This window comes from Monodelphis domestica, chromosome 1 (assembly GCF_027887165.1).
Source record: "Monodelphis domestica isolate mMonDom1 chromosome 1, mMonDom1.pri, whole genome shotgun sequence".
NCBI classification, from domain to species: domain Eukaryota; kingdom Metazoa; phylum Chordata; class Mammalia; order Didelphimorphia; family Didelphidae; genus Monodelphis; species Monodelphis domestica.
In genome coordinates, this window is record NC_077227.1 from 238,111,968 (window position 1) to 238,184,056 (window position 72,089).

A 72,089-nucleotide genomic window follows, 5' to 3' on the forward strand; every position below is an offset into this window, starting at 1 on the left:
TCAAAGAACAACTAACCCCAATACTATACAAACTATTTGACATAATAAGCAAAGAGGGAGTTCTACCAAATTCCTTTCATGACACAAACATGGTACTAATTCCAAAGCCAAGCAGGCCAAAAACAGAGAAAGAAAATTATAGACCAATCTCCCTAATGAATATAGATGCAAAAATCTTAAATAGGATACTAGCAAAAAGACTCCAGCAAGTGATCAGAAGAGTCATTCACCATGATCAAGTAGGATTTATACCAGGCATGCAGGGCTGGTTCAATATTAGGAAAACCATCCACATAATTGACCACATTAACAAGCAAACCAACAAAAATCACATGATTATCCCAATAGATGCAGAAAAAGCCTTTGATAAAATACAATACCCATTCCTATTAGAAACACTAGAAAGCATAGGAATAGAAGGGTCATTCCTAAAAATAATAAACAGTATGTATCTAAAACCATCAGCTAATATCATCTGCAAAGAGGATAAACTAGATGCATTCCCATTAAGATCAGGAGTGAAACAAGGATGCCCATTATCACCTCTATTATTTGACATTGTACTAGAAACACTAGCAGTAGCAATTAGAAAAGAAAAAGAAATTGAAGGCATCAAAATAGGCAAGGAGGAGACCAAGTTATAACTCTTTGCAGATGACATGATGGTCTACTTAAAGAATCCTAGAAATTCAACCAAAAAGCTAATCGAAATAATCAACAACTTTAGCAAAGTTGCAGGATACAAAATAAACCTACATAAGTCATCAGCATTTCTATATATTTCCAACACAGCTCAGCAGCAAAAACTAGAAAGAGAAATCCCATTGAAAATCACCTTAGACAAAATAAAATACTTAGGAATCTATCTCCCAAGACAAACACAGGAACTATATTAACACAACTACAAAACGCTCTCCATACAACTAAAACTAGACTTGAACAATTGGAAAAACATTAACTTCTCATGGGTAGGACAAGCCAATCTAATAAAAATGACCATCCTACCCAAACTCATCTATCTATTTAGTGCCATAACCATGGAACTTCCAAAAAAATTTTTTACTGATCTAGAAAAAAACCATAACAAAGTTCATTTGGAAGAACAAAGGATCAAGGATATCCAGGGAAATAATGAAAAAAAAAATACAAAGGAAGGGGGCCTTGCAGTCCCAGATCTCAGACTATATTATAAAGCCGCAGTCATCAAAAGAATTTGGTACTGGCTAAGAGACAGAAAGGAGGATCAATGGAATAGACTCGGGGTAAGTGACCTCAGCAAGATGGTATATGACAAACCCAAAGATCCCAGCTTTTGGGACAAAAATCCACTATTTCATACAAACTGCTAGGAAAATTGGAGGACAGTGTGGGAAAGATTAGGTTTAGTTCAATACCTCACACCCTACACCAAGATAAATTCAAAATGGGTGAATGACTTGAACATAAAGAAGGAAACTATAAGAAAATTAGGCGAACACAGAATAGTATACATGTCAGACCTTTGGGAAGGGAGAGGCTTTAAAACCAAGCAAGACTTAGAGTCACAAAATGCAAAATAAATAGTCTGGAATACATCAAATTAAAAAGGTTTTGTACAAACAAAACCAATGTAACCAAAATTAGAAGGGAAGTGACAAATTGGGAAACAATCTTCATAAAAACCTCTGACAAAGGTTTAATTACTCAAATTTACAAAGAGCTAAATCAATTGTACAAAAAATCAAGCCATTCTTCAATTGATAAATGGGCAAGGGACATGAACAGGCAGTTCTCAGCCAAAGAAATCAAAACTATTAATAAGCACATGAAAAAGTGTTCTACATCTCTTATAATCAGAGAGATGCAAATCAAAACAACCCTGAGGTATCAACTCACACCTAACAGATTGGCTAACATGACAGCAAAGGAAAGTAATGAATGCTGGAAGGGATGTGGCAAAGTAGGGACATTAATTCATTGCTGGTGGAGTTGTGAACTCATCCAACCATTCTGGAGGGCAATTTGGAACTATGCCCAAAGGGCAATAAAATACTTTCTGCCCTTTGATCCAGCTATAGCACTGCTGTGTTTGTACCCCAAAGAGACAATAAGTAAAAAGACTTGTATAAAAATATTCATAGCTGCACTCTTTGTGGTGGCCAAAAATTGGAAAATGAGGGGATGCCCTTCAATTGGGGAATGGCTGAACAAATTGTGGTATATGTTGGTGATGGAATACTATTGTGCTAAAAGGAATAATAATGTAGAGTAATTCCATGGAGACTGGAACAACCTCCAAGAAGTGATGCAGAGCAAAAGGAGCAGAACCTGGAAAACATTATACACAGAGACTGATACACTGGGGTACAATCGAACGTAATGGACTTCTCCATTAATGGCAATGCAATGTCCCTGAACAATCTGCAGGGATTTAAAAAACACTATCCACAAGCAGAGGATAAACTATGGTGGTAAAAACACCCAGGAAAAGCAACTGCTTTACTACAGGGAGGAAGAGGATACCACTGAGGAGATACTCTAAATGAAAACACTAATGCAAATACCAACAACATGGAAATGGGATTCGAACCAAGAACACATGTGATACCCAGTGGAATCGTTCGTCAGCTATGGGGGAGGAGGGAAGAAAATGATCTTTGTTTCCAATGAATAATGTTTTGAAATGACCAAATAAAATATTGTTTAAAAAACAAAAACAAAAAGCAAATTCTATCTGTAGATGAATATAGAAATATTTTCCTTTCCTTCTCACATTTTCAATTTGAGTAAAAGGTAAAAAGGAATTGTGAAAACCTAAAGGGATGAATGAGCAATTCTCAAGGTTGATAGCTTGGAGATAGTGAAAAAAAAAAGTGGGGAAGATCAAGAGGGAAGGAAGTAGAGTCAAGTGCAGATGAAAATGCTAAGGTTTTTTTCATAATTTTGCTTAATGAGATAGTACAGAAAGGATAAAGAAAGAAGATCCTATAATGGTTTACTACGCATGGTAGTTTATAAGGCTTTTCTCTGAGTGGAATGCCAACTGAAAACATGTAATAAAACAATAATGAAGTATTTTATAAACTTGAAAACACAGATTACTCAGGAAAGAACTACTGGGAAAATGTCAATCTTACTGGTCAAAAATAGGTTTAGGACAACTATATCTACCATATTCCAAAATTTCAATACATTCAAAGAAGAACGAGGAGGAGGAGGAGGAGGAAAAAGAGAAGGAGAAGGAGAAAAAAGAGAAGGAGGAGGAAGGAAGGAATAAACGAAGGAAGAAGGAGGAGGAAGAGGAGGAGAAAAAGGAGGAGGAGAAAGAATAGGAGTAGAAGGAGAAGAAAGAGCAGGAGGAGGAAGAGGAGGAAGACAAAGGGAAGATGTTGGAGAGGTAGAGGAAGAGGGAGAGGCAAAGGAAGAATAAGCAGAAAGAGAAGGAAGAACAGTAACAATCAGCACAACTGCAACAACCCATATATCTTTCACACTTTCACAGAAGCTATAATAATAATTGTTTTAACCAAACAAAGAGTAGAGGTAAATAAATATGTATTTATATCAATATCAATATCTATATCTATATACATATATATCTATATACATATATAAATACATGTGTATTTACATATTCATAAATATAATTTTACTTATACAATATTAAAAACTTTTGCATAAACACAGTGAACACATATGAAAAGAAGGAAGTGACTGAAAAGGAAGAATATTTGCATCTGATGTCTCCAATATATATTTAATATCCAAGATATTTAGACTATTATCTGAAATTTAAAAGATGAAGTGATTCCCCAATAGTTAGATATTCAAAAGTATAAACAAATAGTTCTCTAAAGAATTTTTAAATTAAAATTTTAGTAGAATTATAAACCATTAATCATATTAAAGAATGTTTCAAATCACTTATGCTAAGAGAAATGCAAACAAAACAACCCAGATAATTGGCAAATGTGGTAAAATATGGAATAATCATGTTGGAAGAGTTGTAGAAATATAGGATTATTAATGCGTTGTGGTAGAGCTTTATTCACTAGCAGAACCAATCTATGAATCCATTTGGAATTATGATAATAAAATGGCTAAAATGTCTATACTCTTTGCTTCAGAGACTCCATTTCTAGACAGACACCCCAAGGAATTCATTGAAACAAAGAATGAATCCAAATATATCAACATATTTATAGTATCACTCTTATACTAGTAACAAACTAGAACAAGGTAAAATGGCTATCATTTGAGGAATAGATAAAGAAACTGTGGACCATTAATGGAAACAAATATTATTGTATTATAAGAAATAATAAACATGATGAATGCAGAGAAACATAGAAAGACTTTCATGATCTGATTGATGCAAACAAACAATATATGTAGATACTTCTACAATTTAAATGGAATAATATGAACTACAAAACATCAAAGAAGAATGTTGTCTATTTATACAGAACAAACTTGGTTCCAAAGAAGAGTTATATGATAATACTGACTTCCACTAGTTGTTTAGTGGAATTTAGGGGGAAGGGACACAAATGGGAAACATTGAACATAACATCATATTTTTTTAATGTGTTGCTTGGTTTTGCTGATTTTCTCTTCTTTCTCTTTTTCTTTAAGAAAATACCCTTTTTAATACAGTATAGCTCTCTTTGGCAGGGGGGAAAGGAAAGGAGACAGGGAAAAAGTCTAAGTGATTTCAATCTAAAATGTTAAATTTTTAAAAAGGAGAAATATCAGAAAGAAAGGAAGAAATATAGAGAAAGGCAAGGGAGAGAAAAAGAGCTGGAGAGGGCAGCCAATCTTTCAATAATCCTTCTTTAATTGATAAGGAGAAGCCAAAATATGGCTTATTGAAAAGGGCGTCTTTTGAAGAAGCCTTCATATTTGAGGTGATAAATAACTCTAGGGATTTACCTACATCATTGGGATTAATGGTATGCTTATTACAATGTCTGTTACCTGTCCCCTCCTCCATTAAATTAAGCTTTTATCTCCAATGTTGTACTCCATGCCCATAAGTGAAGGGATGGTTTCAGCTTACTAGAAAAATTTATCGATTTTCCCCAGATATCCTGAGTTGTACTTATCACTCAGAAGAGTGAGAATATCCTGTCAATATGTATTCAGGGCCTTTGGGCCATTTCATACAAGACTGATAAAAAGTTACAAGGAGCCCCTGGAACAGTTCAACAATTTCTCCTTCGACACTATAGAATTCATTGTACCTAATTCTTTTCATTACAGTTTGTTGGGCATGTTTCTAAAACTGAGAATTACACAAGATCCAAACAGGACTTCACATTCAGTGTTCTGGGTTTGACTGACAGTCAGGTATTCAGAGACTTCCCATGTTCTGGATATAAAAGTTAACTTGGAGATCATTCTGTCTAACTCTACTATCCTGTTATCTAAACCCCCCACTCACATAGAAACATATGTGTCTATATATGAACTGCACTCCTAGAAGCCTTCTCACCATGGAGATACCTCTGCTTCTGTGGCTCCTTACTCTAGTTGGTTAGTTCCTAGGACTACCATTTTTAAGAAGTTTCTAAGGCATTCATGATCACTTCTCTCCAGACTTTTCTTCTTTCCAGGCATCCATCTATTGTCCCAGTTTCCATTTCATGTGTTGTCTTTCCCCAATAGAATGTAAGCCCTTAGAGGGATTTTGATGTTCAGTCCATTCAGTTGTGTCCGACTCTCCATGACTTCATTAGGGTTTCCTTGGCAAAGGTACAAGTGTGTGGAGTTTGGTTGTGTAGTGTTTAGAATGTCAAGCCTAGAGTCAGGAAGACTTATCTTTCTGACTTCAAATCCAGTTTCAGGTCATTTAACTCTGTGTTACTCAGTTTCCTTATCTGTAAAATGAGTTTGGAAGGAAATGACAAACCACTCCTCTAACTTTACTAAGAAAACCTCAAATGGGTTCATACAGAGTTAGAATTCTGAAATGAATGAACAGTGACAAAAAAATAACACATGTATATGTATAGAAGTAAATACATTTTTTTCCATCAGAAACATCCTGAAATTTTGTCACATGCTAATCCAGCTAAATCTCAGGTGGTTTGGTATTTACCCAGTATACTATGCCACTTCAAAAATAATGGTATTGAACAGTGCTGTATCTAACAATGTATGAATATCTTTTCTATGACACCCAACTTGCCATTTCTCCCAGGAAATATTTTTCATTCTTTCTTTCACTTTTTAAATTTTAAATGCTTCTTTAGCTGAACTGTCTATCAGAACTATATTCATCCCAAAACATTACTTGTTAAAATCCTAACAATTAAGGTGGCAATCTGTACCATTAGAGTTAACCATCTAAAAAGGATCATAATGAATTATGATAGAAAGGTTGTCACAAAGCCAATTGCCTTAGAACCATATATTTTAATGGTGAAAAAAAGAAGAAATATAATATGGGTAATTAATGTGAATCTACATAAAATGTAATATGACTATAATGTAAATGTAAAATGAAAATGAGTGCTTTTTATACTGAGACCTAGTTCCATACTTTCAAGTACACACTTTAGCTATCAAGGGATAGGCTGCTTCTTAAGGACATAAATAAACCTCTTTTCCAGGATAGGTATAAATAGAATCCTGACAAATGAATCTGCTAATTGGTCTTTTCTGCTTCAGACATTAGCTAATAGTTAGCCAGAACATACATACCGTGAAGCTTTCCACATTTCCCTGGCTGAATGACTTCATATTCATGCACCTGCTAGTGTCCACTGGAAAAGATTTCTTGACTAATGGTAAAGTGTAAGGTATGTAAGATTCTTGACTTTCTTCTTATTTATATATCCCTAAAACACTGTGCCTCGCACACAGGAGGTATTTTAAAACTGTTTGGTGAATGAAATAGGACTTTAAAAAAATTACCAGGTAAAAGACTAAATAAAAGTCTCCTATATATGCAAATGTATGTCAGAAGACCTGAGGCAGGTAATTAATGGGTTTTTCCTAAGGAGATTCAAGGAACCCTGTTTGGTGTTCTTAATGACATCAAAGTAAATGCTGAATCCTCATAAAATTAAGATTTAGGTAGAAAAGTAGGGAGGTTTCAGTTTTAATATTTTGTTTACGCTTGTTAACATGTAACTTCAAAATAAATTATTTTACATTTGTTGTATATCTAGCTAATTTCATGTGTTTATATATTGTCTTCTCAGATTGTAAACCTATTGAATGAAAGGTTGTAACATATTTCTTTGTTATCTTTAGCCAACAACCTTCCCACCATTCTGGAAGAACACACTAGATTATTTATAAAAATTCATCTATGGATTAATTTAAAATTTGATATATGGTAATTGTGAGAGGCACAATTGTAAGTGGATAGAGTGTTGGCTCCTAAGACAGGAAGATCTGAGTTCAAGTTTTGTTTCTAACGTATTGTCTGTGTGATCCTGGAAAAATCAGAGTTCTTTATCCAACTTTCTATGACTCTAAGTTGTAAAGTAGTTGCATGGATAGGAATGGATTCCCTTGTTGGGAGTTCTCTACATTAGTAATATTATCATTATGAATCAAAACTATAGTGTTGTTATTGGCTCTTTCAACATACATTAAGATCAAGGAATTTTTTTAAAAAAGTTATAAAGGAACTTAGAGATTATTGACTTCAAAATCTTTATTTTACAGCTGAATGTGTGATGACTCAGAGAAATGTGATTTGTTGAAGGTCATATAGCCAGCTAGTGACAAAGAAGAGTATTAAAACCCACTTTTCCTGACTTTTTTTACTGCTAATATGATCTACTGTATTACTATTACTGCTTTTGGTGTCTCGAGCACTTACTTTTTTAGAAAAAAGGAAAGAAAAGAACATATTTAGGTTCATCTTTAAAATATCTTTGCAATTTATTCATAATTACACCACTTTTGATGACATTAGTTCTTGTAGAGCATTATAATGAAACCTTGGGGTCTTATGCTATTAAGTATAATTTAAGGATTTTCCCCCCCATGGATCATCAGTATAAAATATTAAACCATCTTTAAAGTCAATTCTGCAGGTTAAAACTCCTTTTTAATGTATTGACTTGGATGAAAGCCAAGTATTATCATTCTAAATCATATTCATGTGATAGTCTATTGAGTTTAGGACATTTGTTTCTTGTTTTTTCTCACATTTCTTTTTTTCCCTGATTGCATAAACCAGACAGCAAAATTATTATTTTTGTAAATAAAGCTTTCCCTGAGGTAACAAAACTATGATGCATTTATTAAGTTACTAATGAAATTTCTGCTAATTTTTGTTAAAATATGTACTAATAGTAAAATTCAGAAATAAAAATAGCTGCTTAGGTGTTTGCTTTGAAGAAGAGGAGGAGACAATTTTGAAACAAAACAACATCTGGGAAAATAATTGAGTTCTGTTTTTTTATTGAATGTTATTGAAAGAAAGAACAAGGTTACAATTAGATCATGGTAAAATAGCTCATAGATGTGGTTGGAGCCCACTATTTCTCAATATGCAGTGAAACCAGCAAATGCAATTTTTGTTTGCTTTTTTTGTTTGTTTTTAGCAACGAAATCCATTTATCCAAGTCAGGAGCAAAAGAGAAAACAGACAAAATTTACAGAAACAAATGTACAACTAGCAATGTGGAATGAAAGAGATCCTTCATTGAGAGTGAGGTAACTCAGCTCAACTAAGAGAGAGCCATATATGTCACCAAAGGGGAACTTCACTGAAGTCTCTGGCATAGCAAATTGGGGATAGGGAAATGATGGACACTACTAAGTCTTATTATGTTGGCCTCTTTCCATAATTTTATTTTCCCTTACCTGAAATGGGGTTGATATTTTTTCTTGAAGCTAGAATCCCAAAGCACCCAAAGCTATTGCAGTTGTTGAGACTTGATTAAAAACAAACAAAAAAAACCCCTGTGTTCTTATATGTTCTCATTTTTTGAATTCAGTTTGTGACAGAAATACATGCACAAAGGATAGCCAAGACCGGGGTCATCTGTAAAATGGGAGAGTTGGAGTAAATTGGCTTTGAAGTCTCTTCCAATTCCAGATCTATGATCCTATGATCCTGTCTTTCTAGTAATAGATAATAAACAGGGCTCCAAGGAGAATTTCTGTCAGCCTCAGTGTGATTCAGCAGCTAATCTCAGCGATAAAGTTATAGAATCTGAGGACTGGAAGCAGTTGCCAAGTTCTTGGACAAACAGATGAGAACAAAAGAAGGATGAATTGAAATACTGGTGAGGTTAAGAAGACAACACCTGGAGGAATAAGTTAGGAATCCAGTTATTAAAACTTAGGTACAAAGTTCCCTGGAGGGGGTTCATTAGAAGGAGAAAGGTGAGATAGATAGATAGATAGATAGATAGATAGATAGATAGATAGATAGATAGATAGATAAATGGACAGAACATTTATTAACTACTTTTCATGTGCTGGGCACCATTCCATACATTGAGAATCTAAATAGAAGAAAAAAAGGATAATATTCTCAAGACGTGAACAGCTAGGAGACACAATGGATAGATAGAGTGCCCTGCCTAAGTCTGAAAGACTGAACTTCCTGCGTGCAAATCAGGTCTCAGACATTTACTAGATATGTGGCCCCGGGGGAGTCCTTTAACTCTGCCTCATTTTCCACATACATAAAATAAACTTGAGAAGGAAATGACAAACCTCTCAAGTATCTTTGCCAAGAAAATTCAAAAAGGGGTCACAAAAATCAGACACAACTGAAAGGAGTGAACAACAAAACCCCTCAAAGCGTTTACATTCTAATGGGGAAGAAAACTCATAAGAATGGAAGCTGGGACAAAAGGAGAGTAATTACAATGTGTGTCAAAGTAGAAAAATGTGGAGAGAAGTGAGCATAGATTTCTTTGGTGTTTCCTTAAATGGTACTCCTAGGACCTCACCAATTGGAGTGAGGGACCACAGGGGAAAAGGTGAGAAGGCTGCTAGGAGTGTAGTTGGAAAAGTCCAAAGAGTCAGGACGAGAGCCCGAAAAATAACTAGGGTGAAAAATCAGAGGAGAACTAATAGCAAGGTTGTTGAAGCAGAGATAACACACTATGATTCCATAAGTCTTCATAATCATTAAGTCAACAGAATTGATTTATTTCAAGACTTGGGAAAGAGCTGAGTTTATAGGTACACAAAATACATATTTCTTTCATGTCAAGTCCTCCTTATTTGTGTATATGTAAGATTAAAACTAACATTGGTTTTGAAACTTTTAACAAAAAGACAATGAAAGGAAATTTCCTTGCCCAAGAATGATTTCCTTTAGGGATTTTCTTTGTAAAACTATCTTTTCCCCAAACCTGCCTTAGGAAAAATAAAAAGTCTTAGATTGGTATTATTAAATATGATTTCTCCCAAATCCATTTTATATAGTTGAAATCACCCTAACACAAGACATTTTCTTTGCTGAGGTTTTCTTTGTGAGCTACACAATAGAGAGACATCAAGATTGTCCCTTAAGGTCTTGGCCCAATAATGTGTTTTGTATAGGGAACAGTTTAGTGAAGAGCATTCCTCACTGTAGCATTCTTCTTGGAAATATGAAACAACAATGATTTTCTGCAACCCAACAGCTGCTGAGAGAGGCACTAGGAAGCTCTTGCTTGAGAAAGTAAAGAAAGTGAATGGAAAAGAAGGTTCAATTTGACCTTAGTATTTTTGAAATAATGAGTGCAGTTAAAAGTGAAACAAGCTAGAAGGTGTTGAACATTACCTGCTTAAGGCTGACAGCAGACAGCTGTATTATAGTAGATACAGGCTCTGTAGTTTCAGAACCATGAGTAAGTTCCTTTATGTCTCTCACCCTCAATTTCCTAATCTGTAAAATGGGTATCATAATATTTGTGCTACTTACTCAATGGTTTATATGGGGTAATGTGTTTAAAGTGTTAAAGTCCTTTTGGAATGTAAGGTATTATTAGTACTAGCAGAACAGAACTTTATATACACTAAATATCAAATACATTTTTAAAATTTAATTTGAGATTTGGTCTCCCCAACTCACCCAAGCTGAAATAGCTGCAGCCACTCACAGACCTGCTAACACTACTGCTGGGAAAAGAAGTTTTAACCTGTTCCACATCTGATCTGGGCAATTTCACCTGTTCTTAGGAAATCTGGTCCTTCCACCCCAAACCTGTGGGCTTACCATGTTGGTGGTGAACTTAGTCCAGATCAGCATCTGCCCTTCCATATTTTAGAATTCTGCAGTTGAAGCAATCCACCATCATCATCCTCCCTCAGTAGTAGGAACTAAAGATATGTACCAACTTCCCAGGTATGGGATCTTTTAAGTATTTTTGAGGAGATTGGCATTTTATTTGCCTTTTTTTGATACCATTTAAAAATTAATATGATCCTCTAAGCCCCCTCATTAAGCAATTATTTTTAGTAGTGATAGTATTTTTAATAATTTAAAAGACATAACCCCTCCCCCAAATCATTCAATAGATATTTCCATATTATGGCTTAACAAATTTTCACATAAGCAATACCTGAAAATGTGTGTTTCTTTCCTCATTTTAAGTTCATCATCTCTTTCAAAAGGTAAATGGCTCATAAAGACTGAATGCTTAAATAAGTTATGAAGGTATATCAGGTGAAGATGTGGTAGCCCCCGAAAAGAATGTAAGCTGCTTGAGGGTGTGAAAGGAAATTTTTGTCTATTCTGAGTTTATACTTGTAAAAAGGGAATCCTTTATTCTCTTTGTTAGTTGGAGTTAAAACTCTGGTGAACAATCACATACCCCTACTTAGAACCTCACTAGATTGTGAGGACAGGAACTCCCCTTGGTCTACTTTTGAATTAATCAACAAAAGCTGAATAAACCCATACTTAACCCTAAAATAAGGGAAGTCCACAAACTCTTACTACAGAAGTTTTCACCTCCAAAAGGAAGACACCCCTACTTAACCTTAAGTGGGGGGAGGTCTGCAACCCATGTGATAAACCAAGTGACAACTCAGAAGCATGTGAATCCTAGGAGGAGAGTTAAGACCTTTAGAGGTGAGAAGTCAATCCCACAGACAATGCCCCTGAGCAGTGCTGGACAATTTGGAAACTGTGATTGGCCCCTTTGAAGAAGGGCAGAGACAGCAAACCACCATTAAAGCCAGAACAAAATCCTTTGGCTGGGGCAGTCTCGTGAAGTTGAGTGAGAAGGAGAGTGTCTCCTGGACACTCAAGGGAACCTCACTGGAGACTGCAACTTGGATAGTGGCTTCAATTAGACTCTGACTCCTGGACTACTTCGTTGGGTGAGTGACTGACTTCCTTCCTACTTTCCTAAGAGACTAGCTTCCATCTTGGAGGAGGCTTGTGGTTACTCACTACCAGCCCTCCTGGCTAAGGACTAGTATAGGTATTTTTCTCTAACCTCTTTCACATTTCTCTACTTTATTGTTTCCCCTCTATTTTGGTAAATAAACTTCTGACTTGAGATATGATAATTTCAGCAAAGACATTATTTCACATAATTTAAGCCCAACCATTAAATTTAACCTTTACAAGGGCTAGGACTATTCTATTTTTTGTCTTTGAATGAGCAGTGATTATCAAAGTGCCTTGAAAATTTTGTAGTACGTCCCTATGTGTTTGTTGAATCAAATTGAAGATAAATATGAGTGAAGGACATGGGCTCTGGAGCTACTCAGCCAACTCTCATTCACATCAGCAGGTGGGATCTTCAGATCAAATCTATTATTGCCCTCAGAGTTCTAAGAGTATCCCTCAGGTGTGGAGAGTATCTTTCTCTGGTATTATTACTCATGAACCTCCATCTAAAATATTTTCTAAAAAATAATCAATGACTATGTCCCCAATATCATCTAGGGTTGATTATGGCTTGAGAATAATGAAAAATTAATTTCTCATCTTTAAAGCATTGACGATTCACTGTGCCTTGCAAAGGAGTGTCTCATTCATCATCTAAGTAGAACACATTTTAAGTTTGAGCCTACTCTTGCTAGGGGCCAAGGAGGTAAACTAGATTATGCTCTCTATTTAAAAAATGTTTTGTACTTTGGTTTTTCCTACATCTTTTCAAAGAATATTGAGTGGTAAAAAAAGAAATTAATTGGTTAGCTGATATTGAGCAGAGATTAATTGGTCAGTTAATACTGAGGATATAGTAACTAGCAACTGACAAAAGGAGGAATACAACAAAGAGGAATATATGAAGAAAAAGGAATTTTGCTTTGGTGACTCAAACTGTCAGTTTGAGTGGAATTGGGAGAGTGAGGCCAGAGTCTATGAACTATGCTAGCATGATCAGGGTAAGTTCCAATCTTTCACAGGGACACTATGTTAATAGCAAGGTCATTAAAAAATTATGGTAGGCGTAGCTAGGTGGTTCTGTAGGTAAGATGCCAGGCTTGGAAATAGGAGATCTTGCATTCAAATATGGCTTCAAACATTTCCTAGTTATGTGACCCTGGGAAAGTCACTTAACCCTAATTTTCTAGCCTTGTCTCTCTTCTTCCTTGGAACCAATACTTAGTATTAATTCTAAGACAGAGGATAAGGGTTAAAAAAAAAAAAAACTTATAGTAAGAAACTGACTAGCCTTTAACCTTCAAAATTTAACCAGTTAAGTTGAAGGAAGATAGATATTAGATGTAGAACTTTCTTTTTAAATTAATTAATTAATTATTTTTCAGATTACCTGTCAATATAACTTTTAATAATAATTTTCTGACAGTTTGCAATCCATGTTATCTCCTTCCCATCTTTTCCTTCTCCCTTCCTGAGATGGCAGGTAATATGATAAAGGTTATACATGTGCTATCATGCAATACATATTTCCATGTTTATCATGTTGTAAAAGAAGACAAATGTCACATATGCAAGGAAATATAGAAGAAGATAAAATAAACATGATTTCCTTCAATTTGCATTCAAACTCCATCAGTTTCTTCTGTGGTGGTTGATAGCCTTTTACATCAAAAGTTCCTTGGGGTTGTCTTAGATCCCTACTTTGCTGAGAAAAGTTGTCATTCATAGTTGATCATTGTACATTGTTCCTATGTATACTGTTCTCCTGGTTCTGTTACACTCATAACTTTCAATTCAATTATTTTCATTCTTGGTATTGTAATGGTAGAAATTTAAGGCTTTCTGGGAGAGGTTATAATATTGTAATGGTTAAAGTGTGGCTACAGGATTTATGTAATATTAAACAATGGCCGCCAAGGAATTTACTTATGAAATTCCTAAAATGAAACACTCAAGTCAGAATGAAGTTTATGGAGGTTTAATCACACTGGGAGTAGGGAAAAGATAGGGAGAGAAGGAGAGAAGAGAAAAGGGAAAGAGCTACTCAACCTCTGACCAAGGCAGAGAGAGTTTTAGGCCCAAAGGGCCCAGGTGGAAAGAATCAGTCCTTAACTCACGTGACCGATCTGAAGGAAAGCTGTCTGCGGGCGTCCTCCCTGTTCAAGCTCCTAACACCAACTCCTCCTAACACCAACTGGCGTCTAGCTCTCTCCACAGGAAGTGAGCGAATTCCAGAGGCTGTTCCCTACCTCACTTCCTGTGTCTCACAAAATCCAATGGTTGGCTCTAGCTTGGCTTAGGACAGCCCAGGTGGGCAGTTAGTTATTTCTGATTTGTCATTGACTAGCACATGCCCGTGTAGTGTGGGTGTGCACAATTTTTGGGTGCTAGACCAAGATGAAGACTTTTAAAATTCACAGTATTCAAATGGAAGCCTTAGCCCTATTTATATATAACATTTACTATAAAAGAAGATAATTTTTCCTTTCCTTTTTTCACAATTAAAAAAATGCTCTAAATTTTATTTGAACCATCTGGTACTTTGAACTCTTTTAAATATCGGTTCAATAAATGTTGAGGGAAAGTTTGCTTGCTAAACTGTGAGTAATTCTTCTTTTCAGGTTGAAAATATCATGAATACTAAATACAGAGGTTGTAAGAATGGAATAATTCTAACTTAAAATCTTCAGTAAAAAGAAGGATCAATGAAATATACACTGTTTTAAATTCTTTTTCAAGAGAGGGAATATAAAAATCAGAGACAAAATATATTATAATACATTAGAGTCTGTTGACAAATGGTTTAAAGAGATCAAGTAGATATGACTTCAAATCCTGCCTCAGTCCCTTGCCCCCAGACACATTTAAGTCATTTTCTGGGTTTGATTTTTCTTTTGTAAAATGAAATTGAGCTTGATGATCTCTTAGCATCTTTCTAGTTCAAATCTGTGACTATGATCTCTATCCTTATAACTTTCTTTCCTATAAAGAAAAGATAAAACCAGCCAATTACATATTCATCTTTTGGTCCATCCCTGTAACTTCATCTCTTTAGGAAACTCCTTTGGTGAAGAAACTCCCTCTGCTAATGCAGATGTGCAGCTGCTCTGAGAGTTCTAATTTCAATGATAAACCTAGATCTCAGTAAGGCTCAATTACTTGCCCAGAACCATACCACCGGTATCTCAGAGGTAGACCCAGGTATTCCTAATTCCAAAGCAAACCCTTTATGTTATGCCAACTCTCCTACTTACCCTTAAAAAGAGTAGGATATTCATGACTTTAATAATAATAGCCATCATTTATATATTGCATTAAGATTCGTGAAGCCCTTTTATTAATGTGATCTCATTTTTCTCATAACAACCCTAGAATGTAGGCACTGTGATTATTCTCATTTTACAGATGAAGAAACTGAAGCTTTTTATATTTGACTTGCTCAGGGTCACACAGTTACTAAGTTTCTGATGGGGGATTTGAGCTCATGCATTATCTCCTTAATTTGAACTCTGGCATTTTATCCACTGGAAAACCCAATTGGCTCTAGGCATTATAATCTAGTCAATTCTACAATTCAATTTTCATAAGCATTTAAGTAATACATTAAGAGATATAGAGTGTTCAAGGAAGATTCTTACCTCTGGTATGAAGACTTGCTGAACCCTTTTCAGGGTTGCTTTCTTTTTGGGGGGTTCACTTGCCACTTAACTCTCACTCCCAAAAGCTATTGCATGTACAGAGGTCACATTCTTCTAAACTGCCTCAGCAGATGGGATAAACTAGATTGAGGTTACCTGAGAAGCCTCAAACCCATTGGTGAGCTCTGGGAGTGTCTGCCCCAGGTTTGTGAAGGCTTCCTCCAGCTTCAGGGGCAAATGAGAATGATTTGTTTCAATAGTCATGAAGGAAACGAAATGGGCTTTGTGGAGTACTTAGAGCTTGGTTAGACTATGAAGAAGAGATCATCCACTACATCCCTCACCATCACCAGAACTTTGACTTCTGTCTTGCCACTAGACTGTTATGACTGGAAGAAAGAGTGAAACTGATAACTTTGTGCAACTCTGCTTCACTTAAATCCAACATATCTGCAAGTCAAAAGACATCACCAATGATGTTATTTTGCTTCTCTTCAAGGAAAAAGGACACCAGTCAAACAATGTATTTTGTTAAATATTGGGAACCAGACAACAAATATGATAAACAAACTTCTCCTGTCAAAAGCTTACATTTCATAGGAATAGGCACAGTACAAAACTTAACTATATTTTAGTTTAGAATCTAGAGGAAAAAGTCATTTGTGGGCTTATAAGCCACTGATTTAGTTTCTAATTAAGAACTTCAGAAACTTTGAAATAACTAAAGATAGGATTTACATCACAACCATATTTCCTTTTTAGACAGAAAAACAAAATGGTCCAGTGGTACTGGTTGAATCTGACATCACACTCATCCCATTACTCATAACATGTATGATTTGGGGCAAATCACTCATCTTCCCTTTGGGCTTAGTTTCTTTTTCTATTAAAGAAAAAAATTAATGGGTTGGACTAGAGGACTTCTGTGGTCCCTTCTATATTTAACTCTATGCTCCGATGTTGGACTTCAGAGTAAATATTTCAGTTTTCTCACACATTTGGCCAACTGTAGAAAACTACAGTCTTGTTAAAGTCTGACTTTAAATAACCTTTGAAAACATTTCCTGAACATACTTAAATCATTAGTGGTTGGAAAGTAACATTTTTAACTCAAGAAACATAAAGGGAAAAAAGGGCAGAGGGAGCTCTTTCTATTCAGAAATCCAAATTTTATCCAGTGGTTAAGTAACTTAAATTTGATTGTTCCACATATATTTAATTGGTTATTTAGGCAGGGTAGATAAACTTGAGAGCTCTCTGACTGGGAATCTTAGAGCCCCAGATGGGTCTTTCTTTTAAGAATGGTAAGTAACACTGTAGAGAAAATGCATGTGTTATTAATGAGACTGGAAGATAAGGATAGAATTAAAATGAAATGCCACTTAATATGTGTCACCACTGAAAATTCCAAACCTGTGATAATGAAGACAAGGTCAGGTGTTGTTTTGACTATGGAAATCTTTCTTCTTGGCAAATTTAAAGGAGAACTAAGTTTCTTTCTTGGGTTTGGTTAGATTATATTACCTCAAAGGCAGAAAGAAGCACATCTAGAATGCAGAATTGTGACTTGGCCTTGGGGCAAAGAATGATTTGCTCAGGAAGGGCTCTTCCATGAAGGTTTAACTTTCTCACTGGAAATAACTTATTTAGCTTCCAGATAAAAACCTAACAACTCACACTTTCAAATCACTAGCACATTTTTATTAATGGAGTTTTTATTTTTTTTTACTGTATTCTAGCTTAATCATCTTTGGTTTAATTATTATAACTATTATAATTATGGTTATTATTATTATCATATAGAGAAATAATATAATAATCTTTCATACTTTATTTCTCTTCTTTGGGTCTCTAAAGCAGATATTTATTTTTTTGAGGAATATTTGTTCAAACTCTGACTTTATATTTAGCTTTAAATAACTCCTTCTTATTGTGTCTTCAGTCCAGTTGCTGAATCACTGCCCTGCTAAACTGAATACAGAATGAAGAAAGAAAGCATTTAGGCTATATATTATTATTTATTATAAGCATATATTACAAGCCCTAAGCACTCTGCTTATTCTAGAAGTAGAAAAGTAAAAAGTAAAAAAAAACAAGTACTCTCAGGCAGCTCACTTTCTATTGAGGGTGACAACATATATGGAAGGTTTCAGTTTCAGATTAGAAGGAAAAAACCTCATTGTCTTTAGGAGATTACAACAAAGAAAATGGCAATGTTTCTTCTTTAAAGTGATTTTTACAACTAAAATTGAATCCAATTTTTGGTGTTGGACTATCCAATAATACCAAAGATTTGGGTGATTTTTTTTTTCTTTTGTGAGTCTTCAGTAGCTGTGGCTGCATAAGCAGTTCCCAGATTGAGTCTCCACAGGGGTTGCTTCCTGGGATGATGGCCGCAGGCACTGGCCTGGAAACATTGCTACTCCAAAGGCATTTGAGGTCCAGATTTGGGGTTGTTTCCAACAGAGTGCTAGGGAGATGGTAGTCAAGGTTCTGGTGGTGGTTTCATTTGCCTGGCATATGTTGCTTCCTGTTTCTTCCCCTGGATGCCTTGTTGATTCAGTTAGGCTGGCTTGCTTGCTTTGTGAATGGTAGCTGGATAGCAGATGGTGGGGTTAGCTGGCTTCTCCAAAAGAGTAGCTTTCTCGATGATGTTTTATTAATACTTTCTTTTAACATGTTATAATTTCTTAGTAAATCTAAATGCACCAAACCCATTTAATTTTATAACAACAAAGTATACAAACTGGAATATTGACATTATCAAATATGTATGTCTAATTTCATGCTTGTGTTCTACTGTTTCTCTGCTGAGAGGAGACTCATTTTATTATCAGTCCTTTGTAACCAAGATTTGTGATTATATTGCTATCTGGGTCCTAACGTATTGTTATCATTGGTTTGCTTCATGGTAGAGTGATGATTGTATATGTAATTTTTTACATATATTAAATGCATTCTTTTATATCACATACAATTTATTTACACTAGTCTTCATTTATACATTCCTTTATATACATAATACATTCAACCCACTATTTTGAAAATTGCCTGTTTCTGTGCTTAATTCTGAACATCCTTCTGTTACTTTTTATTTTACATACATGACTATATATGTATGTGTATTTTGTATGTTTATATTTATACATACATATGTATATACATATGTCTTTTATTTATATTATTTACATATATCCTTTTCCATCCCTGATTGAAAAGACAGAATGAAAATATGCCTAATTAAAATACAATAAAAAAGCATGGTCCAACAAAATAATTTTACACAAAAAATAAAATGGCCATATCTAAAAATACATGTCTGTCAGTACCTTGAGTCTATTACTCCTTTGTCAGAACAGGTAATATACTTAATCATAGGTGTTCTGGGGGCCATGTTTCATCACTGATTTACTCAAAGTTGAAAAATCTTTCATTTTTATCAGTCTTTACAATATTGTCATCATTGTATGATGAGACCACTGAGTAAAAGATCCAGAGACCCTCAGGTAAGGAAGGCTGAGGTGTATTCCCCGCCACATTTCCCCCTTGCTTTTCTCCTTCTCTATCTAGGTTATTTTGTGTTCACTAGAAACCCAAGCAAACTCTTGTGTATGTATCATGTATCCCAGGCAAACTCTTGTGTTGTTTCATGTAACCTACAGAACCCCCCATTCCTCCAGTCCTCCAATTCCTGGCCTGCCATCAACATTGCCTGTTGTCATATGTATGAAAAGTTTGGGTAGAAACTCCAGTCTATTATAAAAATCCTGACTATTTCCAATAAAGTGAATTGCTTGCATATCCACAAGCCTGGTCCTCCTGGTCCTTCCTTTTCTCACTGCCTCCTTGTGGACCAAAGACTGTTGTAATTGGCAGGATACTGGTTGGCCAAGTCCCTGACATTTATGATTAAATAATATTTTTTTGCCTCACTTTGCATCAGTCTTGATTTTAAGATACTTGCCAATCTTTTGTCATTTCTTATAGTGTAATAATATGCCATTATATTTCTATAGCAAGATTTTATTCATCCATTACTAAATTGATTGTCAGTTTTTTTAGTTTTTATTTCTTAAATTTTTTATTTTAGTTTTTTTTTCTTTAATCACTTTGTGAGACCAGGAAGTTCGTTTTGCCTACAATTATTCCATTCTCACAACTAGGTGACACAGTAGATAGAGTGCCTGGTCTGAAGTCATGAAAATTCAGCTTTCCAAGTTCAAATCTGGCCACAGACACTTAGTAGCTGTGTGATTTGGGGCAAATCATTTAGCCCTGTTTGCCTCTATTCCCTCATCTGCAAAATGAATGGGAAAAGAAAATAGCAAACCACTCCAACGTTGGTCAAGAAAACTTTAAAGGGAGTCACTGAGTCTGACAGGACTGAAACAACTAAACAAAATTCTAGCCACAGTATCGTATTATTCTATCATTTTAAACTCAACCCATCTCTTGCTCTTTTCCTATTGAGTTTGATAAATTTCTACATTTAACACATGTGTGTGTGTGTGTGTGTTCTCTACTCTCCTTTCCAGAGTTAATCAAGATTTTTTTTTCTGTCTTCACTTTGCCCTCTGGTTACAAAGGATTTAGAGAGTTTTCATTTATAATTTCTTGAAATACAATGAAAAATAAGTGAACACTCCTTAAGCTATCCCCACAATGAATTTCTGAAGACAAAGAATTTACTAATTCCTTTCTAAAAGAAAAATAAACTTCAAAAATAAAAGCCAAAGGAATGATATAATGAAAATCCAGAGCTTCCATTTTTGTAAAAAACAACATAGTTTTCAAGTAGTCCCATGATTCTTAAATTAATTCTTTGATCTGTTTTCTAAGTCAGTTTTTTTGATATATGAAATCATTAGTCTCCTACTTTATAAATAATACAACCTTCTAAATTAATTAACATTTGATTGTGTTAATTCATAAATTAATTTAATCTTCTACTTTATAAAATTTTCTATTTTATAATACTTTATATGACTTATACTTTATATTTTTGCTCTAACATTTCTTCCTGTCACATATAATAATTGATTTCTGTTGGGTCTAATCTAGGAGTCTGCAAACTATTTACACATCAGCAAAATCCAGCCCCATCACTTATTTTTGTAAATCCTGCAAGCTATGAAGTTTTTTTTTAATATTTTTGAATTGTTTGATTACATATATATATATATATATATAAATACATATTTTTTACAACAAAGTAGGTTTAAAATTGACCTGAGTTGTCCTGTAGATAAGACACCAAGTGGCATGTCCAACACTGCATTAAACATATCTGCTTTCCAATGGATAGTAATGAATGCTGGAGGGGATGTGGCAAAGTTGGGACATTAATGCATTGCTGGTATAGTTGTGAATTGATCCAACCATTCTGGAGAGCAATTTGGAACTATGCCCAAAGGGTGATAAAAGACTGTCTGCCCTTTGATCCAGCCATAGCACTGCTGGGTTTGTACCCAAAAAAAGATAATAAGGAAAAAGACTTGAACAAGAATATTCATAGCTGAGTTCTTTGTGGTGGCAAAAAACTGGAAAATGAGGGGATGCCCTTCATTTGGGGAATAGCTGAACAAATTGTGGTATATGTTGGTGATGGAATACTATTGTGCTCAAAGGAATAATAAAGTGGAGGAATTCCATGGGAACTGGAATAACCTCCAGGAGGAGATGCAGAGTGAGAGGAGCAGAACCAGGAAAACATTGTACACAGAGATTGATGCACTGTGGTACAATCAAATGTAATGGACTTCTCTATTAGTGGCAATGCAGTGATCCTGAACAACCTGGAGGGAATCTATGAGAAAGAACACTATCCACATTGAGAGGAAGAACTGTGGGAATAGAAACACAGATGAAAACAACCGCTTGAATACATGGGTAGAAGAGATATGGTTGGGGATGTAGACTCTAAATGAACACCCTAATGTAAACACCAACAACATGGAAATAGGTTCTGATCAAGGACACAAGTAATACCCAAGGAAATTGTGCCTCAGTGGTGAGAAGGGAGCAGAGGGGAGGAAGGGGAACAATGTGATTATTGTAACCAAGGAATAATGTTCTAAATTGACTAAATAAATTAATTTTAAAAAAATTTAAATATCTGCTTTCAAAGGGCAGTGGTTGAGAGGGGAAGGGGAAGGAAGGTTGGGTGGTTGAAGCAGTTTCTCCTTCCCCACCTTCATTTTGGTCAGGGTGACTGATATTCTTTAAGGAAATCATTCGACATGGAGAATATGTCAGCCCTCAATAGCTCCTCGATCTGCTATGGCCTTTGTGAACCTTAAAAATTCCCAGACCCTACTTCATAAGATTGGATTAAGACCATTCCCCATTTGGGCAGTGAACTCTACTTAGATCAGGAATGTGAGAACTCTACTTCACCTACTTAAGTCTGCCCTAGGGGAAGATAAAGTTGTAAACTCTTTTCTGAACAATGAAAAGTACTTAAACCCATACTTATAATAAGGCAAAAAGTTCTTAAGATAAGTACCTATAAAGGTCAAGCAACTTGTGAATTTACAAGGAACAAAGAGCTGAGAAACTTACTCAGAGCTTTCCTGGTGTGAATTACTCAAAAATTTACACCTTCTTAAGTATGGACTAAGAATGGTCTGTCCTTTGAAAAACATCTACTGTGATTGGTAGATAGAAGAACTTAGGGGAGGTGACATAGGAGAAAATTCCGTATATAAGGAGATGACAGGCTCTTAAAGAAAAAACCAGTCTCGAAGGAGGCTGTTGGGAGAGAACTCTGGAAACAGGCTTTTGACAGAGTCTCTGGCTGGAACTCTCTTTGAGGAGGACTCTGGCTGGAACTCCCTCTAAGGAGACTCTGTCTCTCCCGAGTCTCTCTCGGGACAGTCAGCTGGGAAGTCTGAATTGCAGCTGGTGCCTCTCTGGTCACTAGAATCCTTGCTTAGACAGATCTTGTGGTGAGTGATTAAGGACTGACTGATCTCTCTCTTAAGACTCAGGTCTAGGCCATGTTGGCTTAAGGCCCTTCATACTTATTCCTTTCTTACTCTTTCACTCTTTCTTTAATTCCTCATTGTATTGATTAATTAAAATCTCTATAAAACCCCGTTGACTTGGGTATATTTGTATAATTGGGAATATTTCCTTGGGAAATGGGGAATATTTCCTTATATTTGATTTAAAAACAAAACATTGTAGTGAAAACATATTTCCTGTGGTCACAACTTATTCATCCACTCTTATATCTATCACAATTTATATCTTCCACTATTTAATCACTACAGTTTATGGCCTCAACTATTTTAACTCTTACACCTTATAGCAGCAGCAGCAGCAAAAAAAAATGTAATACATAAAAGATAAATTTCATCCCCCCAAAAAAAAAGATTTTCTCTGTCCAAACAATTCCTATTCTAAGGTTAACCCATCTGTGTGCTGTTAATGCTTGATCAAACACTTAATCTTAAATCTATGCCCAAAAGATTTCAATTTAAATCTAAACACCCAAAAACAAAAAGATGAATGACCTGACAAGTTGAGGTTTACTGTATATAGTTTAGGGACAACACATGTACAAGGAGGAAGAGTTGGAAGCAAAGCCAAGTGATAACAAATTCAATCAGGGTATATGTTTATACAGTGAATATAGAGGAATATCAGGGAAAAGCTCTATGAAAATTGATGTGCATTCTTCTTGAAGCTGAGACTCTAGACTCCTCTATGTGTCCAATTCAAGAAACAGGGAACTAAGGGAAGAAACCATTCCTGTCATTCCAATTTTAAAAGTTCCACATCAAAGATGAGAGTAGCATTAGGTGGAATGATGCCTGGATTCTCAGTAGAACCATAGGCATAGTCTGGAGAGATCGTCATTTTTGCTCTCTGGTCCACACTCATCTGGGCAACTCCTTCTTCCCAGCCTTGGATCACTTTCTGCTTGCCCATCAAAAATTTAGGGTTAGGGTTAGGGTTTTATATATATATATATATAATTTCTTTAAAAAATTCTCATCCTGTGGACCATTTAAAAAGGCTGTAGGCTAGATTTGATCCTCAGGCTATCATTTGCTAACCTTTGGTTCATTCTAAATTTCAAGGTGTCTGTTACTTGTAAAAGTTTTACCACTTTCTGTTTCTAAGATTTTATTGTCTTTTAATCTTTTCATAATAATATAGATACTTTTTATATAACTCATACAGTGTGTGATATACCATGCTAAGCATTTTACAATTATTACCTCATTTGATCCTTGTAACAACTCTGGGAGGTAAGTGCTATTATTATCCCCATTTAACATAAGAGGAAAATGAGGGACACATAGATTAAATGACTTGCCCAATGTCACATAGACAGTAAATGTCTGAAGCCAGATTTGAAATCAGGTCTTTTTTGACTCCAGGCCAAGTATTCTCCCTGAGTCACCTAGTTATCACTCTTTCCTTCTGAGACTTCATTTAATTCATCCCTGGTTTCATTTGTTCTAGGTATTCAAGCAATTCCTAAGGAAAATCTTTGGACTTTGCATTTTAGTATCAATGTTTGTCCCTGATTTGACTCATTCTGAATCACCTATGCTCCTGCAACAATTTGAAGTGTGCTGGGTGGTTGATGGCTTTTTTGCCTAAATATAGGAACTGTTTTTGCTAGCAGAGATCTATTTTCCTATTACACATGACCTCACTTATTTTGGGGGGTAATTCTGTTGTGAAAGAAGTCACTTTATTTACACAAACATCCCTGACCAGAAATTGAGAGGAATATTTGAATATGAAAAACCAACAGGTCTATGGAAGAGACATCTGTTTCTCATTGGATGGCTTGATCATTATTTGTCCTGGAAAAAAAAAAAAACAGAAAAATTTTGAGGAAACATCTGTTTCTCATTGGATTTTTTTTATCATTATTTGTACTGTAAAAACCAACAGGTATATGGAGGAGACATCTGTTTCTCATTGGGTTTCTTGATCATTATTTTTCTTGTTGAAGCTTAAAATATTTTTTCTTTAATGGAAAGTGTTGCAGAGTTGATCTACTTGCCTCTATTAAACATTTTTTTTCCAGAAGAATCTCTGATCTTACTTTGGTTTGCATCAACTCATATGTCTTCCCAATTTTTCATTCATATTCATTGGGATTTTAGATTAGGTGTCTAAGTATTCAGAGGAAACCAATTTTCACTTTTCCCATTTACCTATATCAGCAACTGAAAAATAACATTATGTTTATTTGTTTTCTCTAAAGTCAGAACATCCATACCTAACCAAGAAGTTGTAGCTGAATGGTAGAAATCTATGAATTTTATTAGTCCTTTAGACTAACTGGGCTTATATTCCATTAAGTGAAGACCATAATAATTTCTGTTCTGCTTCTGAAAGATGAGAAACTTTGAGAAAAAAAAAAAACCTGCCTTCAAGGAACTCACAATCTAATGAAGTAACAGAAAGCTCATGATCTATAAATCCATGATCTATTGTTTATATGTATATATAGATACATATATTCAAATACCACATTCTAAAAATAAATACCTCATTCTAAATTACAGATAAACAAGAAAACATTTGTAAGTGTAAAAGAAACACAGATCTCTGGCAGGAATGAAAACCAAGCTAGCATAAAATATAGGCATCTCTATTTGCTGTAACTATGGTAGCCTGTTTTTGGAAGCCAGCACCTGGGAACCCACCAATATCACTTTAGATTCTTTAAATTTTGTCCTGAGATAAGTATTTTCATAAGAATTCCATTCTTTATTATGGATAAGTCCACCAATGACCCCTCATCTATATATTAGTTTATAGGTAAATATATTGTAGTAGTGAGGACTCCAGATGATATCTCCAACTAGTTGAAATGATGGGGCAGGTGTGTGTGTCTGTGTGTCTGTGTGTCTATGTCTGTGTGTCTGTGTCTGTGTTCGTGTGCAAGAGAATTTTGCAAGAATACTTGCAAGAGAATTTAAGAGGTGGGAGGCAGATCAAGAGTGTTCTAAGTGCTATGGTAAGTCAATAATCAGTTCCATCCCATCTGCATTGGGAAATATTCTGAGAGGTGGATGACACTTGTTTCTAAAGTTCTTTAGTAGTACAGAGTTTTCAGTCAGTACAGAAGACAATGTCAAGTAAGTTGTCCTAATAACACTCTTCCAGATATGACATTTGGAGCTGAGTAGAGTGGAAGTTCCTGTGTTGTATTTTTGTCACAGAATGCTTTGACAATCTAATGAACCCCTTGTCAAATTATTATTTTTTAATTCAAAAACACAAAACATAAAATGTTATAAAAAGAAAAAAAGACGGAACTATCTATCTTTCCAGAATATAAACACAGAACTAAGGTTAAGAGCCCTTAGAAAAGACGACTGCTAGAAAGAGACAGAAAGAAGGAAAGGAGGAAAAAAGGAGGGAAGGAAGGGAAAAAGGAAGGAAAGAAGGAAGAAAATAAGTAATTATTTAGAACCTACCATGTACCAGAAACTGAGTTAAATATATTACAAATATTAACTCATTTGTTTGATAAGGATGTTCCTTCCCATCTATAAATTATCTCTGTTATTAGTTCTCTTTTCCTCATTGATTATTATGACCAGCATTATCAACTATGTACAGTTTGTTTCTTATAAGGAAAAAGAAGACTTCTGGTCACAATTAGTTACTGGGGTGAGCCCATTAAAAAATAATAACTAAGGTCAAGAAAGAGAAATGTTATATTAAATCAATTTTTTAAAGTACTTTATAGGACAAATCATTGGGGTAAAGGTAAGAATTAGGGTAAAATTCAATAGGCTTTATTGTGGTGTGCAGTCATTGTCCTCTTGTTTTGTGTGACACATCATGATGGAATCCTGCTCCTCTTTAATACCACCACCATGATCCTAGACAATCTACACCTACCCAGGAGAATCTGTTCTGTTTGCAGTCCAGCCACCCCCTACCCTTTACCTCAACAATTTTTCCCATGATATTAGAATTCTTAGTTTTGTCTCTGTTCTCCCTTATCATTTCTCTGCCTTTCTCTGGTTCAATACATCCACCCTTATACCCCATCAAATTATCTGCCTTGGTAAAAGATGACCATAAGTTACTGCCATTATCAGTGCTTTTCACCATATTATCCCTACTTCTCTCAATATCTGAATCAAAAGTAATTCAAAAGCTCCATGAAAGATGGGGTTATTGTTTGGTTACTAGAAGTGACCATTTGCCAGCCTGTTCTTTGTCTTAATGAATGTGACTTTTTTCCACCCCTACATGGGTCCTGCATCCCCTGTCTCGATGGCTATTTCTCCCACTCTCCAAAGGCCTCTCATGGCTATTTTGTACTCTCTGTGAAGGAATGCATCCTAGCTACCACAACATTCCAGAAGAGGTTTACATGCCCATAGGGTTAAAAATAAAACACAAAGAGAACTCTAGCTCCCTAAAAGTAATCACATCATTTCCATTTATTCCACCTGGCTGTTTGGGTTTGACTCCAGCTGGAGCCTAAGCATTGATTATAGCTGAGGGCTTAAGCTTTTTCTCTCAAGGAATTGAAAATTTTTCTCTTGCCTCTGTACATAATTCCTGGTTCAGAGAATCAAGCTTCAGCTAGTCTTCTGATATCAGTTTTACAGCTAGTGCACAGAAAAGTTTTGACTTGACTCAGATCACATGGAAAAATAGTGTGGAGTTTGTCAATAGAACCTGGAGCTATGTCAGCTTAAGGTTTTTTTTAGCTCACTTGGCTCTCTCTCTCTCCATGGTCTCTACTCCAAGCTTTATTATCGCTGGCTGGGAGGTGTTCGAAGAAGCTAAATCAACAAAGTAAGATGGTATCAGGAAAGAATTTCTTTATTATGGCCTTAGGTTTTAAAAAGAGGCAGTCCATGATACCTGTGTCCCAATTTAATAAGACACTAATGCAGAGAGGGGCTTTGGCAATGTTTTCTAAAGGCCCAAAGTGCTTTACTATTGATTCTCCTTCAGTGGCAAAAAACCTCAGAAATGTGGAGAGGTATGCTAAATAAGCCTTTGCTGATCTCCCACAATCTGTATGCTGTGGTGTTATGGGCTTCTGTGAGGTTTGTTCAAATGCATTTCACTTATTCATATTTAATTAAAAGAAATTAAACTAAAAAATACCTGTTCTTTTTTGGACCTCCTCCATGCCTGGTGATGGAGTCTTTCTTGGATATTATAGTCACGCACTCTTGCTACTGAGTGCTTCAATTTATGTACTTCCCTAGGACCATTAATTAATAGCACGCACGCACAGAAAAATAACCAGGCAGAACAGTTAGAAATGAAATTATTACTTAGGAATTGACTACATCATTTTTAAGTGGCCAGTCAGGTGAATAAGATGAATATTTGAATATGCTTTACAAAAGAGGCAGTGAGAGTGAGCCAACCAAACAGGTTTTTCTTTTCCCTCAAGAGTAATGATTTTATATGGGCAGCTATTTTCATTTGACTCTTATCTACTTGCCAAGCCTTTTTTATTCTTCTGTTATGAGTACTACATGCCATTGGCTAGAAACTCAAATAGAAACAGTGGTCACCAAACCATATGTAAGGATCTCTAGGGGCCACATAATGACAGTTTTAAAATATAATGTTTTCTGTTTTATTCTATGTTTATTAATATTGTTAAATATTTCTGAACTATAATCTGGTTTGGGCTATACTTGGCAGTGTTGCTGGATGCATGCAGCCAATGAACTACATTTGACATCCCTGGTGTGTGTATCCTGTAGGCTGGGCATCACCATTTTTACTCTTACAAATGATATTTCTTAGACTTATTTGCTCATTAGTACATGTGACACTCATGTGGGTAAAGGAGAGTAGAATAATACATGATGGACTTAGAAAAAGTAGAAAATACTTCTTTAACTCTTTCTATAATTTTTGGGCTTAGTGTGTACTTGGTGTGTATTTCACAAGATCTGTGTCACTTCATGGAGGAAGACCTTAATGTTCCATGCCTTTTTGAGTTTATATGACTCTCCAAAATCCTCCTTGGTCTAGGAATGGAAAGCCCATATTAAGAATGAGGACTGGAATTCTATTTAGCTTTAAAAGAAATTATTTTGTGTTTTTATTCCTGTTTTGATGCAGTCATACATCTGTGGAAAACTCTATAAAAGAGAAATAATATAAGGAAGAGCTGTGTAAAGAGAAAAAAAAAAGGATGGAGAAGAGACCATTTTAATTTCCTCCTCAGAAATCCTATATTTTATAACTCTGTTTCATAGATTATTTAATTTTTAGTTATTTTAGGATGGTGATTGGTTATTTTCTTGGTTACTTGTAATTGGTTATTATTACAATTGGTTCTTCAGTATGAGATCCTCCTTCTTCTATAGGGCCAACATGGACTTTCTGAACAAGACTATCTGATATTTCTATTCAAACTTCTCTACATACTTGTATCCCTTACTTTATGCAAAGGTTATTATCATTAACTCTAGTAATCATTTCAAAGAAGCTAGTGGCTTATCCCCATGGTACATGGGAAATCTGACTCTCCTCAAGCACAGAGTGAAAATAAAATGAGTAGGGAGGTCAGTGCTTTCTTCAAATCAGGGCGCAAGAACGCAGTACCCAAAGATACAAAATGTCTCTTTAGACAGTAGGCTTCAGAATACACATAAATTCATAAATAGATGTATATATATATGTATATATATACATATACACAGATTTTCAAACATATGTACACATAAATACATATTTATATACATATATGTCTGTGTTTATTTTATTTTATTTATTTTAAACACCTTCCACCTTATAATCAATCCTATGTATTGGTTCCAAGGCAAAAGAGTGGTCAGAGCTAGGCAATTGGAGTAAACTGACTTGCCCATGGTCAGACAGGTAAAAAAGTATTTGAGGTCATATTTGAATCCAGGCCTTCCGTCTCCTAGCCTTGTGCTCTATTCATTGAGCCACCTAGCAGCCCCTCTAGAATCTTTGGATGACTAGCTTCTATCATGAAAAGGAAAAAAAAAGCACACACACCCAGTATGTATAAGTTACTTATTTATAAGTTATAAAATTCAGTAACAAGTATTTACATTATAAAACAAAAATCAATGTTTAAAGTAAACAGAACCAGCCATATGATTTCTACAATGAAAAGTTATAAAATTCAGTAACAAGTATTTACATTATAAAACAAAAAATCAATGTTTAAAGTAAACAGAACCAGCCATATGATTTCTACAATGAAAAAAATTTTTTTTAGAATTCTTATGAATTCAGTGATAAATAATTCCAAAGGAATGAAGATAAAATTCACCACGTTTACCTTTTTACAGAGATGTGATGAACTTAAAATACAGAAACAAACACACACACACACATACACACACACACACACACACACACACATATATATATATATATATATATATATATATATATATATATATATGAACATGGCTAATGACTAATATGTGTGTTTTTTATTGTACTATGCATCCACATCCAGAAAAATTTCTTCCTTCTTCCTCTCTCTTTCTTTCTCTTTTTTTTTCCTAAAAGAATCATTTAAAAAATTTGTTGCATTATTGCAGTTCCTTGTATACAGATTTCCATGACTCTGCTTCTTTACTTTGTAACTAACAGTTTATGTAGATCTTTCTGTGCTTCTCTGCATTCATCACATTTGATGTGTCTGTCAGGGAAGTAATATAAAATTATATTCATGTGTCATTATTTGTTTAGCCGTTTGCCAATCAGCTGATTACATGAGAGTTGTTGAATGTGTAGCCAAATTATATAGCCCAACAAAAATGCAATTGGGAGATATTTAAATGAAATAAATAGAAATACAATAAAACATAGATAATGTTACATTTAAAAACTAAGTGGATATGAGCCCACAGGTATCCTATGAATAAATTATTGGTCCCCATTTCTATTTGAGTTTTGTACCATTGGTTTACATCAATTCAAAATGGAAAGAATCAGATATGCAAAAAGATCAAAAGCCAATGTTGCAGAATTATAAAGAATAAGCGTAGCTTGAAATAAGAAATTTGATGGGCAGCTAGGTGGCTGAGAGGATTGAGAGGTAGTGTCTCCAAGAGAAAAGTTGAGATTTGAATAAAAGAAAAATAAAGAAGAGATATGAGAAAATAATCACCATTTCATTTTTAGATTGTAGTGAGAGGGCCACAAGTGTTGTACACTGAGCATATTTTAAGAAGTTTTTTATCTATTTAATGAATTTTACATATTTCCTATCGCATTTCTTTTCTCTGCAACTTTCCTTCTGTTTCTTTTTTATTTTATAGAATTTATAAACAAATAGAACTTATTTCCAAGTATTTCAGCCCTTTCCTCCCCTCCCTACACCACAGAAGCAAACATATATGTATATATGTCTTTCGTGTTTCCATTTTTCAGTTCATTCTCCAGAGCTGAACATTCACAATTTTATTCTTCAAACATTAAATCTGTCGCTTTATATAGCATTGTCTTGGTTCTACTAATTTCACTCGTCATTATCTCATAGTTTTTTTTCCAACTTAAAAAAATTAACCTGATCATCATTTCTTACAATGCAGTAATATTCCATCACAATTCAACACCACAATTTATCTAGTCATTACTCAACTCATGGACCTTCCTTCAATTTCTAGGGTTTTTTCTTGTTGTTTGTTTGTCTTTTTTTGCTACCATAAAGAGAGCTGCCATAAATATTTTAGAAAACATAGAATCTTTTCCTTTTCTCCTCATCTTTGTGAAAAATAGACTCCTGGGTCTCTCTTTCTTTAAAAGTACATTTTAAAGGGGGGGGGGCGCTAAGTGGCTTGGTGTTTTGGGAGCCAGGCCTAGAGATGGAAAGTCCTAGCTTCAAATGTGGCCTCAGACATTTCCTAGCTGTGTGATGCTGGGCAAGTCACTGAACCCTCATTGCCTAGTCCTCACTGCTCTTTTGTCTTGGAACTGATAAACTGTATTGATTCTAATATGGAAGGCAAAGGTTTTAATAAAAATACTTGTTATAATGAATGGATTTCTGGGATATGGATATAGAGGAAAACTGGAGGAAACTTGGGGTGTATAAAATGACATTAATGAAAAATATTAAAAATAATAATGGGAATATATAGGCACAGAAAATTTAATTGAAAATTAAAATAATAATTTATTTGTTTATATAAGCAGTGTGACATACTGTACTGGAAAGAATATTGATCTCAGAACCAAAAGATTTGTGTTCAAAATCTTCCTCTGACATATACTGGCTGCTTGACTGGGCAAATCACCTTTCACCACTCTAGGCAACTCTAAGAATAAGTTACAGAATAAATTGTTGACTTCTATTAGCAAGAGGAGTTAACTCATTTGGAAATTCATTCTACCAATAAAATGAAAAAAAATCTAGTTCTTGTCTTTTTACTCATTATAAAAATAGCTTTTCTTAAAATTAATATTAATAAAAATTTTGGAGAGAAGTGGTTTTTTAAAGTATATTTCATTATTTTAAAAAATCTTGGTGTAAGATTTTGTGTTATGCTATTTAGTAGGTCTGCTTCTGAATTCAGATTATTTCAGCATTTGGTTTTAATAGCAATCACTGCTGAAGAAGATATTTTATAAGGAAATGGATATCTAAATGGAAAAAATGAATCATTTGCTATGCTCACTCAATAATGATATTCATAAAATTCAGTCTTATCTAACAAACTGTGGAAAAGTTTTTATTGAAAGTTAAACAGTAAATGTTTATCTTTCTTTGTGCCAATCAGTTCTAATAAACTAATCATAAGGTGTTATATTTTAGTAATTTTAGCAAATGAATTACAATCTACTGCAATTATTCATTTGGGAAAAAACATATTAGAATTTGTTTCCAAATATTTTAAATTTGGGGGCAAGTAAAAATAATGCTGGTGTATAGGACAAAATATCATTTTTAATAACAACAGTTCATATACTATTAGGGACCTATGCACAAACAATTTATTAGTTAAGCTAGTAGAAACCAATACCTCTCTCAAAGACCTAAGACCTGGAATGAAGGCCTTTTAATCCCAGGTGTGTCTTCCTTATGACTGTCTGACAGTACATCATTTGGACCTCACCATGCAAAGGCAAGACAATTGCAATTGGTAGACATTTTAAAGACAAGATAGGTTAAGAATTTTCTTCTCTTCCTTTTTACTTAATCCTTGGGAGGTGGAATAATCTTCAGATCATAGGATTAATTTGCCCACTGGGGAAAAGTAGTCTAGCTATCAGGTGTGGCTAATTACTCCTTTCTGTGACACTTAAGGAATATTTCTTTATGAAACCTTTAGCAATCATGGTTAGAAAAAAACAAAAACCATCTTAGGTTCCTCCTGTTTTGGCCTCACTGTTGGAGATCATGTCACCCCTAACTTTGATGAAGAAAAGAAAATGCAGGAGAGTTATTCACTTGAGAGGGGCCCAACATAAACTGGATAAGGAGCAGATATCTTAGGGGCTGGGAGTGATGACATAACCAGATCACACCTTCATAATTGTCCTTTGGAACTAGTCTAATAAGTGGAGTATGAAAAATAGGAAAAAGATGGATTACAAATTAATTTTGGTATCAAATTTTCCTCAATGTGCAGATGTGAGAGTTTTAAAGGTGAAACACTTTATCAGCATTAAGAAGAGAGAGAAAATATCCAGGAGAATGTGATCAACATTATCAAATACTAAAGTGACATATTAGAAGGATGAGGGCTGATAAAAGGCCCCTAGATTTGGCAATTAATAAATCATTGGTAACTGCAAAAAGTACAGTTTCAACTGAGTGAGGAGCCAAGGATAATGAGGTGTAAGAGGTGTAAGAGAACCTGAGACAGTGGAAGGATATGTGGTAATGCCCTCAGTGGAAAGCTGATATAATGAGGTTTTCTAATAAAAAACCATCCATGGCTGCACATCCTTTGGCCACTTCCTCTTTTCTACTAAACATTCACTATTTTAGACTAGAAGGGCAGATAGTTGCTACAGGCCTGGCCAAGAGTCAAGAAGACCTGAGTTCAAATGTAACTTCAAACATTTTCTAACTATGTAATCCTGGGTAAAACACTTTATCTTTGTCTACCACAATTTCCTCAACTCTAAAATATGGATAAAAATGGTACCTACTTCCCACTTAAGATTGAGTAGCTTTTACAAAGGGATATCTATTTTTAAGAAATAGTAAGAACATAATATAAGCATTTCTACCCTAAAACTTTAGGGGACATACTCTCTTTGATAACCACTTTGATTTCTGGTGGAGTAAGTAGTCTCAGAATTTAGATTAGTTCCTATATTGCTTCAGTGCCACCAAGTTCATGTCCAGGTATGAACATATGGCCGATGATTTGCCCTTTCTTGAACAGGAGTCCAGAACATCATTCCAGAAGCCTCTTTGCTTCCTAGGGTATTAGGCAGGATGCAAAACCTGCTCTGAACTCTGACTTCCAGATTCCTGTGCCTCACTCTCCTGAGCATTGTCAGAGATTCCATTTGCTTCATTTAGTAAGGAAAAAAATGAATAAAAATTTCTGAATACAGAGGCCTGTTTCTCAGGAACCAAATTGGCTTTAGAGAGGGAGAAGGTCCTCCTTTTTTATTGCATGGTTTGTTACTGGACTTTGTGTGTACAAGTCTTACCAAAATTTCCCTAAGGACATTGAGACAAAAGAAGAAGTAGATGAATCTGAAAAGCCTTTTGGAAAACCTCCAAGCCAATCAAAAAGTCTCTTTTTAAACATGTGGTTAGTTAATTGGAGGGAGTCTTAATCTGTCAATGCATGTTCAATAGTCTCTCCAAAGCACTCTCTTTATATGCCAATATGAGTCATTCAGAAACAAGCATCTTTGCATCCTAAAAATGGGAGATTGCATTGGTCAAAAAATTAATGAAGTACATCACATGCACATGAGGCAGATCTTATTAGATTTATCTTTTGAATTTTAAAAATATTCTAAAAAGTGGTAAATGGACTTTATCAGTTTGCAAAAGGGGTCCACCGATAAACAAAGGGCTGAGAACTTCTCTAATGAGTAGAACAAATTAAATATTGCTTAAAACATTAAAATAATGAAATATTTTTTGAACAGAATAATCTCAAAAATTCTTCAAAAGACTTCTATGAAGTGACACAAAGTGAAGTGAGCAGAACCAGAACACTGTACACAGTAACAGCAATAAAGTACAATGATAAACAGGATGACAACTATTATTAGTAATGCAAGGATCCAAGACAACTCTAAGGGACTCACGATGAAAAAGACTATCTAGCACTATAGAAGGAACTTCTGGAGTCTGAATTCTGATGGAAACATATTATTTTCACTTCACTTTCTTTATGAATTTTTTCTTATATTATTTGTGGTGATAAAGTCCTCAGAATGGAGGGGATATCCATCAATTGGGGAATGACTAAACAAAATGTGGTATATGATTGTGATGTAAAACTACTTGCCATAAGAAACAATAAGTAGATTAATTTTTAAAAAATAACTTGGAAAGAACTACATGAGATGATGAAGAATGAAATGAGTAGAACCAAGAAAACATATACAGTTACAGATATATTATTTGAAGAATTACTTGTGAAAATTCACCTGCAGAGAATGAAATGAGAAGCAGAAATGTGAAAGACTTTGCTGATGATGTCTTCTATAATATGGGGAGGGGAATGAGGGGCCAAATAAAACAGAACAAAAAAAAACAGCTCAATAATCAGCTAGAAGTCTCCACTTTCCCTGGTTAAATAATTTTCATGATCTATTTTTTCTTATATAGCCATCTTTTATATTCTGCTGCCTCTAGGAATTAAACATAGACCATAGAGCTAAGAGGAGAGATTGAAGATGTAAAATGAAGACATGGTGAGTTGAATTGCTGGTATTCTCCTTTAATAAATACTCAGTATACCTTCCTGCCAGCAGTCTTTCCCTTCTCCCATGTATCCTTCATCCCAGTGCCCACATGGTCACTCTAATGCACTGTTCTCAATATATCACTATGCTATAGATATATTTTCAGAATGCAGAAAGACATAGGAGACTCTAAACGATTCCTCAGATCTCCTTGTCAAATGGATATACTAGTAGAGTTTGTCCTTGGTTTCAGATTAAAAATGGTCCAATGCTGCTATTTCCTAAATTAATTTTTCTCATTTATCATTCCACCAGGATGGGCTACTAGAAGTTCCTTCCTGCATATGTCCTTTATTAATGATGAGCTTTGTGTTTTAGTCCCTACCTTCACATCCATCAAATATCTAGCTGTCAAAAAATTTCCATGACTTCTAAATGATTTTAGTCTTTTACCTAGTTTATAAAAAATAGTTTTGAAGTTTAAAATCAAGCATCTTTTCTGAAAAAAATGGATTTTAATAATTGTGATGGAAAGGAAGTGTATAGGGAAAATATGTATATATACTTTCCAAAGAGAATAAGAGCAAGAAACTGGAATTGATTTTATTCTTTACATTTTTAATGTTGAATAATATCACTTATAAGAAGTGTTGCTCAATGTCACTAGCTGTATGTAAATCTCATTTAATTAATATATCCTAGTACTTTATTTGTATCTCTGCATTTATATTTTAATTTGCTTTATATTTGAACTGTTTTATTTTAATTTTTATTTTCTCTGATTGATTATAAGTTTCATTTTATCTGTTTATTTTTTCCAGTGACTAACACAATTACTTACAACTATTGTTTGGATACTGTTGCTTCTAAAATTACTACTACTTCTACTAACTACTACTACTACTACAACTACTACTACTTTTAATCTCCCCATCACTACTACTGTTACTACTATTAATAATAATACAAACAGCAATATTATTCATATATTACATATATGTATGATGCCTATTTTTATAATGATTTGTTTATTGGAGCTGCTAGGTGGTACAGGAGGTAGGGGCCTGGAATCAGGAAGATCTGAGTTCAAATATGAACTCAGACACTTCCTAGCTGTGTGACCCTAAGCAAGTCACTTAACTCCTTTTGCCTCAGTTCCCTCATTTGCAAAATGAGTTGGAAAAGGAAATGATAAATTGTTCTAGTATGTTTGCCAATAAAACCCCCAAAGGGGTCATGAAGAGTTGAACACAACTGGAACAATTGAACAACACAATTTATTTATGATTGATTCTAATCAAGAACCAAGTTCTCCTTCCTTGATTATTTAATATTAACTTGGAACATTGTTGTCTATTTAAAATTCACCACCAACATAGTAATGTCAAAAACAAATGGTATAAAATATGATTTTTTCAGAGACAAGTTTAGCCCATTAGTTGTGCTTAGTTTAAAAATCATTTTCTCTGCCAAACAAAATTCTGTATGGCTTCCAAATTCACCAAAATATGTGAAGGGTCTCAAAGTATATGGACTCTCCAAAAAATCACATTAAATAGTACCTTCATTTCTTTTATCTTCTTTCAATGATATAAAATGTCATTAGGGAACAGCTAGGTAGCTTAGAGGATAGAGAGCCAGGCATGGAGATGGAAAGTCTTGGGTTCAAATCTAGTCTCGGATAATTCCTAGCTGTGTGATCCTGGGAAAGTCACTTAACCTCAATTGCCTAGCCCTTACCCGTCTTCTGCCTTAGAAATGATACTTTTGTATACATTCTAAGACAGGAAGTAAGGTGTTTTTTTTTAATTCATTTGGACCAGAAAAGTGTAAAATTCTTAACGTATATTAAGCAAAACACTAAAATTTAATGTTTAATCCTAGATACAGTGAATCAAATTATGTAGGTGATACTTATAAATACTTTGTTCTTCTCCAGGAAAAACATATGGAGTATAAAAGTATCTAAAGAAGTCTGTACCTGAATACATTAAAATGTATTAATTGAAATTGAATGGGAAAAAACACATTTAAAGCAATTAATGTGTATTCAATAAGATTCCTAATGTACCCTTTCAGAACTCTAAAATGGATCTGAATAAATTTGGAAAGTAACCTAACAGAAACCTATACAATATTCATTAACAGGACCCATTACCTTAAGGAAGCTATAGAAAGATTATCACTTCCTTTCCTTAAAGGATTGATGGACATTTTTAGAACACACAATAAACATATCAAAGGCTTGCATAAATGTTTTTATGACAAGCAGACATAACTTCACTGAACAATAGCAAGGGCTGACAACAGGTACAAGCCATTACATTTCTCAAATGTAAATGAAAGTGATGTAACTCCAGATGGAAAGTATGAAATGGCTAAGATCCAAGACTGGAGTTAAAAAACCTTCTATGGGTGATATCTGCATGCATTCAGTCACCAATATGTCAACAAAGAAGTGTCAATATTCATGACTCATATTCATGCAGATTTGTTTCTGGAAATGGAAGAGTTTATTATTGCAATCCAATACCATGTTATTACCACCAGAGGCCAAATTTTATAATCAATGTAGATAATGTAAGGAAAAGACAGAACTTGTACAATACATCACTGAAGGCTATAAATTTTAGTGTTTACCAAATACCTAACCAATGACCTGGTTAATAGAATTATACATCAGAAGCTCAATAACCTTCATGGACTGACAGATGCCAAATCCCCACTCTATAAATACAGACTTGCCAAGATCTGGAGAATTTGACCCCTAAAGTATGGTTAAGCCAGATCATTACCACAGAATGAACTGTTGTCTAATATTAGGTAAAATCTTCAGAACATTTGTAAAATGAATAATGACACCAAACAAATAATTGCTAAGTTATATATAATGGGAAAAAATTAAAATATAGATATCTAGCAGAAAAGTCAAAATCGTTCAGGGAACAGAGAGAAAGATACATTATCTCTGTTTTCCTATATGGTATTTGAGATGTAATGAGAATGTTTCTAATCATCCTACAGACACAGAGCTTACATTTTAATCTTCTGTTCAACTATGAAAAAGAAGATATTTTATCTACTAGTGTAATAGTCTCTATAACATTAAAGATAAAAGAATAATAAATGAGAACTATTTTTCCATGGGACTGTGGGACTTTCTATCTGAATTAAATTTTAAAAAGAGGAATCAGAAAACAATAACAATAAAGAGTTTTTGAAATATAGATACTTAGCTAAGGAGATCAAAACTGTGTGAGTAAAAGAGCAAATCATATTTATTGTTTATTACTAGAAATTTCTCAAATATTTTTTCAGAGAATCTGCAGAGATCAGTTTATAACCCATTTATTTACCTGTGCAATAGTCTACAGAATATTCAATATTAAAAAAATAATAAGATAGTAACTTGCCTTCAAACTATTTCTATCTAAACCCCAACAAAAATGATAAGAATGAAATAATTGATGATGATGATAACACAAACACAACAATATATATAAATGTATATATATATATATATATATAAAACCAGTGGCTAGAATTAAATGAGAGAAGCTAACTATCCTTTTCCAAATTGAAGCAACAAATCCTTGTACTATAGTATGTATATTCCTTAAATATCCCTAATAATTCATCAAGTGTATAAGAACCAAAGCTACCAAAAGAGAAATTCAGAAGTAATATTGATCCATGAAAATATAAATTAGAAAAATGTTTTAATACATAACACAAAATCAAAATTTTTATAATTCCTTACCTATATAGAATGAAAAAGCTTTCATAAGAAGACCTAGCAGAAGAAATTAAAACCATATGGTACAAGAAATGTCATCTTTCATCTGAACTGTTATTGCAGTTTCCCAATGATATTTCTTGTTTCATATATAAAAAATGAGCTTATAGCCTAATATTCTCATATAAATACAAAAGTAGTAATTATATGTACCCAAGAAATAGTATATAGAATATTAAATATGGGAGAATACTAGAAGGATAGTGACTTTTTTTTAAACCAAAGTTCTACTCCCTGGCCACAATTTCCCTATATGTATTGTTTTCCTTATTATAATGCAAGTACTTTTGAGAACAGAAATTCTCTTTGCTTTTGTATTTGTACCCCTAAATATTTAATGGTTTGGTAGATAGTAAGCATTTAATTAATGTTCTGTTAAATTTAATTATGGTTGGACTCTGAATATTTTATATAGGTGGCTGCCAGGGATTTAATTTCTAAATCCCAAAATGAATTACTAAAGTAAATGGAATTTATGGTAGTTTATTTACAATCTGGTGTCTGTTTTCTGGTCGCTCCTCAAGTGTCTGCCTTCCAGTCTCTCCTCCAAGTCAGAGAGTTCTTTGATCTCCTCGAATGGAATATGTCTTCTTCTGGCCTCTGATCCTCTTTTTAAAGATCTTTTCCTCTTGGGTCACCTCCCCTAAATTTCACATCTACAGATCACATCAGACCCTTTTCTCAAGGACTGCCCACTCTTTAGTTCGCACCTTCTTTAGTTAGATTATATCTTTTGGGTTTCTTAATATCTTTTTTGGTTAGTTCATCTTTTGTAGTTACATAATACCTTTTTGTAGTTAAAATGGGTAAATCTACTTACAATACTGAGTTACAACCTTTTTGTAGATTACAATCTAAAAATAGATTGTGGATTACAATTTAATTTTCCCAATAAAGGAAGAGCTGCGTACCTTCATTGTTACAATCAGGGGAGAGCTAAATCCAATCTTCACAATTCTTTGATTCAATTATTCATTCTGGTTCACAAAGAAAAAAGGAACCTTTGAGATTTTCTAATCCAGTGTTTTCAAACCTAAATTGAAGAGTTTTGAAGCACTAAGCCATATATAGGGCACATAGATGGGGCACAGGATAAAGCATTTGCCTTGGAATATGGAATGTATTCTTCCTGAGTTCAAATCTAGCCTCAGACACTTACTTAAATGTATGACCCTTGGCAAGTCACTTAACTCTGCCTGCCTCAGTTTCTTCATCTTTAAAATGAACTGAAGAAGGAAATGCCAAAGTACTTCATCATTTTTGCAAAAAAAAAAAAACAACCCACCATAAAAAAGGAGGTAACAGGTCACAGAGAGGCAGCACTAAAATTACTGAACAACAACAAAAAGTATTCATGAGGGTTGCTGCAGGCAACAAAAATTACTTAGAAATTATATATTGGGGGACTTCCAGTCAAGATGGCGGCTTAGAAGCAGCAAAAGTTCAGACCTCTGAAAACCCTTCCTTACCAATCACAAACTGAATGCTCATAGGGGACTGAAAATCAAACTTAGCAATAAGACAGAGCCGGGGAACCCTCCTTCTGGACTCAAATCAAAAGTTATACCCCCCCCCAAAAGCCAGAATCCTAGATCACTCGGGTCTAAGGAGAAGGCAGAAGAAAGGTCCCAGGACCCCTTCCCCCCCAACCCAGAGTGCTGAGCCCACAGCAGTAGTGGGAACCTCAGGGCCGGCAAAAGGGCCTCAGGGCAGGCTGTTCTGAAGGGTGCACCTTGAAAGCAACCTGGGCCAGTCTCTGGGCATCCAACACAGATGGCAGGGAAGCAGCCTGAAAGAGATGGAGGGAGCCTGTAGCCCCATGGCTGGGTCCTTTTATCAGAGTCTCACCAGAGGTTTTTGCTTCGTGGCACATCCAGACCTACTCAGCTGAACCTAATCCCATCAGGAGTCCTCAGAGCTCAGGGATGCCAGGTACCCACCAAACTTAGAGTGCAGGGACCTCTGAAAGGTCAGGAACCTCAGGGCAGGCAAAGCTACTGGGGTACCTTGTGGACAGTGCTGTGCCAGGCTCATAGCATGGAAGTAAGGCAGGGGAGAAGCAAGTGAAGAGAACGAAGAGCAGTAACACCTAAAACGCCAGCAGGCAGGGGAGGGCAGACCCTGCGCTTCCCCAGGAAGACAGCTCAGCTGTGGAGAATGGACAATTTACCTGGGGCTAAAGCCTTGGATCATCAGACATATACACTAAGAGCCAGTCCTCCTCACTCATATTTCTGACTGGAAAGGGGAAGAAAAACCATAGAGATGGCAAACAGTACAGAAGTGCAAAAGCCTTCAATCACCAAGAAAAGCAAGAAGAAGGGGTGACTTTGGACACATTTTATGGAGCAAAAATACAAAATACAGAGGAGATAGAAGAGGAAACATGAACAAATGCTCTAAAACCTTCCAAAGGAAATGGAAATTCTCCACAAATTCTTGAAGAATTTAAATCAGAAATTATCAAAAAGATGGAAGCCTTCTGGCAGGAAAATTGGGAAAGAATGCAAAAGGAACTTAGCAATCTGAGAGACCAAAATATGCAAATGCAGAGACAGCTCGAATCCTCAAAAAACAGGTCAGACCAAACTGAAGAGGAAAACCAGGCTTTAAAGGTAAGAATCAGGCAACTAGAAGACAATGATCTTGCAAAAGAGCAAGAATTAATAAAGCAAAGTTGAAAGACTAAAGAATTACAAGATAACATAAAATATCTCACTGACAAGGTGACAGACATGGAAAACAGGGGGAGAGACCATCTGAGAATCATTGGTCTACCATAAAAGCCAGAAATGAACAATAATCTTAATATCATAATACATGATATCATCAAAGAAAACTGCCCAGAGAGTCTAGAACAAGTGGACAAAATATTCATTAAAAGAGTTCACAGAATACCCTCTACACTAAATCCCCAAAAGACAACTCCCAGGAATGTAATTGCCAAATTCCAAAAGCTTCCAAGCAAAAGAAAAAAAATCTTACAAGAAACCAGAAAAAGATAATTTAGACATAAAGGAACACCAATCAGGGTCACACAAGACCTAGCAATTTTCATTCTGAACGACTGTAAGGCATGGAACATGATATTCAGAAAAGCAAGAGAGCTGGGTATTCAACCAAGAATCAGCTATCCATCAAAACTGACTATATACTTCCAGGGGAAAGTATGGGCATTCAACAAAATACAAGATTTCCAAGAGTTTGTAAATAAAAGACCAGAGCTCTGAGGAAAGTTTGACATCAGAACACAAAGAGCAAGAGAAACATGAAAAGGTAAATATGAAGAAAAGGGAAAAGGAGAAAAATGTTATCTTTTCCTTTATTCAAATACTCTTCTATAAGGACTACATTTATATCAATTCATATATAATAATATGTGGGGGAAATATAATGTGTAACTCTCAAAAATTGTATGCGTGATTAGCGTGGTAAGAAGAATCATGCTTAGGGAAAGTTTGGGGCATCAAGATGATATGGAGAAAGGGGGGCAGACAGAAAGAAAAAGGGAGGGGAAGAATCATTGATGGTACTAAGATATACTCCAAGAAATAGAAAAAAATAAATAGAATAATCTTTCTCACACAAAGATACACATGGGAAGGGGAGGGGAAGAATTCTCCTATAAGAAGGAGATGAAGATATTTTTTACTTAAACATTACACTCAGTGAAATCAGCTCTGATAGAGGAGAACATCCAGATCCATTGGGACCTTGAATTTTATCTTATCTAAGAGGATAAGGGAGAAGCGAAAATCAAGGAGGATTGGGGGGGGGGGAAGGGTAGGGAAGGAGAGAAGGGAGGGGAAGGAAACAAAAAGGGAGGGGATTTTAAAGGTAAACATATCAAGGGAGGGGACTAGGGGGACTAATTTAAAGTAAATCACTGGCTTAAAAGGTTATAGCTAAAGAAGAAAGGTCAGAATTAGGGAAGGATATCAAAATGCCAGGGAGTCCACAAGTGACAATCATATAACTTTGAACGTGAATGGGATTAACTCACTCATAAAATGTAGACAAATAGCAGAATGGATTAGAATCCAAAACCCTATCATATGTTGTCTTCAAGAAACACACATGAGGCAGGTAGACACTCACAAGGTAAGAATTAAAGGATGGAGTAAGATCTTTTGGGCCTCAACTGATAGAAAGAAGGCAGGAGTTGCAATCATGAAATCTGGCAAAGCCAAAACAAAAATAGACCTGATTAAAAGGGATAGGGAAGGTAATTATATTTTGTTAAAAGAGGCTGTAGATAATGAGGAAATATCACTAATCAACATGTGTGCACCAAATAGTATAGCACCCAAATTTCTAATGGAGAAACTACGAGAATTGAAGGAGGAAATAGACAGTAAAACCATATTAGTGGGAGACTTGAACAAACTACTATCAAATTTAGATGAATCAAATCAAAAATCAATAAATAAGGAAGAGGTAAAAGTAGTGAATGAAATCTTAAAAAAAAATAGAGTTAATAGACACATGGAGACAAATAAATAGAGACAAAAAGGAATACACCTTCTCAGCACCACATAGCACATTCACAAAGATTGACCATACACTAGGTCACAGAAACATGGCGTACAAATAGAGAAAAGCAGAAATAATAAATACAGCCTTTTCATATCATTAGGCAATAAAACTAATGATCATTAGTGATATATGGAGAACGAAATAAAAAATTAATTTGAAAATAAATAATATAATACTCCAAAATCAGTTAGTTAGAGAAGAAATCATAGAAACAGTTAATAATTACATTGAGGAAAATGTCAATGGTGAGACATCCTTTCAAATCTTATGGGATACAGCCAAAGCAATAATCAGAGGAAAATTCATATCCCTGAGTGCATATCTTAACAAACTAGGGAGGGCAGAGATCAATGAATTGGAAATGCAAATCAAAAAACTTGAAAGAGAACCAATTAAAAATCATCAGAAGAAAACCAAACTAGAGATCCAAAAAATTAAGGGAGAAATTAATAAAATCAATAATGATAGAACTAATGAACTAATAAATAAGACTAGAAGATGGTACTTTGAAAAAACAAACAGAATAGACAAAGTCCTGGTCAATCTAATTTAAAAAAGGAAAGGGGAAAAGGAAATTAATAGCATCAAAGATGAAAAGGGGGACATCACTTCCAATAAAGAAGAAATTAAGGCAATTATTAAAAACTACTTTGCCCAAATATATGGCAATAAATATAGCAATCTAGGCGATATGGATGAATATTTACAAAAATATGAACTGCCTAGATTAACAGAAGAAAAAATAGAATTATTAAATAATCCCATATCAGAAAATGGAATCCAACAGGCCATCAAAGAACTCCCTAAGAAAAAATCCCCAGGGCCTAATGGATTCACAAGTGAATTCTATCAAACATTCAAAGATCAGCTAATCCCAATACTATACAAACTATTTGATATAATAAGCATAAAGGGTGTTCTACCAAATTCCTCTTATGACACAAACATGGTACTGACTCCAAAGCCAGGCAGGTCTAAAACAGAGAAAGAAAATTATAGACCAATCTCCCTAATGAATATAGATGCAAAAATCTTAAATAGTATACTAGCAAAAATACTTCAGCAATCACTCCAGTGATCAGAAGGGTTATTCACCATGATCAAGTAGGATTTATACCAGAGATGCAGGGCTGGTTCAATATTAGGAAAACCATCCACATAATTGACCACATTAACAAGCAATCAACAAAAATCACATGATTATTTCAATAGATGCAGAAAAAGCCTTTGATAAAATATGACACACATTCCTATTAAAAACACTAGAAAACATAGTAATAGAAGGGTCATTCCTAAAAATAATAAACAGTATATATCTAAAACCATCAGCTAATATCATCTGTAATGGGGATAAACTAGGTGCATTCCCAATAAGATCAGGAATGAAACAAGGATGCCCATTATCACCTCTATTATTTGACATTGTACTAGAAACACTAGCAGTAGCAATTAGAGAAAAAAAGAAATTGAAGGCATTAAAATAGGCAAGGAGGAGACCAAGTTATCATTATTTGCGGATGACATAATGGTCTACTTAAAGAATCCTAGAGATTCAACCAAAAAACTAATTGAAATAATCAACTTTAGCAAAGTTGCAGGATACAAAATAAACCCACATAAGTCATCAGCATTTCTATATATCTCTAACCCATTTCAGCAGCAAGAATTAGAAAGTGAAATACCATTCAAAATCACCTTAGACGAAATAAAATACTTAGGAATCTATCTCCCAAGACAAACACAGAAACTATATTAACACAACTACAAAACACTCACCATACAACTAAAACTAGACTTGAGCAATTGGAAAAACATTAACTGCTCACAGGTAGGATGAGCCAATATAATAAAAATGACCATCCTACCCAAACTTATTTATCTATTTAGTGCCATACCCATTGAACTTCCAAAAAAAATTTTTTTTACCGATTTAGAAAAAAAAAATATAACAAAGTTCATTTGGAAGAACAAAGGACTGCATATCCAGGGAAATAATGAAAAAAATACAAAGGAAGGGGGCCTTGCAGTCCCAGATCTCAAACTATATTATAAAGCAGCAGTCATCAAAACAATTTGGTACTAGCTAAGAGACAGAAAGGAGGATCAATGGAATAGACTCAGGATAAGTGATCTCAGCAAAACAGTATATGATAAACCAAAAGATCCCAGCTTTTGGGACAAAAATCCACAATTTGATAAAAACTGCTGGGAAAATTGAAAGACAGTGTGGGAGAGATTAGGTTTAGATCAACACCTATACCCTCCACTTAGATAAATTCAAAATGAGTGAATGACTTGAGCATAAGGTAGGAAACTATAAGTAAATTAGGCAAACACAGAATAGTATACGTCAGACGTTTGGGAAGGGAAAGATTTTAAAACCAAGCAAGACTTAGAGAGAGTCACAAAATGTAAAATAAATAATTTTGACTACATCAAATTAAAAAGCTTTTGTACAAACAAAACCGATGTAACTAAAATCAGAAGAGAAGCAACAAATTGGGAAGCAATCTTCATAAAAACCTCTGACAAAGGTTTAATTACTCAAATTTACAAAGAGCTACATCAATTATACAAAAAATCAAGCCATTCTCCAATTGATAAATGGGCAAGGGACATTAATAGGCAGTTTTCAGATAAAGAAATCAAAACTATTAATAAGCACATGAAAAAGTGTTCTAAATCTCTTATATCAGAGAGATGCAAATCAAAACAACTCTAAGGTATCAACTCACACCTAGCAGATTGGCAAACATGAAATCAATGGAAAGTAATGAATGATGGAGGAGATGTGGCAAAGTAGTGTGGAAAGGAAACTAGACTGACAGTTTTTGGGGGAAGGGGCTAACTGGGAGTGGCAGTTGGGTCTTGTGACTAGCACTTCCTTCCTGCCAAGTTGGAATTTGCTTCCTGGTGTTGGAAGAGAGAGGAGCTTATTCAGCTCAGTCTGGTGTGGTGTGCCACCTCTTTCTTGGTTCAGCCTGAAGATTCAAGCCCAATCTCTTCTGAAGGTTAGACCTGTTCTTGTTTGCTTTCTATCTACTGCTAAGATTCTGAATTATACAAACTGGATTGATATAGAGTAGACAGGAGTGGGAGAACCCTACTCCAGCTTCTGGGGCCTGGCCTCAGGTCTGAAAGTGAGAAAAAATTCCAATTCCAACTGGGTTTTAAACTTTATATTATTTGAATTCGCAGTCAGATAAGTGGACTATCTTTTATGGTCATAGAGGGAGCTGAACTTCAGGTCAGCCATTCCAGGACAAGCTGTCCTTATTGGACCCCTGCTGTTTCCTCTTAGCAGGGGGTATCTCTCTCCCTTGCATCACCAAGCAATATACCCTCTCTCCCCTTAACTCCTCCATACCCTATACAAACCTCCCATTATCCCCATTTTTCCAATCCCATTTCCTTTCCCAGTAAATATTACAGTAGGGACATTAATTCATTGCTGGTGGGGTTGTGAATTGATCCAGCCATTCTGGAGAGCAATTTGGAACTATGCCCAAAGGGCGATAAAAGACTGCCTGCCCTTTGATCCAGCCATAGCACTGCTGGGTTTGTACCCCAAAGAGATAATAAGGAAAAAGACTTGAACAAGAATATTCATAGCTGAGTTCTTTGTGGTGGCAAAAAACTGGAAAATGAGGGGATGCCCTTCATTTGGGGGATGGCTGAACAAATTATGGTATATATTGGTGATGGAATACTATTGTTCTAAAAGGAATAATAAAGTGGAGGAATTCCATTGGAACTAGAATGACCTCCAGGAAGTGATTCAGAGGGAAAGGAACAGAACCAGGAAAACATTGTACATGGAGACTGATACACTGTGGTACAATCGAACATAATGGAATTCTCCATTAGTGTCAATGCAATGTCCCTGAATAATCTGCAGGGATCTAGGAGAAAAAACACTATCCATAAGCAGAGGACAAACTGTGGGAGTAAAAACATAGAGGAAAAGCAACTGCTTGACTACAGGGGTTGAGGGGACATGTCTGAGGAGAGACTCTAAATGAACACTCTAATGCAAATACCAACAACATGGAAATGGGTTCGAATCAAGAACACATGTGATACCCAGTGAAATCATGCATCAGCTATGGGAGAGGTGGGGGGGGAGGAAAAAAAATGATCTTTGTCTCCAATAAATAAATAATGTTTGGAAATGACCAAATAAAATAATGTTTTTTAAGAAAGAAATTACATATTAACATCATTTATATTTTATTATATTTTTATTCATTTTATTAACTTTTCCAATTATATTTTAGTATGGTTTGGCAACACTAGAGAATGTTGTGGGTCACATGTCTGATACCTCTTTTTTAATCCACCTAGACAGATCAACTAGTTCATAGTAAGTGAAAGAGATCAGAGTCAGACCTGGGGTCTTTGATGTCAAATTTGGTACTCTATCCATTTTATGATCCTTCATGACAACCTTTATGATATCTGAAGGCTATCATGTTCCCCACAAATCTCTTCTAATACACTATTATTTCCTTTAACTGAACTCAATATCATATGGCTCTGATCATCCTTTCTCTTTTGTGGACATGTTTGTCAACATCCCAATAAAAATGTAGTACTTGGACCTGATTACAGTATTTCTGGTAGCTTTCTCTGCCTTTTCTTTTAGACTACAGGCAATAAGATATTAACACTACTCACCATCATTCCTATAAAATATCTAAGTATATAGAGGTGTACAGTGGATGAGATTTCACTGAACTGGGAACAAAGATACATCTCCTGAATAATGCTGGTTATTTCTAAAAAAACACATCCTAGAAAGGATAAGTGCTCAGGTGGTTTTTAGGAGGAAAACTACTCTTGAGTCAAAGTCCATTCTAAGATGAAGGGGTGTAGTATCAAATATACATGACCTGTTTTTTTTCTATATCATTATCTTTCTACTGCTGAGCCTTTAATCTGTGATGCTGAGCCATACTCACTCTTTGACAAGCCTAATGATATTCCTATATCTCACTTTGCACAAACAATAAAAATTTAAAAGTACACAAAAACATGACTCCCCATTTCCATAATGTGATAAGTTACATGTGGGCAATTTTCTCCAACATTCTCTATTGAATTTTTGTTAACTGTTTTATAGACATCTTTAGTGGGTCTTACAGCTGCTACTTTCATGCTGCAAAATATAAAAGCAGAAAAGCATGACTCACAAGAAACCATTTAAATGGAATGGAATAAAACAGGCCACTGATTTCTTTCTAACTTAACATTTAACCTGCATACTTTGAATAAAAGGGATTTTTTTGTTTGTTGTCTTTTTGTCTCTTTGATTTATTCCCTTTTCTGTTATCTTTTTAGTTTAACAGCATTAATAACAATATAACTTTTTATAGTGTCTTGAAGTTTCCAAAAGTTTTTCTTCACAATAATCCTGTCTTCATGTAGATAGTACAAGGTCTCATTATCTCCACTGACTTACTTGGGTGACCAACTTAGCCAAAGCCATAAGTGAAACTCATGCCCAGTCCTTCTGATTCTAAAACCAGTTTTCTCTCTCTCTCTTTTTTTTTTTTGCTTGTTTGATTTCCGGACTGAAAAATAACAACAAATATAATCATACCATGAGGGAAAATAGATGATTACATTTGAAACTGTGCCTATCCATCATACACAGTCTTTTTTAAAAACTAAATAATAAATTCAACACATTAAATTCAAAGCTGTCCTACTTCCCTTTGAACTTCTTTCTGCTTTCTGTGCACTTTTTCAAAGGGTTCACTGTTGTTATCATTCCTTTCTCCCTCCCCCCACTTTAATTCTCTCCCTTCCAATGAAAAGGGAAAAAAAAACTTCTTTGTATAAATAAGCATAGTTGTTTTTGTTCAGTCATTTCAGTCCTGTCTGACTCTTTGTGACCCATCTGGAGTTTTCTCAGCAAAGATGCTAGAGTAGTGTGTCATTTCCTTCTCCAGATGATTTTACAGAAGACTAAACTGAGGTAAACAGGCTTAAGTGGCTTGCTCATGCTTACACATCTAGTAAGTGTCTAAGACTAGATTTGAACTCAAAAACATGAGTCTTCCTGGCTTCAGGCCCAGCACTCTATCCACTCTGCTACCTAAGCAAAGCCAATCTACTACTTGTTGCCCATGTCCCAAATCACATGTCTTATTCTGCATCTATTCATCAAGACCATCATAGTTAACATTACCCCAAACCACCTCATTATAAAAGATACATGGGGCAGAGTTGTCAGTAAAATACACATTATATTTTTGGCCTTAAAAACATAGTCCTCAGTAATACCATTTCTGCTTATCAAAATGAGCAATAAAAGATATAAAATATTTTCCCCAATGCCACAAAGGTGCCACAAATGATGGCGCTGGAGTTAGAATTTGGGTAGGTCCAAGTGAATGCTTGAATCAAGTGAATACTGCTTCTAGACTTGGCAACCTGCCATAAACCATTCAATTCTAGTCCGTGATTGAACTAGACCATGAAACAGACTTGTAACATTTCGGTATGCCATAGATTTCTTTGGCAATATGGTGAATCCAATGGATCCCTTCTCATAATAATATTTTAAATGCATAAAATAAGACATATTACAAATGAAAAATGGTTACCTCAAAGTAAAAGGAAAAAAGTTCATAGATACCAGGTTAAGAGCCCCTTTCCCAAATGTATTGATACTAAAATCAATTTCCTTTCCCCTAGACAACTTATTTCATTAAGCTAAAGTGCTCTAGAGTCTCTCTGATAATTATCCAAACATCTCCAGGATAGTGACTTTTTAGTAGTGATTGAGATTTCAAGGTATGTATGTTTCTGTGTGTATGTGCATATTGCATGTATATTGTATACACATATGTGTATATGTGCATATATATCCTTACAAAATCAATTTTCAAGCAAATGCTATTTTTCTGTAAAAAAAAAAGCTCTGCACAACTGAAGTAGAAAACAATCACTCAGGTTTGCAAAAGGAGATTCACTCTATACTCTAATGTGGAATGTTAAGCAGAACCCTCCTCTTAGATTTGTGGATGGGCATAGGCAATAATTACATAGACTGGGTATTCTTAGATTTTGCAATTTTTTTGCATAGATGCTTCAATTTACATTTTTGGAATGAACATCCTTATTGTTGAGGTGAAGATCTGTTTGAGACTAATCTTACCAGTTGCTCAAAGATGTCCTTAGTTTTGGATATTCTCATCTCAACCTAAGATTACATCAGTTTTTTACCTGCTGTACACACTCTATTTGTACTGAATTTATACTACATTACAGCTTTCATGCCTTTTCCACAGAAATATATATATATATATATATATATATATATATATATATATATATATATATACACTCCTGGCTTTCCAATCTTGTGCAGCAAAAAGAAATTTTGTTTATTTCAAATGTAAGAGTTTGTAATTTTTATAATTTAATTTCAATTTGTGAGATAAAAGAGATGAAAAATACTTTTAGAGATGCTTGATCACAAAAGCTGTATAAAAGTGATGTTTGGGTTGTATTTTTAAAGATGGGTATGATTCTAATGGGATTTAGAATGAAAAAAACCTGGATTTTAATTTTGGTTTTATTACTACTTGTGTGACTTTGGACAAGCCACTTAACTTCATTGAATTTTCTTTTCTGAAAATTAGGAGGTTGGACTAGATGATCTCTAAGGTTCTTTCCATTTCATTATCTATGGCTAGTTCTACCTCAAGAGGAAACAGTATTTCAAGAATAAGAAAGACTGTGATTTAACCTAATGGCTGGGCATCCCCATCTTGAGATCTGGAGACATCCTTTTCTGTTACATTCACATCTAAAACTCTACTCACTTTTCTTTCAGACGTATTCTTCCTCATATATTCTGTCTTCTGGGATTCCCAATTAAATATTTCAGTTTCATCTTTCATTTTACTCCTTTAGAAATTATAAATTTTAGCCAAAATTATCCTCCCTTTAGATTGTACATTTGAGGGAAAAGACTTCATATATAGCAGGTCTCCATTAATATCTCTTATTTTACTCATTGTAGTGGGACAATGAGGTGGCTCGGTGGTTTGGAATCAGAAAGACACCTTCATAAGTTCAAATCTCAGAGACTTATTAGGTGTTTGTCCCTGGGCAAGTCACTTAACCCTGGATGCCTTTTTTCCTCATCTGTAAAATTAGCTGGAGCAGGAAATGATTAACTTATCCATTATCTTTATCAAGAAAAGCTCAAATGAGGAAATGCAAAATCAGACACAACTGAACAATGAATGAACAATAGCACGCACAGTAAGGTCTGACCTTGGTTGCTCAGTATGGACAAAGCTGTGAAAGAAAGACATGTTACCAGTGGAAGGGGCATTGGGGATTATTTTTTTCTAATTGGCTCATTGTTCAGATTAAAAGATTGAGATGCAGAAATATGAAGTTAATTATCCAGTTCATGTGGTAGTTGATGGTGGAACGTAAATTAGAAATCAGATCTCCAGTCCTCTCAATGCTCTTTTTAGTGATCCTTAAAATTATGTAAAGGCTCTATTCTGTCTTATCTTAATGCTTTCGGATATAATTTCATTAGTCTTTTGAAATACAAATTAGGAGAAGTAAGACTCAAGTCTTCTATGTTAATGTTATATTTTCATCATTTCAACCAAGAAACAGTTGCTTTGCAATAAAGAACTGTGGAAAGTTGCTCTTTTAGGGAAAATTCTTCTTCTAGGTCCCTTTCACGCTGACTCAGATTTGTACACTTTTAGTTAACATCCACCCTCTGTTACTGTATCAGCTGTGAGTCACAGTCTTTAAACTTTCCTCAAAACATGGTTCTGCTTCATATTCCTTTTTTCTTTTTAATTGGGTCTCATTTGCTTCTATAGACCTGCCATCTTTGAAATGTTGCCCCATCTTTCTTGGGAAAGAAATAAATGGTAACCAATTTATCATTATCTTTAAGGTCTTCTAGAGTTTCCATGTTGGATTTCTGTTTCCTTTCCAGCTAAACTAAATACTGGGAAGAAAAGTATATTAATCTTCCATACATCTGCTAATTTTTGGTTAAATAAATTTTTGAATTGCATTTCTGCTCACTGAACCCTCTCAAAGTAACAAACTTATTACATATCCTGATATTTTCCCCCAAAATCTATTTAATATATGATTCTACTTTTTTTTACTCAAAAGCCTAAGTGTATAAAGAATTTCAGTGGAATACATGATCTGATAAGAATAGAATCTAACTTCTTGTCATTGAATTAAAAGAGACAAAATTCCTATACAAAATGTAGCACTTACATATTCATAATGTGTCCACCACTGCCTCACTAAGAAAGCAAATTGTCAAAAATCAGTGATTCTGCACTTGAATTCCTAACCCTGGACATCAAACACACAATAGCAAGACTGATAAAGAATTTGCAGCAATGAATGAGAAACATCTGTATCAAGGAAACACACTAATGCTACCCTGAGTCACTTTTCATGAGCCATTTTTGATTCTTAAAATCTAGAGTATCCTCTTAGAAAATAGCTTTAATTCAATTAACCTTAATTTTCACATCACTATACAAAACCCCCAGGAAACAAAATCAAACACAAACATCTCTTGCCTTGAGTAGCTTATGTTCTGGGCCTTGGGCAAACGAAAACAAACAGATAATTCAAGGAATGTATATAGTTATGTGTTTGTGAATATATGCACATATACATACCAAACATATGCAATGTGTATATTACACACATACACACACACACACACACACACACACACACATATATAATTCAAAGTAGTTCCTAAGTGGACATGGGTCCAAGTGCTACTAACAACTGAAGGAATCAGCAAAAGCTTCAGTAGGTGCTGGCAATGCCTTGAATATAGGAGCCAATTAATCAGTATTTGTCATGGTTGTCACTGGTTCTTTGGAGCCTGCCAGATAAAACCTTGTTCATGAACACTGATTGGCAATCTTAAAAAATTACTCTTTTTCTTTGTCTTCTTATCAAAATCATCATTTAGTTAATATATGGAATCTTTGGCTTTATAAATCTGTAATATATATTTTGTTCAGCACTCATCTTGCTGCATTAAACACATCATGGATTTGTTGAGTTTTACCAGTTCTGATTTTAATTATGTAGTTACTCTATCCTAAAAGTTTGCTGTTCCCATGTGTAGCTATAGACTGCAGTCTCAAAATAAATATATTGTATCTAGTCTCAAAACAGAAATGAAAATTTCTCATGTGCATTGGGCAATGATGCCTTCCTTTACCTGTGTTAGGGAACAGAAAGAAATATTTTGGTGATTTTTCTGGTTTTAATATCCTCTTTTCTCTATTTTTTCTTTTACTTTGCAAGGTGACGTTAAAAGACACTTTTATAAAAGAATATCATAGTTTAAAAATAAGACAGGTTAAAATATACTCAATTTGAAAGTCTTAGAAAACAACCCTTCCCTCTCTTTCTCAATATCCATTTTGATCTGTATTTTCTATTCTATTCATGAATAGAAAACATATCTAGTGAGTTCAAAGCATAGTTTCAGGCACTGAAGAAATAAAAAACATTGAAGATATGCTCTTTACCTTAATGGAAACTATATTGTTGAAATTGAAATGATGCATGAATTGATAACTGTTAATATATGTAGGGCAATGTTGTGTTCTATTGTGCCCAAGTTATATGTGCCCATATACATCTGATTAGTTTTGACCTGAAGGAGACATGAATATATACATATATATGTATATATTCATTCTCCCTGTTCCAAGGGAGATTTTGTTTCCTGACAAGAGAGAAACAGGAGATTAGGGCTAGAGTCTGGCCAGTATCGACTCCTAACAAAGGTGACATATCTGACTGGAATTATATTTATTCAGTCCCTTAAATATTGTTAGTCTTGGGAGAATATTTTCCAATTTAAGCTGAGCTTCTAGAAGATTACTATCCCTTAACAGGGAAAGAGTACCCCCAAGCTATATAATTAAGGCTTGACTCTTTTCTCACAAAAAGCCATTTCCACAATTAGCACACATAGCAAATAACATCTAAACCCATTTATCCAAATTGATAGCAAACAGAAATCATAGGAGTATAGATGAAAGAATATATACCAGACTATACACAGAATGAACAAACATTCTCAATAGGAACAAGACTTCTCAATTCAAACAAGAAACAGTTCCACAGTTTATCTAATGTAGTAAGCTGGGGATAGGGATATGACTGAGGTACTAGCTTCTCTACATTTTGGCTTTTTCCCAAGGACCTTCTCTTCCTTTGGGGACCTGAAAATAATCTGGAACTGCATATCCTTTCTCTCAAAGTTGGAAACCAGAAGGCTAGGGTCTCTCCTATCATTCTTACCAGACCCAGGTTCTACCTCCAAACCATATTACCCCATCATGTACTCATGAAGCAATGAATAATCTTCACCAACAAGAAAATTTTTATGAAAATGGACCTTGAGACGAAGGTTATATATAAAATAATTCATGATAGTTAAATTGAATATTAAGTACTGTGTGAGTCATGGGTTGTGGTACTGACTAGGGAATATTAAATTAGGAAAAGGCAGCATTGGAGTGGAACCATATTCAGGATTTAGAACACTGAAAAAGGAAATGAATGTTCCAGGTGTAGCACATATGTATGAAAATGTGAACTGTTCTTGGGGCATAAAGAATATAATCTAGTTTGGCTGATGTCCGGCAAAGAGTATGAACTTTGCTCCCAATATATTCAGTATATATCTTGTTTGTATATAGCTGTTTGTGTGTTGCTTCCTCTATTGGAGTACGATCTCCTTGAAAGCAGGAATGTTGTTGTTGTTTGAGTTTTCTTTGAACACTCAATGCTTACACATTGGCTGGCACACATAATTTGTAATTAATAGATCCTAGCTGAAAAAATGAATTACTAATTATTTTTGAGCCAAGAAATGCCATGAACACATTTATGTATAAGGAAGTCCTAAAGATGAATTGGTGGGAAGAGAGTGGAGGGAGGAAAGCTCCTGAAATAATCCTTGTGGGTGGTATAATATATACCTACTTCCATACTTCAGCTAGCTGTGATGACAACCATGTGGAAACTCTATGGATACAGATTGCAATGACTTCATGCCTTAGCAGATGGTTGGATGACTTCTTATGGACAAAAAAATTCATCACAGCTGACCAATCTTCTCATAAGGAGTCTATTTGAATTTAGGTAGGCTGGTTCCCAGATGGCAGACAGAATCCATCACTGGTCCCAGAGTCAAAATCTTTTGTCAACTTGGTAGGATTTACAACAGCTTAGAGAGTCCAAAAGCATAGCTTTGAGAATCCAGGATTATCTATCTATCTATCCATCCACTGATCTAAATACATGCACACATGTATATGCATTTTCATGTTTATATACATGTGCATATAGTATTTATTTTATACTCATAAACAGTAATGGGAACTGCCCTTTTTCCTTTTGTAAATCAGATAGGGATCATTTGATATAAAAAACTCTTTTTTATATGAAGATATATTTTTTATATCTCACAGGTATGATTGGAAGAACTGAAAGGGCAGTATAGATGAATGAAAATACAGTCTAAATACCTGAAAAAAAAAAAAAGTAGAGTGGTCACAATATATCTCCAGCACTATCTAGGTGAGAGGATATCCAGCCAGAATAATCAGATCATGTAGTTGGCTTTGGAAGGTTTATCTCTATAAGTATCTTCTTTCCTCTGATTTAATATGCTCATGAATCAACCTTCTGAACTTAATTTTGTTTCCTAAGTTGTTCTTTCTACCACTAAGAGATTACCTTGTCCTGCAGATAGGAATATTGGTACAATCTTTTAATCAGTTACAATTCTCATTGTAAAGGACTGAATCATCTTCCTGATACAAATCAGTTTCAGTCAATTGCTGAGGCATTAAGTCTGCAGAAAACAGAGATCCAAACAATCCTGGTACTTTTATTTCAATCTCTCCTTTATTACTACAAATAATATAAGGGTATATAACTAATGACTTGTGTGTGAATCTTCATTGGGGGCCATTCATAGCTCAAGAGACAACCTTCTCCCACAAAGTCTCCTTACTCTAGACTCAAATGGAAATGGATATAAATCTGGGAGTGGGAACACAGTCTCTAAAACTTATATTAGGTTTATTTCATTCACTCTCTGGTATATTGTCCCAACACCATATTTCTAGGAAAAAGTTAAATGAACAAACAAACAAACAAACAAACAAATGAATAAATGAATGAATGAATGAATGAATGAATGAATGAATGAATGAATAAACAAAAAAATAAATAAATGAACAAACAAATAAATAAATGAATAAATAAATAAATAAATAAATAAATAAATGAAGCTCATATCCATATCTCCCCTCAAAGAATTAATAGGATTTCTTTTAGGAAGGTACCCACTATAGAAAGTAGCTGATATCAAGAAAAGGTTAGCTATTCATTTCCTCTGTATGACTCTTGAAGACCTTCTTAAACTAGCTCCACATACTCCCACCCCAACTTTCCAGTCTTCTTACAACTTATTCTCTGACATACACTCTTCAATCCAGAAATACTGACTTCCTTTGTCTTTCTTGAGCAAGAAACTCCATCTTTTGGGCTCTGGCATTTTCTTGGCTATTTCTCATGCTTGCTTGGAATTCTCTTCCTCCTCATCTCTGCTTATCAGTCTCCTCAGTTTCTTTTAAGTCATAATTAAAGCCCCATCTTCTACAGGAAAACTTTCCCAAAACCTCTCAATTCTAGGGGCTTCCCTTTTTTAGTTATTTATTATTTTTATGTCAGTAACTGTGCATCTAATAGTAAGCATTTGGCCCAGGACAGAACTACACACTGCCTAACCTCATATACATGACTCTTACAAAAAAAAAAAAAGCATGTTGGTTAACTAAAGGTACTAAAGGCATATAAAAGTTAGTGCCCCAGTTCTGATGTAGAGAATAGAAATAAATAAGGTTTGTTAATGAATAAACAAAAGTCATCCTATATTCTTTAAATTATTGAAAAGAAACATTAATCCCATTATTCTGTTTGTCTTTTTCTCATCTAACATTCTTCTCCTTTGACTCCTAAAGGCCACAATCTGCTTTATTCTCTCTGAATTTACTTCATCAGGTAGGCTTATTTCCTAGCTCTTAGGCTTCACATATAACACTTCAATTAAATTGAGAAGAGCAATTACTTAAAGTGACAAACAGAAGAATGCTAATTAACTAGAAAGTTCACTTGGGGGCACTTAAGCTGGAGTAGTGAAAAGTAAAGAGGTCGTGATTTAATGTCTTTGCCCCACTTGCTTTTGTAAAACATGGTTCTTCATTAGAATAATGCCAAAAGAGCAGAGCATATTACATTAACAAAGAATTAATGATTGCTGGTTACTGAGAAGATCCAATTTTATATTTTTTTTCCAAAGCATACAAGATTCATGATGAGGAATAAATATAATTATCTCACATTTTCTCTCCCTTTGGCATAAATATTTATTATATACCTTAGTGTTGCCAACATGTAGGATGTTGAAATCAAGACTTGTACATTTAAGATTTCCCTGGAATCTTACCTATATAATATTCAAATATAAAAAATAAATCACTATAAATATTTGAGAGGCAGCCTGGTATAGTATAGAGAGAACGAGTCTTTAAGTTTGAAAGACCTGGGTTCAAGTTCTGACTCTGATATACACTAATCATGTGACATTGGGAAGGTCACTTAACCTCCTAATGCCCCAGACAAATTTCTACAACTAAAAAATTGAAAAATCAGAACAGTACAGAGAGTTTTTTTTTTGGTCAATAAAATCATAGGAAAGAAAGGAGGGAGGGAGAGAGACAGACACAGAGAGACACAGAGAGAGACATTTTGAGTCCAGATGAACTAGTTTCAGTCTTGGAGGCTTATCAAGTGAAAACTTAGGGGTTCAGTCCACTCCTAAAACAAGAGTTCTTAAGCTATCGTGTGTGTGGCAATCTGATGAGACCTATAGACTTTTTCTCAAAATATTATTTTTGTATGCATTAAAATATGTTTGAAATTGTAAAGGAAACCAGTTATAGTAAAATTGCTATGTATATATATATATATATATATGTATATTTATATGCTCTAAAATTTATGTTCTTCAATGAACAAAACTGACCTAGGGAGTTTTTTTTGTTGTTTTTTTTTAATTGGAACACTGGTTCACTTCTAGAGTAGTCAATATGGATAACTAGCAAGACAACCAAATTGTGCTTTGCACATGAGAATTCATTTTAAAAAATCTTCAATAGTCACAAATCTCAAGATGACATCAGATAAGAACAATTGTCTCCAATGGTCATGAAAGTTGCAGAATCCAGTGCTATGGAGTACTTAGAGCTTGATTAGATCTCAAAGAAGCCAAGGTTGCCATCATATCCCAAGCCATCAGATGCATCTATAATATATAAAGATGTTTAAAATGAAATCACTATTTAACTTTAAGAACAAATGGAAATATGATTATAATTACTCCTGGATACATGAAAAAAGTTTCTTGGAATGTCTTTAAGTAGACAATTTTGGTAATAGCCACCATTTAAATAAACCATTAATTTAATAACGAAAAGGGTGACAATACTAATGCTTTGCTGATGGTTAATGGAAATTTCCACAACTCAATTCATTTTAATGAAATTCAACAAAAATTTATTAAGTCTCTATTATAGGAGTAGCTAAATGTTCAGTGAATAAAGTGCTGGGCCTTGTGTCATCAAGATAAGAGTTCAAATTTGATCTCAGACACTTATTAGCTGTATTATTTTGGACAAGACCCTTAACCTCTATTTGCCTCAGTTTCCTCAATCTTAAAATGAGGATAATAATTTAACTGACCATCCAAGGTTGGAATTATATATGTGTGTGTATATATATGTATATCTACATATATATGTAATTACTGTTGTTGTAATTTTTGTTATATGTCAGGCAGCCTGTCATAGTGAATAGAGTGCTAGACTAAGTTATTATGACAGATTTGAGTCTTGACACTGACAAATACTGACTTCATGACTCAACTTCTCAGTGATCCATGTAACTGAAACTAGAAATTGCTGATGAGTTGCCAGTGTGGATTGATAGAGTGATTTTCCTCATTAAGAATTCCCTGTATTATTGAAATCACAGCTCCAGACCCTGCTGCCTTTCCTTTTCCACCTTAGACTATATTTTAGTCTTTGGAGATATTAAGACAAAAATCAAAACACACCCATGCACACATACAATGAAACATACTGTACACCCTCAAAGGTCTCTATTCTTTTGAGAGAGAAAAAACAGGCACAGAAATAGATATATTCAAAGTATATAGAAATCAATACAAAGTGATTTTAGAAGGAAGGAAGAACACCAAAGCCTTAGCAATCAAGAAAGATCTACTGTATGAAATGACTCTAGTTGAATATTTAATTGAAATGAGGATTCCAACATGGGAAGGCTAAGAATTTCACTTCAGGCCAGGGAAAGTCTTGCAAAGACATGTAGAGAGGATATAGAATGTCATATATTGGGAAAAGTATAATATAGGTATAAGACTTTAAATTTAGGTTTTATGCTACTATGAAAGTTCTAAAGTAGTATTGTGGTCTCCAATTTAAGGATATTACAGCTTAAGTCAAAATTACTTTTAACAGCTTTATTTACAAAGAGGTGGAAAGAGTGAGAGTGGAAAAATGTAGATAAAGAGACAATAAGTATTGCCTAGCTACAAATACCCTAAACTTAATCCTAATGTCTCCAGACTGCAAATGTGAATCCAAAAGTGAATATCACTAGAATACAAAGTCCTAGTTAGGAAGCTGAAATCTGAAGAACCAGGAGATGCTGAAGAACCCTCTGAGAACCTTCAGTACACAGAAGGCTAAGACCACCAAGAATCTCTCCAGAACTCATGCTTAAGGAGAGTACCACTGAAGTTCCAAAGAGCAGAGAGAATCTCTTCACCAAAGAACCAAGGAAGGAATCACTTCACTCACCACCACAAACTGACTAAGGATCCACAGGAAGAATCTCCTCCTCCAGTCTGGCTCACCAATGCAGAGAGAGAGATAGAGACTGAATTCTCGAGCTACCCTTTTAAAGCAGTTTTCTTGATGTCACTTCCTGTTTTTCTCCCCCACTTTATGGGAACCAATCACAGTCTTTCAACTTGTCTAGCACTGCCCAAGGTGGGGAGAGGTAGTGACTTTTGGAGGTGTGAGCTTATTCTAGTGACTTGCGAACTCTTTTTTTTTGTCAAGTAAGGGTACTTTAAATCCTTGATTTGCTTAGCTAAAAAATAGACAAGGGGAGAGTTAATCCTATATTCATATAGGTCAATTTTATTGGAATAAAGGATAAATGATAGGAGGGTATATGGAGTCTGGCTAGAATGATATAATGGAACCAAATCCTGAAGTGATAAATAGAGGCGTTTATAAGTACATTTTTTTAGTAGCAAAAGGAACCCTCTTCCCCCAAATTATTTCTTGATAATGAGATGGCAATTCCAGTCAAGTTACTAAGTGGTTATTAAGCATTTACTATGAATCAGGAATTGTGCTAAGCTCTAGGGGATATAAAGACAAAAATTCAATAGAACAAATCAAAAGCAGTCCATGTTCTCAAATTGCTCATAATGGGGAAGTCTAATGGGGAAGACAACATACATACAACTATGTATAAATAAGATCTATATAACATAAATTGCAGATACTCTCAGCACAAGATTGTCATATCTGTATATATAATTGACTGTACCATGGAGGATAGATTGTAAAAGGAAAGAGTAAGGGCTAAGATATTAAGTAATCCTTGTGAGAGGTGAGTAGTAATAAGGGTCTGAATTAGACTGGTGGTCATATGAGTGGAAAAAAAGAGAAGGATGTGAGGCAGATTAAAGTGGTAGAATCAACAAAATGGGGGATATAGGCGACTGAATCTGACAATTAACAACTCTACACATATATCACTTCATTAGTTTAACTAATCTGTACTGTAAATAAAACAAAACCACAAATTGGGGAACATTAATATAAAAATAATGTATCTGAAAAATTCTGGGGATTCTTGGAAACTTTCAGTTCAATGTGAAAGAATGACATAATATATTACCTCAGAGTATGAAAAAGTTGGTCTCAAGTTCTGTCTTCTAAAATACTTTTCTCTGTCATTCTCTATGACTCAAAGATAAACAGCAGCTTCCAAAATGCTTTGGGTAAAAGGATTTCCTCACTGAGAGTATTCCTGTAACAATGATATCATGGGTCTAATCCAAAGGAAAAAGAAATGAACATGTGTCAACAGTAGAAAATATGGTGGCCAAAATCATTAATGAAATCTTAGGGTTTGTTGAGAGCAAAGGACTAGATATAGAACAGTGGTAGGTTATTGTTGTTCAGTCATTTTTTGTCATGTCCAACTCTCCTCTCTGAAACCCCATTTGGAGTTTTCTTAACAAAGATACAGTAATGGTTTGCCATTTCCTTCTTCAGCTTATTTTATGATTAAGGAAACTGAGGCAAATAGGGTTAAATGATGTCTAAGATCACACAGTAAAACTCTGAGACTAGATTTGAATATGGGAAGATGTGTCTTCCTGACTTCAGGTCCATCATTCTATCCATTGTGCCTCCTAGCTTCCCCAGCCCCTCTATATTTAAACCTGGTTAGAACATATATGGAATATTGCATGCATCTTTTGGGTGCTAAAGGATTAATTGGAAAATGTTTAATGAAGGGAAATCAGAATGGTGAAGGGCCTCTAGATCACATCATATCAGGATTGACTGAAGGAAATTATTATATTTGTAGTGGAGGACTCAGAAGGTGCAAGCCGTTCATTATTTCAAAGGCTAACAGGGAAGAATGATTAGACTTTTTTTAATTGATCTCTGAAAGCACAACTTGGAATAGTAGATAGAAGGTATAAAGAGACTAATGAATATTATTTTGTCTGCTGTAAAAAGTAAAATCAGCAGTCAGCTATTTCAGAAAGTAGTGAGTTCTGCCTCATTGGAGACATTCAGGCAAAGACTGGATGACTATTTTAGATATTTTTACAGAGGTGACATTTTTTTTCTTCTCATTTGTATCAAACTAGATGGCCACTGAGCTCCCTCCCAGATGTAAATTAGGAACCTAGTATATCTGGGAAGAAAAAAAAAATCTTGCAAAGGAGGAATGAAATGTCATGATAGTTGATGTTAAGCATTTCTTTGAACAGAAATTTGTCATTTTAATGTGAAAAGAACTCTGCCTATAGAAGTAGTAGTAGTAGTAGGAATTGTAGTAGTAGTAGTTCTAGTTGTAGTATAGTAGTACTAGTTGTTGTACTAGTGGTAGTAATTGTAGTAGTAGTGGAGATGGTAATAGTAGTAGAATCTGATGTTTCTGTATGTATCTTTTTTCTATTTTCCCTATTAAACATTTACCTCACTGCCTACTGTTCACTAATCAAAGTTTTTGAATATGTACTTACATTTTTTTTATCATTGCTCAAATTCATAGGTTTCTCCTAATGTAAAGCTTTGGTATAGAGCACTCCATCACAGCTCAGAAATATGATTCTAAGCATATTTGGTACTCAACAGAAAACTTACTTCATCTTTCACATTCCTCTAAAATACAAATTAACCAGCAATCTCTTAACTTGGTTTAAGAAGCATACAAAAAAGATCATTTTAAAAAAGAAAAATATTATCTTGTTAATGCCGTTTTCTTATTTGTAATTGATTGATTTGCAATCAATCAACAAACATTTTATTAAGTGCCTACTACACACCATTCTATTTGTTGGGGCAAAAAACAGTCCCTGCCCTAAAATAGCATATAATATAGTGGATCATTCATCAAGTGTGTTGTAAACAGGATTTTTACAGTCTAATGATATACCTGTTCAACTTGGTTCAACCCTTTACCAAATTTGAAAGGCACAAAAACATTTGTCAGGAGCAGTTGAGTTCAAAGAAATCTGAAGAAGAAAATCAACACCCTCTTTCTTACATTCATTCAGAAATGTCTTCAGTCTTAATGATAAGCCTTCAGTCAAACAAAAAAACAAAAAACAAAATAAGCAGCGCCTCACATTGAGAGACATCATATATTTATCTAGGGTTTTAGACCTTTAACGCTATGGTGCTGCTTGGAGCAAATATTTAGTCAGGCAAATTATAAACTCATCAAAAGAAAGATTTATAAGGGAAACATTGACACAATTTTCACTATAATGCTATGAATGGAACCGGTATAATCATCTCTCCTCACTGCATTGATATTTGACAACATACTACTCAGCAGCAGCTGTTACATTATTGTCTTTAATGCCCATAAACCAGATCATCTTGCATTATGCAGTCGGAACGTTTGACAGCACAAGCTCTGTCTGAGGATGTCAGCTTTGCAAAAACAGTTTTGCATCTGAGGGATTTCTTGAGTAACAGGTGCATCATTATACACACCAACAATTTGCTGTGTAAGGAGGACAATAATGTGGCATTCATTGCGTTATGATAACTAACATTAGAAAAATGAACTTGCTTAAGAGATGAACAATAGAGGTCCATTTAACTGGTCCAAATGCCCTTAAGCTGATGTCGTTTTCAAAAGAGATAATTTGGATTCTAGACGAGCATTTGTGGTTCAGATGCAATCCTTTCACATACTGCTGGGCTTTTTACTCAGCAACAGAAATACCTAGAACAACAAAAAAAATTTTTTTTTGCTTCTTTTTTTTACTTGTTTGTTTTCCCCCATAGATTTGTGGTATTTCTGAGTTAATAGAAAATTGTTAGTGTGCTTGATGTATTGATTGAATTAAAGTTGAATCTTGGGCACTTGTTCACACCTGGTCTTGTGGGGTGGGGGAAGATAAACATTTGGAGAAACTGTCACCACTGCAATGAAAAGAAATTCAAATCTTCATTTAAAATCCATGCTTGCTACATGTCATTTATTCTCCTTTACACTTCTTTTGCTCATTCTTCATCTTTGTGAGTTTTAATAACTGAGAATAGAAGCTGAGCTTCCAACACTTCGGCTAAGATATCTATCTCATGAGAACTGGGCACAGATGCTATTGACACAGGTGACAGTTTTTAAAAATGAATACTTTGATACACTGATGAATTTATGATCTGATCAATGTGGTTAATTATTTCATTAATAGGGATAGTAGCTCATTTATACTCACTCATTCTTTGCTATTAAAACCAATAAATATAAAAAAAAGCAGGCAGGGATGAGTATTTCATTTAGTGCAGTACACTAGAAAATGAACTAGAAACTTAAGGGAAGAGAAAGAAAATGCACTGGACGTCGAGTCAGAAGACCTGGGTTCATATCTTGGGTATCTCACTGTGTGATGATCCTGGACAAGTCCTTTAGCTTTTTTATGTTTTAATTTTCTCAGGAATAAAATCACTATATTACGTGCATTACTTATAATTAATATAAGACTATTGTGAGAGTCAAATTATATAGTAGGTATAAAAATACTTAGAAAAAATTTAAGTTTATAATGAGTACTAAAAATGCTATCTCTTTCTCTGTCTCTGTCTCTCTGTCTCAGTTTATAATGGCAGTTCTGTTTCATTTCAATAATTTAATACAGATATCCCAGGGGAAAAGGGAAAATCAGTGAAAGAAAAGGACATACAGGGCTTGAGTTAGGGAGAATTATTATGCTATCCAAATATCTCTATAATAAATATAAAAGAACTGATACAATCTTTCTGAACCCATTCCCATTAACTTATATTTGTTCAAGCCCTAGACATGTAGCTACTTTCTCTTTTGTCTCAAACACAGGACCTTGAGCATCTTCTACTTAGCCCCTTTGAGATCCAGCTCACCTTGTTCAAAGGGAAGAACCCACTTGGGCCAATCCAGTTATGCCCTTTAACTCACATTAGTAAAGTTTTGTGGTGATTGCTGAGATATACTTTCTTTCACAGAAGGGAAATGTTTTAACATGTAAGTAGGAATTTCATAGAGTATGTTTAGTTACCTGACTGAGCTTATATGTTGATTTGATGCTGAGGGGTCCTTCTAGGATGAAAAACTCATAGCTTTATTGATTGCTGAAAGTTACATCATTAAAAGATATCAGGAGTTTTGTAATTTCCAAAGAGCCCAAGGTAAGTCAGTCAATATAGTTTTCAAGAATTAGCAATATGGTGTCAATAAATATTCTTGAGTCAGGAAGTCACATTAGTTGGGCCAATGTCTTACAAAAAAGACAGTAGCTGCCATAAAAAGGATGAAGAGAAGAAGGAAAAGCCTAGAGAGAGGGATACATCTTAGGAGACTGTTACCGTAGTCAAGGAAAGAAGTCAGCCACTAGTAAGGAGGTCACTTTAGAAGAGGGAGCAAATGTGATAGATGTGTTCCAATAGAATCAGTGGTACATGGTAATTAACTGAATGTTGCCACAAAATATCAAGGTACAAAAAATCAAGCCATTCCCCAATTGATAAATGGACAAGGGACATAAATAGGCAATTTTCAGAAAAGGAAAACAAAACTATCAATAAGCATATTAAATTTGTCCTAAATCTCTTATAATTAGAGAAATATAATTCAAAACAACTCTGAGGTTTGTAAGATAAGAGAAGAGAGACTCTGCATTTAGGAGAGAGACCATTCTCTTGGAGGGACCAGCTAAAGAGAGAGTGGAGGAGGGGCAAAGAAAAGCTGAAACTTCTAAGAAAGATCAGAAGCTTGAAATCCAAAGGACATCTGATTTCTAGCCTGGGGGGTAGTGGAGAAAGGTGGATTTCCTGAAGTTGAGAAGTAGCCTATTTCTTTGGAGACTTAGTATCCCTTCTGAAACCCTGAACACCTCCACTAAGACTCTCAGTCACAGCTGTCTAAAATCCTCAAGAGGGATTGTTAATTTGGACTTTTGAACAGAGCCATCCAGACCCTTTCCAGATCTCTCTCTCTCTCTCTCTCTCTCTCTCTCTCTCTCTCTCTCTTTCTTTTACTTGTCCCTGGACTCATACATTCAAGGTCTATCTAGTTTGAGAGTAGGGGCAAGAAAACAAAAAGGGAGAGTTGAGGACAGAGAAGCTTGTGACCTCCAGTCTCTGGGAGACCAACTTGCAAGAAGAGGCTTCACTTTTACCCACTTTCCTCTCTCATATCTCTGCTATCCCCTTCCTAATTTAACCTCAATAAATTACTTGACATTTAGGATTTGAGGTTTGGGCCTGTCTCTAAATAACATAGCTGATATCAGCCCTGATTGAGGTGGAGTCAAGATGGCAGCATAAAGGCAGCAGAAGTTCAGACCTCTGAAAACCCTTCCTTACCAATTACAAACTAAATGCTCCTAGAGGGACTAAAACTCAAACCTAACAATAAGACAGAGCCAAGGAACCCTGTATGTCCCCCAAAGCCAGAATTTGAGAACACTCAGGTTTAAGGGGACGGAAGAAGGAAGGTCCCAAGACCCCTCCCCCACATAGAGAGCTAAGCCTCCAGAGGCAGCTGAAACCTCTGGATGGACAAAGGCAATGATCTGGAGGGAGTACCTTGCGGGCAAAGCTGTGGTAGGCTTACAGCATCCAGCATAGGCAGTGGGGAGGCAGATAGAGGAAAAACTCATAGTACAGAGCGGGAAGCATATGTGTGGCAGCAAAGACACTCCATGTTGACCCCCAACCTCCCAGAGGTTTTAGCCTCAGAGCACATTCAGCAATCCGGCAAGACTTAATCCCATCAAAGCCTTTATAGGGCAGTGATGCTCAAGCTCCAACAACTCTGCCCCACAGACTGCTGGACTTCATTCCATCAAAGCCTCAAGAGGTCAGAGAAGCTCAAGCTCCAACACCCCTCCCCCACATACTGCATTGAAAGATTTACTAACAAAACTCCAAGAATGAAGGTGGAAAGAAAAGCCCAAAACCATTAAAAAAAATAAGAGGAGCAAGAGCTCAGGCAACTGCAGGGAGAAAAGAAGGGGTAAATATGAAAAAAGAACAGAAAAAGAAAAAAGGAAATTAGAGCCGATGGCTTCTATAGAGGCAGTGGACAAAGAGCAAATGGTACAGAGAAGGATGAGGGAACATCAGGCAAAAGAAAAAAAAAAACAGAAAACCAGCAAATTGGATACAGGTTCTGGAAAAACTAAAAATACAATTAAAAACACAATTAAGAGAGGCTAAAGACAACTGGGAAAATAACTTAAAAAGCAAGATAAGTTATCTGGAAACAGAAAACAGTGTCTTGAAAGCCAAAATCAATCAGCTTGAAAATGAGGTAAAGGAGATGAAAGATGAGTCAAAGAAAATGAAAGATGAGACAGAGAAGATGAAATATGACCTCCAAAGAAAATCAGACCAGAAGAAGGATGACCAAAAATCCAGGGATGAAATTCAGTCTTTAAGAACCAGAATAAAAGTAGAAGCAAGCAACTTCACAAGGCAGAAGGATACTATAAAACAAAATGAAAAGAATGAAAAAATTGAGGAAAATATGAAGCATCTCATTCATAAAACAGAAGATTTAGAAAATCATTCCAGGAGATACAACTTAAGAATCATTGGTCTACCAGAAAACCACAACAAAAGAAAAATCCTGGACATCATCCTACAGGAAATTATGCAAGAAAACTGCCCCGATATTCTAGAACAAGAGGGAAAAGTGGAGATTGAAAGAATCCACAGATCACCTCCTGTACTTAATCCCCAACTGAAACCACCCAGGAAGGTTATAGCGAAATTCAAGAACTATCAGTCCAAGGAAAAAATATTACAAGTTGCTAAGAAGTCATTCAGAGAGAAGGGGAGGGAGGGAAATATTGATTTTTGTAACCAAGGAATAATGTTCTAAATTGACTAAATAAATTAATTCAGAAACTGTAAAAATTAAATAAATAAATAAAAATATATATGTATGTATGTATATATATATATGTGTGTATATATATATATATATATATATATATGTAAATAAATAAATAGCATAGATAAGGGAATTGAAGATTTGGGAGGGACATAACTCTCACCAAGAGAGGGTTGACTTCCAGACCCCAATGTTTCAAGATTATTTGACTAAGGAAACTGACATCTTTTCTTGGCAGTTGACTACTTCTAAGCCCCTGAAAAGGCTGACAGTTAGTTTCCCTTTGGGAGTCAGAAGTATAAAGGATCATCTTGCCTCTCAAAGGCAGATTTGATCTCAGGACCCCTGGGCTCTTCTGAGGGAGGCATTTTGTTATCTCATTGGGGAAATCCCACTCTAGACTCCTGTCTCCCATCTCCCAGATAATATCTCTGTGGAGACATGTTCCTTTTTCAAGGGATCAGGACTTGTCTTATCTCCCCCCACAAGTAAGGGAGGAGAGGAAAAATCCTTTCACTCTCTCTCACCCCTATTCCCTCTTTCTATGCTCCATGTCTTCTCCTTATTTACAGGTACCACCTGACACCTAGCAGATTGGCTAATTTGACAGCAAAGGAAAATGTTGGAGGGGATGTGGCAAAACTGGGACACTAATACATTGCTGGTGGAGTTGAGAATTGATCCAACAATTTTGGAAGGCAATTTGGAATTGTACTCAAAGGGGGCTAAAAGACTCCCTGGCCTTGGATCCAGCCATAGAACTGCAGGGTTTATATCCCAAAGAATTAATAAGGAAAAAGAGTTGTACAAAAATATTTATCATTGAGCCCTTTGTCGTGGCAAAAAAAAAAATGGAAAATAAAGGGATACCTTTCAATTGGGGAATGGCTGAACAAATTGTGTTATATGTTGGTGATATACTTTTGTGCTAAAAGGAATAATGAACTGAGGAATTCCATGTGTATTAAAAAATTAAGACTTTCTGTATTGAGAGGGGGAAATAAAGGAGACCCCTCTTTCTACAAAGTGGAATACAAGGGAGACAGCTGATGTTTAGGGTTGGCTCAGAGAGAGGAGAGGGGGTTTGAAGCTTTTCCCCCTTCTGCCTTCCCTCCTTAGCTAAAGCTGCTCTCCTCAATTTGCTCTTGTCCCTCTTGTCCCCCCTCCACTCCTTGAGACCAAAGTGTCTCCCCTTGATCTATTCACTCACACTTAGCTTGGGAACAGATAACTTTTAATGTCAACTCAATCAGGTAATACAAAAGGAATGATAGGCAGGGAACAATGGGAAAAGGAAAGAGGGGAAAGGAGTCCCCATCTCTATTTAATTCCTTTCCCCTCCCTCCTCAAGTTTGGGGGAAACTCAGGCCTTGGCACCCTGAGCCCTCTGAAAGAAAGTCAAGTTAACTCATCCCTGGGCAACAGGAGCTATGGTAAAGTCTACTCAGATTTCTTTTCAGAAAGTCCCTTCAATTGGGAAGTGTTGGGGGTAAAGATTTACAGTCACCAGCAAGAAAAGTGGGTAAGCCTCAGGAGAGTCTTTTTCCCACCTTCTGTCTTCAACTTCTCAAAACCCAGAGACCTCCTCTAGCAGCCAGTGTCTAATCCTCCTCTATATTCCATACTCCTGGGCCTCTCTCCTATCACATTGATCAATTTCACATACTCTTCAGCTTGGTACTTTTTCTCTAGTGCCAGCCTCTGTCACACATGTGAACCGGAAAGACCTCCAGGAATTGATGCAAAGTGAAAGGAGCAGAACCAGTAGAACGTTATACACAGAGACTGACACACTGTGGCACAATAGAATGTAATGGACTTCTCTACTAGCAGCAATGCAATGATCCAGGACAATTCTGAGGGACTTATGAGAAAGAACACTATTCACATTCAAAGGGAAAACTGTGGGAGGAGAAACACAGATTAAAAAAAAAAACTATTTTATTACATGGGTTGATGGAGATATGATTGGATATGTAGACTCTAAAAGATCACCCTAGTGCAAATATGAATAATATGGAAATAGGTCTGATCAATGACACATGTAAAACCCAATGGAATTGCTTGTTGGCTATGGGAGGTGTTTGGGAGGAGGGGAGGGAAAGACCATGAATCATGGAACCATGGAAAAAGATTCTAAATTAATTAAACTAAAACAAATCAAGTTACAATTAAGATTATGTGCTTTCTGTTTCCAATCTACCTTTTCAGGGTTATATTATATTATTGCCCTTCATACATATTTCACAATAAATAGCAGTAAAAATAGTAATTAAGAATATACTATATGCACGGCACTAAGTGAATTATAGAGATATAAAATAAATAAAACAAGCATAAAGCAGACTTTGTCACCATAGAACACCTTCAGATGATTCAGAGAATCCCTAATTTTTTTTTAGTATTCTGATAAAGGTATTTCAATATGGTTGGTTATCTTTATGTTTAAGAATTGAAATAATATTTCTACCCAGATATATATTTTATAAAATTTATTAGAAAAGGTAGACAATCATTCCTCTAAATAACCCAACCACATGGTCCTTAGCCTGCAAGTCCCTTCCTCCTTTCCTCTCACCTGCCTACTCCGTTCCTGACTTCTTCCTTCTTTCTTCTCTTCTTGCTTCTCTCCTCTCACAAGCCTAAAGCCTTGACTTTTATTGACATACAGCATGTAGAGGGACAGAAACCTGGAGCAACTGTGTTATGTCAGGAATGTTTAATGGACAGGTTAAGTTACTCAGGAAGGAGAGGGAATGAACTTCCTTTACACAATTCCCTTTGTGATCCTTTGGAAAACCAGTCTCTCCAATGAATCATTTAAATATAACTATCTTATAACTCTAAATACCTTCCAGCTAAAAATATATACAATATTTCATTTTTCTAAGAGGAAGTTATAATAGTTAGAGATCAGAGTAAAATACAAAAACTGATTGATAGACGCATTGACAAAATTGGGGCCAATTGGGGGCAGTACCCTTTGACATAAGAGTTTACATGCAGAATAAGTATGTTCAACCCCCTTCAGTTCAGTTCATTATATCCCAAAGTTTAGTCTGGATCTTTTGATGCAGTGTGTGGCTTCTTCAGGAATCTTTATACAGCACCTTCTCCAAAAGGATTTGCA